Here is a 72,089-nt window from a genome sequence, read left to right as displayed (position 1 = left end):
TCTCTGTCATAATATATTTATCTAGAGAAACAGTTGGTATGGTTATGTGCATAGCAATAGTACATTTACAAGTAAGTCTAAGGACAATAATTCAATATAAGTATCTGGCATGGACCTGTAAAATAGTTTATGTTCATTCTCTATGTGTGCAAATCCATGAATACAGATGTCAGTCTCTGTGTGTGTGCTAATGGAAATAGTGCATGTTTTTGAAGGCAAATACACTATTGAAGGGAGTAGGTTAGGTTGCACAAAAGAGGTTTAACTTTGAACTCTTGTAAATCTCAGCAAGTCATTTTTTTCCTACAGCTCCTGTGGACACTTCTGATAAAAGTGCCTTTAAAGTCATGAATGCATTTATACTCTGGACTATGAGGAGTAGGGGCAGGGGAAGAACTCCTTTAACTGCTGAAGGAAGTATATTGGCGCATCCACCTCCTACTCTGCATTATATGGGCTTGCACATAGTCTCGTACAATATTTACCTTAGTTAAAAAAAAGAAAAACGGTTTACAGGAAATAAATTTACCTGAAAAAAAAGCCTCAAACTTTTTTTGTTTTTCACTGTTAGTGTGGACACAAGGACTCTCTGGCTGAGATAAAATGAAGGAAAAATGGTTTAAAAAATATTCTTCTGGTGTCCTTCATAAGCAGAGACACTTAAGGACAAAAGAGTAAAAATGCCCCAAAAGTAACAAGATATTTGTGAAATTGTCACTTTCCATAACTAATTTTTAAAGAAATGATACAGAAAAATTTTAAGTTATTTCTAATACACAAGGTATTCAAATGCATTAAAGTCCAATGTAAGCAGCAGCTGGGCTTTTTTTATGGGCCACAGTACTGCTACTCTTTCTCAGAGCAAAGAATTAATCCATAGTCTGCTTTGGTGCCAGTCAAAAAGATGGAAGAATTTGTCTTGCTCTATGCAAATGGCTAGTTAAAAAGAAAAAAAACAAGAAGAAAAAACCCCCTGTCATACAGCATGTATGTATGTATTCCCTATGTAGAATTTAATGAGGTGAGTTGATTTGCATTTTTATGTCTGAACATGTTCTTGCACTGCCAGCATGTCTCACTGAGCGGTGAAATACAACCTATCGACACCTCTGGGTGGGGTAACTCAATCCAAGATGATGGTCTGAAGTCGAGTTTTGGGAGTCGTGGTCTCATACCAACCTTGTCTTACCTGTGACAGGGCTTTTGCACTTTCTGAAGTTCCACAGTGTTTAAAATTTGTATTTCTGCTTGCTTCTCCACTGCACTTTTGCTCTGTGCTTTAAAAGATCCTTTGCCATCCTCAGATGGTACACGTTTCTGCAGTCAGTAATAACAATACTTTGCCCCAGATGGGAGTGAAGTCTCATTTTACTCTCTCTGTTGGGGTATCTGCTGCACTTTGTGTATTTCTGGCAGAACAGTGGTAAGCCTGACACTCTGCCAGCTGACCCAGGTGGACCAGCTGTGGTTGCAGGTCTCCAGAGAGGATGGCTCACATGGCCTGGCCGACTTTGGTCTCCATGGGCTATCACAAAGGGAAAGAAACTGGCCAAGTGCCCTCATGATTGTTGACATTATCATTTTGTTGCATCTTTCCACAGGGCATGGAAGTACATACAGGTTGATGGGAAAAAGAGTTAACAGGCATCTTCACATATGAAAAAGCTGTTTTTTGGACCTCTACGTGCATGCTTTGTGCTGCCAAACTCAGAAGGGAATCCTCTTAGCACACTTCAACCACAGGAGCTTGCTCCTTCTCTAGGGCAAGTATGGATGTGAAGTTTATGCAGCTGCATCCCCCTTTCAAGTTAATTATATCAGTCTGAGCACTTCAGCTATGATCCCACACTGCAGTGCCTTGCACTTGAACCAGCCTGCCGGTTTCCCTGGGTGCCTGCCATGGAGGTTGCCTCCCTGCTGAAATCCTGGCACGTCACCTAGTGCTCTGTAATCCAAGTTTCTTTCAAGCTCACGTACCCAGAATTCACCACTGTAGCCATGCCTCATGTGTCTACATGACTTCAGCTGATTTCCCAGTCTCCCTCGGGGAAAGGAGCATATTCAGCCTCGTTTAAAAAGAAACCCATTGCTGAAAACCAAGGATCTACAACCTACAATAGAATGTACTACCTAAAACAGTTCCTGCATGGCTAGTAAATAATATAAAGCCATTTCCAACTCCTAATATTGATCCCCCACTTTATAATCCTGAGTATCTGTATCAGATACAATCTCACATCCCTGTCACCGGTCCCTTATCTCCTACTTCAAGTGTGCTGAAAACAGTGTCGGTAACACTGAGATATTTTAGCTGTTGCTGAGCAGTGCTTATGCAGAGTCAAGGTATTTTCTGCTCCTCAAACCCCACCAGTGAGCAGGCTGGGTGTGCACAAGGAGCTAGGAGGGAATACAGCCAGTAGAGCTGACCCTTCATGTCCAAAGTAATATTCCATACCATATGGCATCACACTCGGCATGTAGAACATGAAGGAAGCAGGGGAATGTTCAGAGTGAGAGTTTGGAGAGTTTGTCTTCCCAAATCACTGTTAAGTGTGATGGACCCTGAGTTTTTTGGAGTTGGGTAGACACCTGCTTACCATGGGGAGTGGTTAATGAAGTCCTTGATTTGCTTTGCTTGTGCACTTTGCATGACTTTTGCTTTACCAATGAAACTTTTTTCTCAACCTATGAGTTTTATCACTTTTACTCTTTCAGTTCTCTCCCCCAGCCCACCGGGGGAGAAGTGAGTGGGCAGCTGTGTGGAACTTGGTTGCCAGCTAGTGTTCAACCACCACATCCAGTTAAGATAATTGGGTGCTCCTGGTTTAGGCTTTGCAAATCTCAACAACCAGCAAAACCCCTCCTCAGCTCATTTCTTCTGAAACTCTAACTTGAATATTAAATATTCTCTGCTAGATGCAGCCTACCAGATCTTGCATGCATCACTCATTCCTCACAACAGAAGCTCTTATGAAACACTGTGCACCTTGCAGGGACTAGGGGTGTATATTCCTCATTGGTCTTGGCATTGCCGGTGAATTCCAGCTCTAATTGTAATCATGCCTGCATCATGGGCCCAAAATCACCAACTTCTTACACCTAAACATTCTCCTTTCCTACAGTAATCCCAACCTTTCTCCACATGGATGCTGCAGGATCTTGCTGAATTTCTTCATTCTTTGCTGTCCCAGAAATGGGCCACAGCTGGGGGTGGCAGGGATGAACTGAGAAGGTTCAGTTCTGAGCCTAGTGTTAGGACTGGGGTAAAGATTTGTGTTTTGCAAAAGAAAGCTTGAAAAATCTGTGTTTGTTGGGTATTTGTACAAGAAAATTAAAGCTAGAATGGGAAGTAGGGCTGGAAGGGTACAATTCAGGGTAACAGAGCAGAATAGGATGTGGGTCTTTTCAGTGAAGGCTGGAGCTGCAGATAGAGGTTCAGATGGGAAGGGCTGATCCAGAGGAGTAGCAGGGGACAGAGATGCTAGTCACAACTGCAGATTAAACTCTGGATTCTGATCAAACTAGGGTTAGAATTTGACCCTAATCCTGGGTTTAAGAGGGCTGAAGAGTCAAATGACTCCTGGATTCAAGAGATGCGTTGACTCAGGCTGCAGATGACTCTGGTGGAGGAAATTAACTCAGTATTTGGGCTGGTGATGAAGGGGATTGGTAGGATGTATGTGAACTCTGTGGTTGGGTTATGGGTAATGTTAGAGTTTGATTCACAGGAATCTGAAGAATTCAGGAAGATGCAGGAACTTCTAAGACCTGTAGGATTTGGATTAGGTTTAGTTTCTTGATGAACCTGGTACCTGTAGGTGCTAAGATGAGGAGAAATATTAGACTAGTTCAAGATTATTTTGGTTAGTGCTTGCTTCTGACTATATTGACTCTGTCAAAGGAGGCAGGGGCTTCCCAATGAAAGTTCAGCCATTTTATTTTTGGGGAAGGACAGAATAGATTAGGTTGGACAAAGCCAATTTTGATAAGCTTAAAGCTAGGGCTAGTCCTGAGTAAACATAATTTGTGACTCCACCAATAAATAACACTTGAGAGTTCAAAGGTTTTACTCAGGTGTCAGGTATGCTGGCTAAGATCAGCAGGAAAAACAAACACACCTATATAAAAAGTGTTTGTACAAATCAAACATTAACTGGTGTTCTCAGTGTCCCATACAGGAAATGGACATACACAAACTCATATGGTTAAATGTATGGACTCTAAGAAAATTGAGGAATTGAGGTATCACTGTGTGAAGGTTTCAGAAAAACAGAATCCTTCAGCTCAAGGCCTAGCTATCAATTTTACCAAAGATGGTAGCTACCCCTCAAATTCTTGTTAAGTGCCATAGTTACCATCATAGAACTCAGACAGTAGTAATTATCAATTTACTGATGAATTTTCCACAGTTAATTTGAAAGTAAACCTATCCCTAAACCTAACCCATTCACCCATTTTTCTAAGTCTTCTGAGTTATATCTCCTTTGAGAATCACAGAATCACAGAATATTCTGAGTTGGAAAGGGTCCATAAGGATTGTTGAGTCCAATGAGTTAATGGCCCATATGGGGATCAAATATGTGACCTTGGTGTTATCAGCACCATTCTCTAATCAAATGAGCTCAACTCAGGTTATTAATTATGGATAAGGAGTAACATACATAAATAATAAATTGCATAATGCACATTGCATAGAGGAATGCAGTAGCCTGTGCACTCATACAACAAATTTTGTGGGTAGCTTGGTTCAGTATTTATAGAAAATCATAGTGGTTCTTCAAAATTGTTAAATCGATATTTCAAGAATAGAAATTTATAAAAGTGCTCCATACTAAGATGCTTTCATACTAGAATATTTAATAGTATATTTTGGAGATATATATTCAATTTCACATGAAAACCACAAGTCAATGTATGTATTATACCTCAGAACAGCCCATGGTATCATTTAGATGTCTTATAAAACCTTATTCAAAAGCCAGGAGGATTTTCCACTTGTCTTTTTTGGGTTATATTCATCAACAAATGAATTCTACAGCCTGTAAAGCAGCCTCACTGACCTTGGTGGAGCTGCTCAAGAGAGAAAATGCAGTTGGGAAGAGAATACCCTTTAATAAAAGTGAACATAACTTGGAAAATACTGAGGTTAAGTTACACCCCTTCTCCTTCTCATTGCAACAGACACTCTTACCTTCGAAAATACCAGTGCATGTATCAGATGTGCTTGTTTAAAAGAGCTAAATAGCATACAAATGCATAAAAGAGAGGGGGCCCTTGGCATCTTTAAATGTAAAGTTAAAAAAATGCCAAATGGTGCTCTAATACTAGGTTCCAAGGCCTAGAAGGAGGGGGAACAAGTTAGCTTCTTGTCTGTCTGAAGTGGCTCTATTTTTAAGCACAGCCTTTGGGAGTTACACTGCAGGCCACCATTCCCATTATCTGCTTATTCCTTAAGGCTCCTTTCCTGCAGAGCTTGCTGCTTGAGGAAATACTGTGACAAGCACCCTGACACAGATTTCAGGTGGGAAATCTGATTCAGCAGTCTGTGCAGGTCTGTTGGTCTGCTACACCACTGGTAATCGTGAGAACAGGGTTTCCTCCATCTCTGTGATTTGCCTTAGTCACGGGAGTTCTCCTGTCAGTCTGAATGATGCAATTAGTATTACTTAATTTTGTTTTGCATGCCTTTGTGCCTTACAATTTGCAATTATGAATTATAAATTGAATGACATACTAATGAAAGTATATAATTTAATACGACAGACACTTCCAATTATAAGCTCTCATTTCAGTATGAGTTTCTTCCAGCAAATGATAATTGATGAGGGCAAAAATATTTGTCAGGAAACTTCTAAAGATTTGTCTAGTTTCTTTTAAAAATTCTTCAAACTTCAAGCTGAAAAAATATTAATAGAGAAAATGTTTGGTGGTTTGGGTTTTTTACCTTTTTTTTTTTTTTAACAGTGTGCTGAATTTCTAAATACATGAGAGTTTTTTCCCCCTTCTTTTTTGATGGAAAGTTTTAGAAACATATATTCTCAAGCATCCTGACTAGCTCTAACCTCCAAGTGGAAAATCCAGTTACATTACGTGTTACAGGCAATTACATTCCTAAAAGGAGAACCTACACTATAAGCAGAGCAGTCCAAGGGCAAGTCTGCTCTTCAGTGTAACACTGGAGTGTGGATGAAGAAATGCATCAACCAAAACCCTGGCTACATGCTGTGGGCCTGACTGGAAATGAAGGGAATCAATGACTGCAGGCTGCACACAGTGCCTCTCCACTGAGGACTGAGACAATAACCAATATTGGACAAGCCTGAAAAATAGCTCTATGAAAACTAAAGCCTGACACTTGGTATGTTTGCACGAACCAACTCATGCCTGGTCTTGAAGCTTCTATCCTGGAAATATTGCAGTTGAAGAAAGCTCTTGTTTCTCTGCACATTGTTGTGTTTCACAGCCATTTCTCAGCACTTTGTCAGTCTTTTAGTCTTATAAGCACATAGGGTGCTTATAAACTGTACATATTTACAGGTTGTTTAGTCTGTTGCTCCAAATAGAAGAATAACCAGATTTTCCCTCTCTTTTCAAAGCTGATCATTGCCCGCTGGGAGGCTCTTCTCTTGGGTGGAAGACGGGACATACATCGAGAAGTTCCTCTCAGGCGTTTCCTGAAGGCTGCTCCCTTTTTTCTGTGCATGCGTTCACCTCCCCAGACTGTCTGCCAGCCTTTTGCTATTTCATGGATTGCAGGAGACATCTTGTGGTCACGAAGCAAAATCACGGAGTGTGCAGAGCAAAGTCTGCGAGTGCTGAGGAGGGTAGTAATAGACTTCCACTGCCTCCCAAGCGTTTAGTTTTCCTTTCACTGACAGAAAATCAGGGAAGAAGGAGTCATCCATCTGTCTGAAGGGGCCTTTTGAGCTAGGGCAGCCTGGCTGAGCTAGGACAGAACGAAGATTTGAGGCTATGGAGGTGACATATGGGACATTGTCAGCCTGGTATGTGAGTGACCTCGGAAATCTGCTGCTGCTGGCTCAGACAGATGCTTCTTAGCTGAGGCTTTGCTAGCTGTGTGTCTCCTTGCTTGCAGCCACCTCTCTCCAGGAAGGAACACTGATGGAGTTTGCCACAGAGCATGGGAAATGAGGAAAAGCACAACAAATGAGAGTGCATTAGTTTTTAACTTCAGCACAGTAAATTTTCTGTGACGCCGTGGAGATGGACATTATTCAGCCAGTCACCTACACCTCATTTATGACAATCTGTGGAATTAGGATGCTATCAGCGTTCTTAGCAGATCAATGCAGAGGAAGGTTCCATTGAGGTAGCCTATTATTTAAAGGTGTCTGTTTAGAAAAAAAGTGGATTGGAAAAAGTATAAAGAAAAGCAAGGAGGAAAATAAGAACACAACAGTGAAGCAGAAAGAGAAGGCTAGGCGTTTTTATGATTAGTAATAGGCATCTGTCTCTGATGATAATTAGAGTTATTGGGTAATTATGTAACAGCATTTCTCAGCTGGCCTGGACTTTCACTGTGGTTGGTGCCATGCCCTTACATTTGGAAAATGACAGTACTTGTATCAAAGAGAGCATCAGCTATGAGAGAAGATAGAGCAGCTGAAGGAGAAAAATAAGTGGATTGTGAAAGGATGATGGAAGATATGATGCCTATAATAAAATGATGGGTGCAGTTCTAAACTTACCACCATACCATGCTGTGCTATTTAAAACCCTGTGAGAGGGCAGAGAAGTAATGAGTGTCCATGCTATATGAGCTGGGGACAGCAGCAGCAGCAAAAGGTAACTCCTAGAAGATGCATAACAAAAACTGACTCAGAAATCATTCAGCAGAAGTTGTGTCAGGCCAAGCAATCTGGTATTGAGACCAGATTGCAATCATTTGTCCCCTAGCTGCTATTATCCATGGTGAGGAAATGATTCTTGCAAGTGAGCAATGAAAAAGAACATGATTTTCCAGACCCCATGGAGTCACAGTTTATTAGCAGAGACTTGCAGAAGATGGAAATTACATTTGTCAAAAGACTGCCCACTCATCCTCATTAGCTATGGCACCAGTTACTCCACAGGTCCTATGAAGAAGGTTATTTCATAAAGGATTAGTGTCAGGTCGACCTGGGTGTTTCATTTTGTGATGTGGAAATTTTATATTTTATAATAAAATATAAAATTAAATGAACAGTACTTTTAGGGGAAAAAGATAAAAGAAAGAGAAAAAAGCACTTCAGAATGATTCTACAAGTGACAAAAGGGCATTTTGCAAAATTTTCACAACTTCTCTCCCTTTTCTTTCCCCTTTGTTGAATGAAGTTACTGAGAAAATTATGTTATTTTGCAAATATGCGAATGATAAGGAAAGTGAATTCTCTGTTCTGACATTGTTTTCCCAACAGCCTCAATTAACCAGTTCATTTGTCTTTCAGAGCTAAATTTTGCCCCTTTCCTTGAAAATTTTGTGCAATTAATACTTGGCACAGGTGTAACAGCTCGCACACACTGCCTCATAATGGAGCAGCACATCTGCAACCAAATACCAACTGCACCTGTGGGAGCCAGTGCATCTTGGGCAAGATGTTGTCTTGGAGCAAGACTGGGAAAGGGGCACAACACAGTCTGGTCCTTCTAATCTCCTTGGAGCTTGCTGTGTCCCTGTAGGCAGTGTGCACCAGTCCTCATTTAAATCATAGAACCACAGAACCATGGAACAGCCCAGGTTGGAAGTGACCTCCTAAGTTCATCAGGCCCAACGTTTCATGGGAAAAGGAGCCTCGATGAGATTGTCTAGCAACCTGACCAGTCTCAAATTGAAAACCCTCTGTGATGGGGACCATTTTCCAGGTAAGGTTTTTCCATTGAGTTATTATTCTCACTGTAAAAAGTTTCCTTCTGATAGCAAGATTAAACCTCTCCTAGTACATCTTGTACCCATTGTCTCTTGTCTTTTCCATGTGGCTCCTTGCGAAGAAAGAGCCTCTGTCCTCCTTGTATCTGCCTGCTAAGTACTGGACTACTGTGATAAGGTCCCCATATGCCTGCTGTTCTTCATGGATAAAAGATCTAACTCCTTCAGTCTTTCCTCCTGGGGCAGGTTCTCCAGCCCTTTAGTCATCTTTGCAGCCTTCATTTGAATGCTCTCTGAACTGCTTCTGTCTTTCTTGAATTGTAGGAACAAGAACTGGACTCAGCACTCCAGATGCAACCTGACCAACACTGAGTAGAATGATCACATCTCCATCTCTGCCAGTAATGCCCTGTGGCTGCAGCCCAGGATCCAGTTTGACTTGACTGCCCCTTGTTGCTGCAGCCATGCTCTGCTGACTCATGTTCAGTTTGTTTTGTACTAAGACCCTCAGGTACCTTTCAGCAAGGCTGCTCCCCAGCCACACAGATCCTAGCCTGTATTGGGCTCTTTAGTTGTTCTAAATCTCTGCTGTATTTGCCTCTCTTGGCTGCTGAAATAGCTGGGAATGGCTGACATAAGAGAAAGACTGGTACAAAACAAAATCTGTCTTTTCTGAAGTGTTCCTTGTGTTAGGGTCTCCAGGAGAGGACAAGTTATGGCTTGAGGGCTTTACATTAATATAATTTCATGTGCCTTTTGGCCATGATTTTCTTTCTGGCCAGCACTGACATTTAAATGGATGGCCTAATACCATGAGGGTTATTCAACCCTCATCCTTACCTGCACAGCAGTGGGTAGATCCACATCAACTCTGGACTTTCCAAGAACTCTTTATAAATTGCATGTATGGAACTCCTGTATCTCAGAGATGCCTGTGTGTGTTCCAGGGTGTCAGACTTGTCACATAGAGCAGGCACCATACATTTCTCTGATGTAAAAACTGAGATGCAGTTCTTTGCCATTTGTATAGCTGGCTAGTCCAGAGCTATTGTAAGCTACAATATTGACTGAATTTTATTTCTAAAAAAGCATTGCTGATGCAGTGTTATCTGAGAATGATAAGCCTCATCAAACAATTAGCTTATCTCTTTTTGTTGCCTGATAAGGTGAGAGTAGCCACGACCAGTGTGGAATGCTTAGATACACCATGCTCTGTTATTTCACATCTGCCTCAGTGACAAAGCTCTAGTGTAAGTTAAACCTGCTTGGCAATAAGCCCTGAGCACGTTTGTCTTCAGGCTTCTGCAGAGAGCTTGGCACCAGCTTTTGTACCCAGTCTCCAAACTTCACCATGGACTCTGGTTATGTTTGAGGACAAGTCAGTAATGTTAATATGCAGATGAAGCATATAGCTGTCATCCACAGAGTGCAATTTTGAATTGCCCTGTATACCAGTATGACATCAAAAGGATAAAATGGGCAAAAGTTCTCATTTATTAAGTGTTGAATTTTGAAATTCTAGTCACACTAAAGATGCCTTTGAAGTAAAATTTTTGAGGGATACGGAAGAGAGGGAGGGTACAGAAATCTAAAAGGCCAATCCAGAATAGGCACTTGATTAGGCATAACCCCCAATTAAGCTGTGAAACTCATTTCACATAGCTAATGCAAGTCAAAGGTATAAAATTGTTCAAAATGCAATTAGACACATTCATAGGGAAAAGTCAAACGAGGACAGAACATCAGAATGAGGATACACTTAATAATTCCTGAAGCCACAAACAGCCAGAAGCTGTAAGTGCATGAGGGAAAAGTGTCAATATAGGCATGTGCTGTTCTTGTGGTCTTTTCTAAGCATCTGTTAGTGGGCAAGTGGTTTTGATGGACCACTGGTCCAAGACAATACAATAGTTTTTATGCTTTTACATCTCCAACTCTGCTCACTGCAACTCTTAGGTCCTGCAGTCCCAGGGACTTTCATTCAAGTGTCCTGCATTACAAAAAGACTCCCCAAATGTGGAGCTGTATGCTTTTTCATACAAGTATTCTAAGCAGAACAGTTTTCATAAAAGAAAACACTGAAGAACCACAGAAAGTTATGGTATCTAGAAGGTCATGTACATTTTCTTCTGTGTCTATACAAACAAACGCCAGAGTGCTCCTAGAAAATCAGAGCAGGGTATCAAATTTATATCTCAGCAAACTGCTGTTAATGCCTGCTCTTGTTTCTGCAATAAATTCCTCTCACCAAAACTTAGGCTTAGAGTAGAGGAAAGCCTAGAATTTGTCAGCTGCCATTTTCTGTTGATGATTTCTTACACACTTTAATTAGAAACACACCTGATAGTTCCTTTCAAACACATGGTGAACAACTGTTACATGGGCACAGTTAAATTTCTGCTAAGCAGTTTTCTCACGAGAGACCCATTGCTAAGACAGCAAGAATACTGCTAAAACTGTAGGCCTTGGGCCATGCAGATTGTACTAATATTGGTGAAAATTAGTTTTATGGGCTTATGTCTCATAATACCAACAAAAGAGTGAATCCAAAAATGGGATAAATGCTAAATACAAACTTCTGCAAAGTAACAGCAATATGGTATGTGTTATGTGTGCATGGAAAAGAAGCCAGCTGATCATTGGTATTGTGCCTGAGAAAGAGATTATTTAGGGACTAATTTCTGGTAATATTAATCATATCTTAAGTGTATTTGACCCCCACAGGTCAATTGCTGTTTTCAGGAACTGAATGCCACATGACATAAAAGCATTCCCAAAGGAAATCTATTCTTCTCTACCCAAATGTCATTATCTAAAAGTGGATAAAGATTATTTGCATAGAGAATGTGAAGAAGATATTTTTCAGCTATTACAATGCCTCTGGGATTAGCACTTTCAGAAGAGATGCTTCCTTCTTCCTTTTATGTTTCTGTTAAATGGAAGAATATGTCAAATTCTCATTCTGGATTTTATTTTGTTTTTATTTTCCTGCAGGTAATCACTGGCATAATCTCCTGCTTTCCACAATTTTTTTTTAATGCAGAGATATCGAAGACAGTCTTTCTTTTAGGAGTGACAGGAGCAAAAATATGGTTTTGTTCTGGTTTTTTCTATATTTTGCACTACCAGAGGCTCATGCTGCAAAAGACATGTGTGGTTAGGTGCTATGTAAGAAACATGGATAAGATACCATTCATAACTTTGTAGTGTAAAAATACCTTGCTCCTAGCGGTAGTAGAAATAGGAATCATAGGAATCTAAGGTATTAAGGATTTCAATCAATCTACTAATCTAATTCTTTGGTGAAAGGCATCAAGTGTATCTAGGCCACTAGCAAAGACATCTGTCATATAATTCCTAAGTGCCTTGAATGAAGGAGGTCACTCAGAATTTCTCTACCCCTTGGTCCTGAGACTCATTGTCTTTACAATGAGAAAATCCACCAAATATTTAACATAGTTAATCTATGCTGAAAAACAAAACTATTTCTTTTTAGCCTTCTTCCAGCTGGTCAACAGCACTCATTTCACCAAACAACAGTTCACAGCTTGCCCCACACTCCTCTTGCAAATCATAGAATGGTTTGGTTTGGAAAGGGCATGAAAAATCATCTTGTTCCAAGCCCCTGTCATGGCCAGAGTTATCTTCCACTAGATCAGGTTGCTCAGAGCCCCATCTAACCTGGCTTTGAACACTTCCAGGGATGGGCCATCCACAACTTCTCCGGGCAACTCATTCCACTGCCTCACCCCCCTCACAGTAAAGAATTTCTTCCTAATACCCAATCTAAACCTACCCTCTCTCAGTTTAAAGCCATGCCCCCTTGTCCTATCATTATATGACTTTATAAAAAGTCCCTCTCCAGCCCTCTTGTAGCCCCTAATGAAAGGCCACAATGAGGTCTCTCCAGAGCTTTCTCTTCCCCAAGTGGAACAATTCCAATTCTCTCAGCCTTTCCTCACAGGAGAGGTGCTCCATCCTTCTCAGTAAAGTCAGAAATAAGGCTCTGCAGTCACCTCACATCAACACACTGACACTGCCCCAGTGCCACCAGCACCATGAAGGGTTTTCCAGCCAGGACACACACTTCAGCCCTTGCAGAAGCACCTGTGGGGACCAGAGAAACTCCCTGAACTCCATCGCTGCTTCTCACTCCTCATGCCAGCCTCAAGATCCCTGTGTGTTTTAATCAAACAGATTGTTCAAGAAGACTTGCAAAAAATGCCCAGGAAAAGCTCAAAATGAACTTGTTCAGGAGGATCTGAAAGGGTGGAAGAAGCAGGACTGGGCTTGGAGGGTGTCCAGCTGCTGCAGATGTTAAGCTGCTGCTGGAGCACAGTGTTGAAGCAGCAGCACAGGGACCCCTCAAAAACATTCACCTATGAGTGTATTGCAGCTTTCTTCAGGGGAAAGTGTTGGGAAGTCCAGTGGGATTTGTGCATGTTTTAAAACCCAATTCATCTGTCTGGAGCTGTACAATTTATCTCCTATCCCATCAGGGCACTGCTGAAGCCAGGAGCTCCTTCGGGGCTCCCTGAGGACCATGGGAGCTCCCTGCTGGGACTGCAAGAGCAGGTTCTGGCAGCTGGGGCTCATCCCACACCACAGCCAGGAGCATTGGGCACCTCCCTGGGGCTGGGGACAGGCCAAGATGTGGGCCTGCAGGCTGAGGCAGGGTAGCTGGGAGCTGGAGACTGCCCCTGCTGTGGTGTTTGGGCAGGGGGCTGATGGCCCTGGGGGGCTGGCATGGGGTTCTGGGCTGTGGGAAGAGTAGGGGGAGTCCTGGAGGGGTGGACAGGGACAGGCAGGACTGGCAGTGCCTCAGGGCTAGGACACTACCTGAATTTTCAAGCTTGTCCTCCTCGCCATCCTTCTCAACCAGTTGCACTTACGGCACAAAAGTCTGGTGGATATGAGGGGCTGATGATAAGATCTTTGAGACTTAACAAGTTTGATATGATCCTTTGGCATTAGTGCCATGACTAGCACACTCTTTTTATCTATGTTTTGCAAGGCAGAGTTCTTGATTTCCATAGAGGAGATATGTGGTCCCTCTCAGTGCAGAGTTATTAATGAATCAATCCAACTTTGAAAAACACAAAGGTCACTTGTTCAGAAGTTCTTTCTAAGTGCCACAAGATATGTAAAGTTGAAAAATGTCATCCTGATAAAATATGTATTTTGTCTGAAATGGGTCATGTTCCAGTAGCATGCAAAGTGCCAGAACAGTAATTGCAAGGGCTCAGCAGTGTTAATTCTATGCACACCTGAAGACTTGCCACTTGCCTTCTTCTCTAAATTGTCTGTGTGCTACTCAAATGTTGTCACCTCTCCATGCCTCTGCATGAAGAACTGCTGAAACTAATGTCAAATGAGGAGTTTTTCAGGTAGTAAGGAATGAATTCCATTGTATTGCTCTCCATCACCTGGACAAGTCCTAGGTTGTGTCAGATTTCTTTCAAGGTTTTACTAGGATCTTTGGGAAAAGCTGTGACACAGAGACACGTTTATGTTCCTGAATATCTTCACACCAAACTCAGAACCTTATCTGTTTCTTGACCAAAGTGAGGTTTGGTCAACTCAAAACTTATTTGGATCAATATTTAGCTAAATGAGATTGAATAAGTGCAATTAAACAAATGAGTTTTCCCCCCTGGTGTGAAAAAAAATGTTGAAAAACATGGATCAGAGCTGCCAAGAGCAGAGCCATAGTTCCTCCTGCCCACTGGTGTGGCTGTGAGTCACAGTCCTTCATTCCCAAATAAAGTGTAGGCTGAAGAAATTCACTTGTGACTACAGAGATCATCCCCCTGGGTGAACACAGAGCCTCTTTCAAAACCTGGTTCTTAAATTTCCAAAGTCACAAATCAAGGTGAGACACGGTATACTGTCATCTGATAATGATAATCTTTTTCTCTCATCTCTGGCTTTGTTAGTTGAAGTGAAGTGTGAATTGACCAAACTCCAAACTGGTTGTTGATATTTACTTGTAAATAAATATCTTGCCATTAGAGACTATTACATGTCTGCAAGGAAGTCTATTTTTTCCTGGTCTCGCAAAAGTAATTTACCAGAATAATTTTTTTTTTTCTCGGAATGGTGGTGCTTAATCATTTTACGAAAATGTGGGAAAGAACTGTCATGTGTCCTTTGCCTTGTAAAGAGCCATTAAGCTTTGGACCTATTAGCTGGTGTTTGGAGGTTTCATTTGTCTCTCTTTGTAGTTATATAATGAAATATTTATTGAAAAGAAGAAGTAACCGTTAACTCCCTTCCATCAGTAAACAACTGTCTCCTTCACCTTGCAAAAATGTAGGATGGACAACTCTTCAATTAAACTGCAGTGGATACATGGGTTTGCTGAAGACATTTTATCTAGAAAGTGGAACATCTGTTCTGCCTCTCACATTTTTCCTCAAGGAATTCCTCTTTTAAGTTATCACAGTTTTACATTCTGCCAAGGATTTTATTTATCACTCTGACACATTCAAAACTGCTAACTTGAAGTCCATCCAAACTGTACCAAAGTAACTATGGTACCTGAAGGATTTTATACTTGGTTCTCTGTCTTAAACTTTGCAAGCACCTGTTTTCCTGTACATATGTGCACAACTTACATAATTCATTCTCTTGTGCCCTTTCTCATCAGACACATACGGAAGTAATTTGTTAATAGTGTCTCATTTCGTCTTAGGCATTTCTGTTTTGTGATTCTTTACATATTTTTTTAATATGTGGCTTCCATTTCAATATTAACTGACACCACTGTGATGTTTTTAGGCTTTTTTGATGCAATTAAGATAAAACAGTAAAAAAAATAGGAATGCTAACTCCTGACAGTTCAGACACTAAAGAGAGTCACAGATGTTTTTAGTGTATGGCCATGTCAAATTATTTCTCTAATAATGTGTTATTATTTATCTTTTCTGACATACTGTTTCAAACATATTTGTTTTTAACTACTTACTAAGAGACAGATTATCAAAGGGACTCAGCACCCCCCTGGAAAAGGATAATGATTGTCAAGCCCTTAAACACTCACCTTTGCAGTACTTTGGTCCAGATACTCAAATAAACCCAGGACCCACTTCCAAGTGTGTGAATAACTGGAACCTCTTCTGATGCCAAAGAAGATGGGTATTTTTGAGAGTCTATTCACATGCCCCTTTTCTTCTACATCAGGCTCCTAAAATACTATGTACAGTCCTGAAAGAAAGTTGACTTGCAATGTTATTAAACATAGTCAAAATAAATCCTGTGTTCCATTAAAAAAAATCCATTGCCATACATGGGAATCACCTAAAGCTCTGACAGTTGAAGCCTGAGTTACATCTGACTGATTTCTGATACAGAAATTAGTAGCACTAACCTTTCACCAGACATGGCAGATGAGTCTATTGTGTAAACCCCTACCCTGTCAACACATCTGAGCCTGACCTTTAAAACACCCAGTCTTTCAGTTGTGAATCCTTTTCTCACCAATCCCACAATTTGCTGAATTTTTAAATTTCATCATCCATCTTCATTGCAAGAGTTTCTGGTTGGGGAGGAATGGGAATTGAATTGAGCTGGTGGGGCATTGGAGAAGTATCTCAACAAGAGGTACTCATGATCATTTTAGGAAACAATAATCTAATGGCACCAAGCTACATGTCTTTCTTTGCCTACTTCGCTTGCCACACTTGATGTCTGAGGACTTTGTTGTATTCTTTTTAATTCATACACTTTGGCTAAAATTTCAAGTAATAAAGTGCGAATAGAAAATTCAGCATATTAAAATATTTTATTTTTATTATTTTAGAATTTCAAAGCAGATTCCAGGTGGTCTAAATGTGACAACTGGAACATCTTCATTTATAAAGTGTGTGGAAGAAAATACTGAATGCTCATTTCTTGTGCTAAACAGAGAATTTACAATTCTGCTTGCTTAGCTGTTCTTCTCTCTCAGTATCTTCTGTCAGTAATGAAGTTAAGTGCAAATGAAAGTGATACGTCTGATCTTTGAAGTACAATGTATAGAGGAAAATATTCTTTTAAATGAGAAGGTACTGCACTGTCATTCTTTCTCCTCTTCCATTAAGTTTAAAGACATCTGATTTCAAACTCCCTTAATCTGTGATCTCTAAACAATAACTTTCCCAGGGGAGTAGGGAAATGGTAACAAGTATAATGATGTTCATTATTTTGGCTGTATTGGTTAAATAGAAGCTTGGTATGGATTCTTATTCATCAGAAATTTGCAATTTGGAAGACTGCACCAGATATTTAGTTTCATAAAAGTTGTTTCATTTCATGGTCCCTCTTTCACTGCTGGGTCTGATGTTATATTTTGCTTGTCACCATTCAGCCACTCAGCTCCCAAATCTAGTTCCATGTGTCAATTAAACACAGTATTTGACTTGTCCAAAACACCAGACAGTGCTGGATCAGGGCAATTTGAAATATGATTTCAGTTGTATGGACTTTATCCACCTATACTTACCAAGGCACCTTTAGAATCTCCAAAAAGAAATCATGAATTTGCAGAATTAAATCAAGTTTTCATGACAATATAAAGAAGAGAAATGAGAAGGAATTGTTGATGCTGCCATTCATGCATCTGCAAATGTGTTTCCTTCCTAATTTTGCCCATATGCAGCTGCATGTTCTCCCTAATTAATTAATTGCCCTCAGGTTATTCACCCAGACACATCTAATCTATCTCTGTCCAGAATGACTAAACTCTGTGCCGCATTAAAGATGTAAAAGGCCACAAATTACTTTCTTGATCTTTCCAAATAGATCACTGCTTACTGAATGGCATTCTCTCCATGTGGCATTCAGGGTGATTTCATCACCTCAGGGTTGAACTTTTCAGTAGAAGGGAAGGAAAACCTCTTCCTTTGAAAAGCGTCTCAATTCAGATTCCGGTTCAATAGAAGAAATGTTTACTTCAGTTTTACCCTTATAATAACACGAATCCAATAAAATGTCTAAGCATGCACTTCTTCCATCTTTAAAGCACTTTGAGCAAAGTTTCTTGAGAACAATTTCCAACTAAAGTTATGTGATTGAGATGAATGTTCAACATATTGTTACAGAAGGGTATTTTTTCCAGACCTTACAGTAAGCAAGTGTGTGCAATTAGCATATAAAGCATATAAAGCAAATAAGAATAAGAACATGTCATCTTTAATACCATCTGACCTCCACTGCAGTTATAAAAATAGAAGTGTGTGCAATTGTCATGTGAATTTTACTGTTTTTTCTTACATTGCTTAAAATTGTTTCTTCCTTGAGGCCTCTGAGAGTAAAAAAAATCTGCTTCATGCTCTTCTGCCTGCTATGAAATGAAACATCAACAGTACTTGATAGGCTAAGGAATTGGAAATTAGAGTGCTGGATGTGAATTCCCTGCAGGAGTCCAAGCAGCAGGCATGCTTGCTTATCACATTGAAGACAAAAAATTGTCCATACAATTTGACCTCTGTTTCAAGTGTGAACATCACAAGAGAAGCAGTTATTAGTACAGTAATGTTGAGGATTAGGTAGTAGGCACAAATTTGGCCAGAGACTTGCATTTAACAGAACACATTCCCTGTGATCTTTAGCTGGAGTTTGCGAGTGAGATCTAGCCTTATTAATGGCCAAACCATAAAAAAGAAGAAGAGGAAAAAAACAGTTTTGTACTGCTAAGTGGTGTGCTGAAAGAGACAAAACAATAGATGAAGGGTTTATCTCCAACTTTGAGACCAATTTCCCTGTATGATTACAGAGAAGCAATCTCTCTTGAGCTCAGAGATTCTTATTCATGCCTGTCCTCTCTTTTCAGATTGTGAAGTTTTTGGACAAGAACCATTTCTAACAGGTGCATACAGTGCCTGACATAGTACACTGCCTGTACAGCACATTGGGATTTGACCATATTAGGAACAAAAAAGTGAGTGGAACATTAAGAAACTCTGTTGGTGTAATAAGATAATATTGAAAAAAATATTTTCTGTTTTTTGTTTGATTTAATGTAAGTTAGAAAAGTGAGTGAAACAAACCCATCACTTATTTAGAATGCTTAAAGGCTTTTGCTGGCTTCAGAAGTTTACATTTCAAGCATCCTTTGATCAAATCATGTGTGCAAGATAAAACTAGAACTCTTACTTAAAAATAGATTAGAAGAGAAAGGGCTCTGGAGAAAGGTACCTGAAGCCATTCAGTATGAGATTTAACAAGGCAAAGTGCCAGGTCCTGCGCTTGGGTCACAACAATGCCATGCAGAGCCGCAGGCTGGGAGTTCTGGAAAAGGAGCTCTGGCTGCACATGAACCAGTGTGTGCTCAGGTAGCCAAGAAGGCTGGTGGTACCCTGGCCTGTATCAGCAATGGTGTGGCCAGCAGCACCAGGGCAGTGACTGTGTCCCTGTACTCAGCACTGGTGAGGCCAAACCTCGAGTGTGCTGTGCCCAGTTCTGAGCACCTCAGTTCAGGAAGGACATTGAGGTGCTGGAGAGAGTCCAGAGAAGGGCAGCAGAGCTGGTGAAGAGTCTGGAGAGTGAGTTATGTGGGGAGTGGCTGAGGGAGTTTGGGTTGTTCAATCTGGAGAGAACGACGCTCAGGGGAGACTTAATTGCTCTCTTCAACTACCTGACAAGAGGTTGTAGCAAGGTGGGGGTTGATCTCTTTTCCCTAGTAACAAGCACCAGGATGAGAGGAAATGGTCTCAAGCTGTTGGAAGGGAGGTTTAGAACAGCTATTAGGAAAAATTCTTTACTGAAAAGACATTTAGACATCGGAAAAGGCTGCCCAGGGAAGTGGTAGAACCACCATCCATGAAGTGTTCAAAATGGATGTTGCACTTGGGGATGTGGTTTAGGGGTGGACTTGATGGTGCTGGATTAACAACTGGACTCAACAATATTAGAGGTCCTTTCCAACTTCAATGAGTCTATGATGCTATGATTTTTTCTTCATTTAACTACAACAATTTTCAATTTGGGAGAAACAGATGTGATACTACCATATTTTCCTCTTTTCTGAACTAATCTTCTCCTTTTGTAAAAGCTGCCTTGAAAATCAGAAAGTCCACAACTGGCATGCTATATCATTGTTTTGCTAACCCTCCTGGTTGACAATTCTGAATTGTTGTTACTGTAAAAGCATACTGTATACTGGTTACCACTGTATGTTTCTGCTTTCTAATTGTGTTTGGATTCTTGAGGAATAACTGCAGTGTAATGAATTCTGGACTTCAGGCACTTACCCAATATTTAGGACAGTGTAATCAACTCCCTGGGAAGATAATACAGGAAAGCTTGATTGCTGGTGCCAATAGGGTTTATTTTCCAGGTCACTTCATGAAGTGAGGCCTGGAAGGTGGATATTTTCCAATTTGTTTCATTTTCTAGTTTTTTAAGAGGCCAGATTAGTCACCACCTTAGACTTTTCTGCAGGATCAAGAATTAGTGTTCTTCAGATGCAGAATGTTCCATGTTCAGATCCAAATGTTCCATATGGATCATTTATAGTCTTCAAAGTTTAGTACCTTGCAGTCTTTGCATAGCTCTTCAGTATTGATGTAGTTGGGATTAGTTTTGATTATTCTTTGGACCTGTTGTTTTAATCCTAAAAAGAAAAAAGAAAAAAAAAGGAAAGAAAAAAGAGAAACCAAACAAGAAACCACCACAGTTGAATTTTGTATTATGCATTTTGCATTTTTTATAACCACACACTGTCCTTACCGAAGGATATTCTCCAGTGACTGCCTCTGGGTTCCTGATATAAGGTCAAAATATTAAAGCCCTTTTGGGATCTGTTACTGCATAACACTGCAATGTAACTCTTGCTGGCAGGTATCAGGGCTGGCAGTCAACCTGAACTCATAGTCTCAGGAGCTGAAGTGGTTCTGAATATCTGAAATTTCATTTTTACTATCTGTCCAGGTTGGCTAATCTCTACTGGCCAAGGCATTGATGCAAGTTGTGGACTGCCATCATGTTAGAAATTGAAAATGCTTTGCAACAGATGACCAGTGGTTTTATCACTTGCATGATTATTTTTGGAAGCAGGATGTTTTGGTGCAGAGGGATTAATTTTTAGCTGTTAGCATCTTTGATGCTTCCTATTGAATGAACAAATAAAAAGCTTTTAAAACAAAAAATAGACTTCTATTTGGTACTATTTAAAAACACTGGACTCTTCCTTACAGTAATACTTGTTTCTCTCAGCACAAAAAGCAACTGTAGCACACAATTCCTTCTCAGCAGTACCAACACTAAGATTTTCTAGTTTTTTCTTCCTTAACTGCATGCTGCAGTGGCCAGAGCTCTACATTGTTTCCAAAATATGGAAGACTCATAATTTATAAACTAGTTGACTGTTCTCACTTGCAAATTCCTGTGTTGAAATTGCTCTATAGGAAGCATTTATATAAGTGTTACAGTAATAAGATGATCAGAATGAAAGCCAGGAAAGAAGTTGCAGGAGACAGAACTCTGAGTGCCCATTCCTTTTTAAGAAAAATTGCTTTTCTAGTTGCTGAGAGATGAAAGGGTGAATGTAGTGGACTACCCATGTTTTCCCAGAGACCAGCAGCAGCACTGTTCTTGAAGTTTGTGTGATAGGCATGTTGCTTTCCGTGTAGCAACTTGCCTCTTAATATCATCAAAAGCAGAGGAAAATCTGTATTAGCAAAATCGGCTTTGTTCATACTATCATGCAGTGCCAGGGTGCTGATACACATGAATGAAGGGTAAAGGAGAAGAGAAAAAATACAGCACAAAACCTTGGCCACTTGGTGACATGACCTGGGCCATGTGCACCACATGCTAATGGGTCTCGTAGTCCTCTTGATATCTCTGACAAATTTTCCCTACAATAGTTTTATTTTATTACTGAGGCAGAGATCCATGTGTTTTAATATCCATTTTGTGAAGAATACGTTTACAAATTGTTTTAATAACTGTTACGTGCATTAATCTCACAATGCATTTTCTTACTCATGCAATTACAGAAACATTTCTCTGAACCCTGGTAGTAGACCAAGTCTGGAAAATTTAAAAAAAAGAAATTAGAAGCATGTTTCAGAGTTTGAAGACTCAAGTACTTTTAAAGGGAACTGCTGTCAATGTTGCTTTTGTGTTGACAGAATCCTTTTAAAAGGTTTTGTGGTGCGAAAAGCACCTTTTAGTGGGTTTTCATAATGCACTGGGAGAGAACAAGAAAATGTTTTTCTCACCGTGGCCAGTCACAGAGCTCACTTAGAACACCGTGTACCCAAACCGGGAGGCGATTTTCCACTGGTCTCACGGGCACAGCCGGTGGGATCGGCACTCCTGCCTGCCCCGCTCGCCTTGGAGACATTGCTGCTTCCCAGTGCACCTCAGGATGACTCAGGGCCCTTAATGCGCCTGTAGAGATACTCGGGTGAGGGCTCACACCCGCCCGAAAGTGAGAGACTGATGTCCCTACAGCCTGCAGGAGGCAAAAGTGCTTTTATTGCAAGAGCGTGGCTTGGAGCAGGAGGGGTGGCACCCCCTGTGCCAGCTGTAATCCAGCAGCCGCAAGGTGGCACGGGGGCTTTGCCCGATATCGGCCATCGAGCAGCATCTGGCCACACATTCCCACTGCGTGCTGAATTCCCCCTGCCTGCAGAGCTGTTCATGGGACAGCCTCTAAGGACTGGTGTGTGCAAAAGCCAGCGTCACCATGTCCTTGAGGCTGCTATTTCTTTGTCTGGCTAAATGAAAATCAGCCTGGGCGTACGCCTACTCCTGCACAAAACCTCTCTTCCTGTTGTCTCTCAGATCCCCTCGGGATAACCATCTCTTTTTGTCTTGTATGGTCCATGGCATCAGATGATGCCTCTCAAACACGTAAAATGTCAAGCCCTTGGCTGAGCTGGCCAGACCCTCTTTGTCTGTTTGGACAAGTGTACCCTGTGCCCACAGCACTCATGTGGGCTGCAGGTCTTACGCAACAGGGCCTGAGAGCTCAAACAAACAGCAGATATTCCCAATTTAACTCTTCTAGTCTTGCTGCTCTCAGCCTAATCTGTAACAGATCTAGCAGCCAGGAAAATGAGAAAATCACTTACACAGGTGTCTGCCACAATCTCCTGCACTGGCACATTGGGGATTCTATGGCAGTAATAAAATACCTCCTTGGTATAGCTGTGATACCTTTGCTGTATATGATGCATCTGTGACAGTTATGGCTTTCTGGGGGTGGACAGGACAGGACAGGACAGGACAGGATGGATGAATCTTGTACTGCTGTAGCTTTTGCCGAAGCAAAACTGAGTGATGAGGATGTGATAGAAAGAGAGAATCTGGTGTTGAGTTATTAAACACTGCACTACAGGTTTTCTTTGCAGCATGTCTGTGTGAACTTCACTGATTTCTCTGCAATAGTGCTTCATTCACAGAAACAATTTTCCTTATAACTTACTTTCAGATGCTTTGTGCAAAAAATGTTTAGGAGTTTCTATCAGAGGTACAGCTTCTGCTGGTCCTGTTGGGAAAGTGGTGTGAAAGTGTCCCCCCTAAATTTTTTCTTTTTGCCCTGCCTTAACATTTCACCTGGAAGACAATCTGAAGGTTAAAGATGCTGTGAAATAAACAGTTCCTACAGCCAGTACTATGCAGGTGCCATTAACAGCCCAGTGCCAAGGAAGGCAAACATTCAGCACTCCTATTTGTCGTATTCATCTATTTAAAACTTGCTGCTTGTCTAAATAGGACTCCAGGCCATGTAAGGCTATTAGTGACATGTAATAATTTACTCGGAGTTGCAGGCATGCAGTGCTCAGCAAAGGTAAGGCAGCAGCTGTGAGCTAAAGCAACTGTAAGTGCTTTGCTCACAGACCTCTGTGGAATTGAAGAGCTGTACCTGACTTTAATCCACCCTGCTTCTTCCAAAAAAACACCTGAATGGAGAACCCCACTCCCCTCACCTTTCTTCCATTTCTTACTAGTTTAAAAAATTTGATTTCAATATCTCTGTGACCTTTCATTTTTATATTACCTAACTGAAGCAGGGAAAATGTTTTCTTCTTCAAGTGAAGCTTCCCTTTTTTTGCAGGCTCATTTATGACTAATGGAGCACAGCACAAAATACCTCCAGGATGCGATTTTTTGCAACGCTGTTCCCAGTTAACATCCCTGAATTTTATAACCATGAATCATGCATTCTGGGGCGATTTGTCTCCCATCCTGTGGAATCTATAGAAAGGGTGAAGAGTGATCCTGAAACTGTCAGGTTTAGGTTTAGCTACTTAAACTAAATGCAGGTGTTGGAAACAAGAGGAATCATTGGACATTATACTTTTCTTCACATCCTAATACCAAGTTTATACGTTTTGTCTGTGGATCGATGCTTGGGAACTTTTGCCATCTTTCTAACAGACTCCAGTGACTGTGCTGACTTTACCTGTCACTGTTTTCCAGAGCAGCTGTGTGAACTATTGTTCATTAAGAAAAAACATGAGGAAAACCTGTGATTCAGCTCTCCTTACTGCCTCTTCTTCCCCCACAAAAATCAAGGAAGAACACCAACTCTATTGAGTGTAATGACTAGCAGTATTATTCACTAATCAACACTGGAAGATGGGGAAAGATTTCTTTTGAGGGACAGCTTTTACTCACTTCTGAAGTCTCCTTTGATTACCTTGTTCTCAGAGGATGAGTAATGTGATTTTAATTCTTTTTAGTTTAGCTTAAAGTTATTAATCTTCTTCAAACTACCAACAACTACACAAATTCACAAGTGTTTCATGTCCTTGACTGTACATTTTCTTTTCCTTGGAGATGTTTTCTTTGCTATTTTAGTGCTGCTGATTTCTGCATGCACTGGTGGAGACCATCACCTAGTGACTACTAGTTTGGGGGCTGGGACAGGAATTTCTTCAACTAAAACCTCTCTTTGTAGGGGCTAAATATGAATCTCCCTTGAATCCATTACAGAACTCACTGGCAGATAGTTACTTTTTAGATTAGTGGCACTGAGTGTTTGGAGGCACAAGGATTATTCCTGAGTGGTAAACCTCCAACACTGGCAAGGAATTGGAGTCAGATTACCAAAAGTGATTGTCTGACCCCACTAAAGTCATCAGGCTCTTTGCCTTTGACATCAATGGGATCAGGTATTTGTTTTAAAATTATCCATGTTTTTTAACTATGTGCTCCCAAGAAAGTCACTGAACTTGCTGTATTTCATACTTTACTGGATAAAACAGATGTAATACATTAATAAATATATACCTTATAAAAATATTGTGAGATTGGTGGTAATACATTCAGATGAAACTCATTGCATAATTGTAGCATATTTTATAAATATTAAGAACCCCCATTAAGTATGGGCATATCATCACCAGACCACATGCCTCTTTTGTCTAAAATAAAAGATAATGTTTTTTTTCTAAATCTATTATGTGGGGGTTTTAGCATTATTTTCTCAGTACTTATATGTCCCCCTTTCATAAACAGAACTTTATTATTCTATTCCAGTCTTTGTCTTGTAATATACAAAGTTTACCTTGTTGTACCTCTGTAATAATTATATAAAAATATTCTTCATTAGGATGAGAGGAAAGAAAGAGAGGCTATTTGGAAGTAAACAGTGCATCAGAAACAATCCCTGTCTCAGAACAGAACTGGTAGAACTAATCTCAGGAGATAAGGGTCAGGAGATGTATTAAAACCAGAGTTATTTACCTTCCACAGAGGAGATGTTTGACTAAATAATGTTCTTGACAATAGCTTTCTTTTGCATGTGATATTTTTTTCCCCACAGAAGTATGTGCAACAGATAAAGGTATCTCCTTGTGGAGTCCTTACTAAAAAAAATCAAACCAGAACCAAACCCAAAAGCCAAAAGGTCTTTAAGTGTTAACATTAGATGATAAGATGTTAGCTCTGCATTTCTTTGCTCTATTGTGTTTCAGAGCAAATTCACGTCACACTCAGATATTTCATCTGAGAAACTAACTGAAGTTATTTATGCAATGGTAAAATATTTTGGACAGGCAGTTAAAACCAATACACATTTTAGAACAATCTCTGAGACTTAGAGGAAAATTGGGCTAGCTGTAGAGTAAAAATATGTCAGAGAATCACCTGAAATTATACGCAAATAACTTTTTTATTTTGAAGACACATATTGAAGTCAATAATATACTTGCATTTGGTGGCAAGAAATCCCCAGCCAAGGAAATTTCACTATAATGAAAAATACCGTCTTAAAGTTTCAGGTTTTTAAACATGTCTAAAGAGTATCATAGTTTACCATTATGTTTTTCTATTGACATATACCGTTACCTGTGGAGATTGAACACAGATTTGGGGATTAAGAGAGAGAGTCCATTCTTGCAATGTCCTAGCAACTTCTGGTTTGTGCTATGCTCTGCAAACTCCTATGAAATTCAAAACTGACTAAAGACATCAGTATTTACATAATGAGCTCAATAGACATGTACCTGGAGTTATGAAATCACATAGGAGTTTCTGCAGACAATCTTTGTTCCTAATGAGAAAGGTCAATAAATCCAGTGCAGTTCTGCCTGAAATCAGTGAGTGGCATTACAAGGGTCAGAGACCAATTTTTGACATTAGAAGAGGCCATTACGAACATCCAGTCTGACCTTTGCATAAAGCAGGGCAAAAAATGGCTCAATAGCTTGAGATCTTTTAGAAAGATAGCAAGCCTGACTTTAAAGATTTTCTAGTAATGGAGATTGTAATCCAATTCTGTTTAAGTGATTAATTGCCTTGGCTGTTACAGAAATGCATTTTATTAGAAGATAAAGATGGATCGGACCATAAGGCCACACACAAGAAATTCTTTGTGCTATCTTTAAGTATAAAAACCTTAGAACCACATATTTTCCTTTAGGCTAAGTAGAGTCGAGTACATTATTGAAGTTATGACAGCAGACAAAGATTATGTGCTGTTGCCTGGTCCCAGTGCCTGGCTGGTGGCCCCAGTGTCTGGCTGGTGGCCCCAATGTCTGGCTGATGGCCCCAGTGTCTGTTGTCCAGCCAACTTGTGGCGCAGAGGCCAGCAAACGCAGCTCCCAATTCTCACCCCACACTTCTGGAGCTATGTATCTGGTGGGGCACAGGCCCTCCTGTGCTGCCAAGGGAGGTGGGAGCTCTCCCTGTTGCTCACTACACACAAAACAGGGAGCTAAGCCACATGAAGGGCTCCCATGCTCAGGGCAATTTTGGCTGTGGCCAGCATGGGCTGCAGCCACGTGAGGCAGAGACAGCACTGCAGGGTGCACAAACCACCAAGGACAGGCTTCTATGCTCAACCAAACATCTTTCCTCTTTTCCTTAATGAGAAAGACTTTGTTATTCTCTCATCAAAATACGTGGCTCTGATTGATATTTACTGGGCTCTGCGTGACCTGTCTCTGTCATCTTTAGCGTGGTTAATTGGAATTATTGAGCGGCGCCTGGCTCTGGCAGGCTGGGATTCACCCCTGTTGGGATGGTCCTCACCTGCCTGCCCTGGACTGCTTCTGTGCAGCCTTGCTCCCGTCAGACTGAATTAAGTTGCACTGTCAGGAGCCAGGGACCCTTCAACAGTTTTCCAGCACAAGCAACACTAAATTAGTGTTTGGTAATAGGCTGCACACTGTTTTGTAATAAGAAAATATGGATGGTTCTATTTATTCCCTCTCACTCCCTGCGATGATAAGAAATGTTCTAATTCATTATTAATTTGTTCCAACTATTTCTGGTAAATCTAAACTATGAATAACTTTAGCTATGCCATTAGCAATACCTCAGAACTACAGATGGATTTTGGTTTCTGGACACAGACACATGGCAATCCCACTCTTTCTAAAGGTGTACCCAAAATTCTGTCACTTTTGGGTACAAAATCAGAACTTGCCATTCACCTTGGGCTACAGCTGCATCTAAAACAACCTGGAACACAAAAATATTGTGGCTGTTATTTGTCCAGTATAAATTACTGTATCTTGACAGCATTTGTGAAACTTTGTATATTCAATCTGCTTAAGGATTTACCCTCCCCCTGAACACCAAATGGAAATGAGAACAGGAATAGATCTGGTGCCAGTGCTAAAGCCTTTTATTCTGCCCTGCAGACTAGCAAGGTCTTTAGTGGCATTTTGTAGGTTGCTGGCTTTAGTGTAGAATAGGCCTTTGGAATATTAAGTCTTAAAATAAGACAGTTTTTTGTTGTTGTTTTTTGCCTTTCATAATTTATTTCTCTAGTTTTCATATATAAATGATTGATCAAAGAACCACTGTCAGAAAGCATCAAGGAGAATTATTTTCTTCTCTTGCAGCATATGAGTTTATTTGAGTGAAAGATGGGAGATTATAAATGGAACTATTGGTCATCCAAGGAAATTTTCAGTCACAGGCAAAGCGTGGTGTTACCTCTTTGTTAGTTCACTGTTTGGTCATTCATTTATTTAGAAAGTTATTTTCTTGCCTTCGTGTTTGGATGCGAATGACTCTTCCTTTGCCTCTGTGTTGTCATAGTCATCTGCCTTCATTTACTGAATAGGGGGAGAGGAAAACCACGATGTAAGATTGAACCCTGAGCTTCTGTGTGGGCAATCACACAAGCCAGAGGCAACCCCCACTGGCCTTGTCTCTCACCATGAGTCCTAAGCAGTGGCAAGAGCAGAATGAGTTGTCTGCTGGTGCTCCTACACTGCTGCCCTGGGAACGACTGCTCTGCCTCCTCACTTCAGAGAAGGAAAGAAAAAAACCCAGCACATTTTTTTTTGTCTGTTTGCTTGGAAGTAAGGTTGCAAAAGGTAGCAAGGAATTATCTGGAAGATTCTCACAGAGACCTTGCTAATGCATGGTCACATGCAAAGAGGCTGGCAAGGGTCCAGCCAGCAGGTGAGGCTTGCCTCTACCATCTCTTGAGAGATTTGTAGTCCCAGTACTGTCCCTGGTTGTTGTTCTCTGGGTTTTTTGTAGTTTGTACCTCCTGCCCAGAACATTCCTGAGTGATCAAGTCTGTCTGGATTGCAGCTTTGTCCCTTTGGAAGTGAGAAAGCATGCAGATGTGTATGCTTTCATAGGCACATTGTGTGTAATCATTTTGCTTCTTTTACCTAAAGAAAGCATGAGAGAGAATGGCTTAATAAAAGAAAAACAACTCTGTGAATGAAATACTTCATCTCTGAAGTCCTCCATGTCTGTCCCCCACTGGACTGACATCTAGCCTGCATGAGGAAAGTGGGGCTTTCCCACCTCTTCCACAGGTGCCATGTCTCAGCTGGAAGTGCTGAAATATCCGTCAAGCCCTGCTTGAGCTATAATAACTTCTGTTCTGCTGCCAGGCAGTCCCTCATCAGCCTTTTTCAGATGACCACAGCTACAGCTGAATGACCTCGTGGATGGGTTAATCTCCCCTCTGACAAAATCATCCTTCCCAGCAGCTGGTCCTTGGGGAGGAGGAGGCAGGAAAGTCAAGAAAAGGTGCAGGCTGGTGTTGTGTTTATGGCACTGATGCAGACTAGTACTCATTGGCATACTGGTCAGTAATAGGTTCCCCAAGCCACCCCAGTAAGAAAGGAGGCCTGGGCAGAGATAACAAGAGAGATGATAAACTGATAGTGTGTGTGTGAGAGAGAGACACAGCTGGTTTGGCAAGATTGCTTGCTTTTGAGAAAGAAGTATTCATCCTTTTCTATATTGGCAGAAATACATGTGCCCTTTCATGATAAAAGTATGTATATTTATGTACATAAATTCTTCCAGGTTCTTTTTAAAATATGCAGCTAAGCTGGAACATACTGAGAAAATATGAATATAGTGGCTGGACATCCAACCAGTGTGTATGAGATATCTGTCTTTATGGACCAATACAGTTCCTAACAGTTTGATAAATTACTTGTAGTATTTTCTGTAAAATATGCATAAATATAAAAAGGGGGTTTCTTAGGAGATGAAAAGATGACCATCATGGTACATGATGAAACATATTCCTTTGAATTAGAACTATGGCAGTAAGGTTTCCAGCAGTCAGCCACAGTCAGCCACAGTCAGCCACAGTCAGCCACAGTCAGACTTGACAAGGCTCAGAGGATATAAGCTCCCCTAGAAACTTCTATAGAATTATAATGCTCTAGTTAATAAAATAGGTATTTAAAATAGAATAGTAAGAGAAATTAAATTTAAAGTCTAATTTAAGCTGGTAGGGGGAAGATGAAAGAAATTCTGCCAATAAAAAAACCCCTGCTTTTCTTCAGATGCTGCCTTAGGAATTTGCCTTAGAGGCAGGTATTATATACCTTAAATCCCTCTCAGCCTAGAAATGACAGCGTTATCTAGAAATTTACTTGTACACAGAGACCAGATTTAAACCTTTACTTCCTCAGCCTAAACCACCATCATGTCATAATCATATTCACTTTGCACACACACCGCTGTGACGTAGAGTGAGATGCTATGAAAGCTCTATGGCGTGAATTGTGTGTGAATTACTCAGTCACCATAAACGAGAGCTTTAGAAGACACATTTTTTGCAAGCCATCCTGACATTGCTCCGGCATGCACAGTACCACCAGGGTGGAGCTGGGTCTCTGTGTGAGGTCTGTAGCTTCAGGTTTGTTTTATGGGAATCTCTACCTCTGTGCTGCTGATGCCTATTATTTCAGACACCTTGGTAGTTTCTGTAAGGATCTAGGGGAGTGGGGACGGAAGAGAGGAAATGTGACTGTGTATATCAGAAGTAGCCAAAGAGAACTTTCCTAAAGTGAAAACAGCCTCAGCTTCAAAATATATTGCCTGCGTGTGTCACATCTCTTAGAAAAGGAGGAATGTTTTTCCCTGTCCTTTAGGCGGAGTGTGTGTTCATGCCTCCATACTGACGTGATTCACACAGCCCTTGCCACACTGGTTTCTAGAAAGGCCCGTGTTTACTCCTGCTACCGCAGAGTCATGAGAAAGGAAGCCAAAAAAGCCCCACCTCATCCCGCCGGCCTCTCTCACACCGGGCAGCCCAGGCCCGCCCGACGGCGGCTGCAGGTGCGCAGCTGCCCGCGCGGTGGCGCTCGCTGCTCACGGACCGTGCGCGCCGCGGGGCGGGGAGCGGCGGGGAAACCTCATGGCGCTGCGGGGCCGGCGGGGGAGCCGCGGGGTGCCCTTCTGCACCGGGACCCGCGGGGTGCCCTTCTGCACCGGGACCCGCGGCGTGCCCTTCTGCACCGGGACCCGCGGGGTGCCCTTCTGCACCGGGACCCGCGGGGTGCCCTTCTCCACCGGGACCCGCGGGGTGCCCTTCTCCACCGGGACCCGCAGGGTGCCCGCTCCCCAGCTGGAGCCACGGGATGCCCTTCTCCAGCGGGAGCGTTGGGGTGACCCTTTCCCCGGGGGAAGCAGTGACCCTTTTCCCCAGCGGGAGCGGCGGGTGATCGCCTCCCCAGCGACCCCTCCGGGCGCCCTGCCCTGCCCTGCCCTGCCCTGCCCTGTCCCCTCTCCCGCCGGTGGTCCTTCCCGGCCCGACACGCTCGGCACAGAATGGCACCGGGGATAGCGTCCCTCTCCGTCCCTAGTCCTGCATCCCCGCCCGGGATCGCGTCGTTGGTCATTTCTACGGGAATCATTCATTCACGTCAAATTTCCTTTATCTCCGGAAAATATTGAAACCTTAAATGACCGTAATAGGGATGTAATTGTATGGCGTGTTTTTTGTTGTTGTTGTTTTTGAGAAATCGATTTGGGCTCAAATAACTCATCCAAGCATGTTACACCGAACCCATTCAAATAGGAAACAGGAGAACTGTATTATTGCTGCTTCCTGAACCCTCTGCTTATGATCCCAATAATTAAAATGTCTAGTAATGGCTCCTGCAGCCTGGATTTCTTTGGGTAATTCTCGGAAATGAAGGGCACATTTTCGGTCGCGGAGGGAGGGAAGTGCGGAGACGAGCAGCAATTGCAGCGGCTGGGAACCCGCCGGTGGCCCGCGCCCGGCGCATCACTTCGGGGGGAAATTATTCCGGCGGCGGGGAAGTCCCCAGAGAAGGGATTTCCTTCCCGGTCCCTCCGGCAAATCAAGTTTTTTTTGGGTTTTTTTTTCTTTTTTTTTATTTTCCTCATGGTGATACTCTTCCCTCCCGCTCTGCCAAGCGCTGAGAGCCTCACATCTGTGTCTGCACAAGGCGGAGAGACGAGAGGGTCGGGGCAGGGGACTGCGCGGAAAAGCCTCCCAAACTCGCCCTCCATCCCCGGGCAGCTACGGCCGCGCCTGAGACCCTCCTTGCGATGCGTCCCCGGGACTTGTCCCCTACGCCCCGCGGCTTCAGTACACGCCGAGAGGTCACGGCGCTGCTGGTTTCCCCTGGGGGAGCCTTGTGTAATGGGAACAATGCTAACAATCCGTAAAAAAAAAAAAAAAAAAAAAAAAGTTAAAGGAAAGGAAAAAAAAAATAAAAGAGGGGGGCTTCGGGGAAAAAAAAAAAGGCACTTATATTCTCAAAGCTCCGCGGAAGTGGGGGGTTTCCGCGGCAGGGCTGCTCCGCCTGCGCGCTCAGAGCCGGGCTCCGCGGGGGCTTGCGCCCAGCGGCGGCCCGGGCTGCGTGTGGGGTGAGCTGGCCCCGCGGAAATACCCGGAACAAAGCCGTGGGGGAGCCCGACAAGCCCGGGGACCCCCACCCCAGACCTAACTGTCCTCCTCCGCCTCCTGGTCCCTTCCCACGTCAGGTAAAACTTTACCGTGGCGAACATCCTCTTAGGTTTGTGCAGTGGGGGTTTTCTGCGCGTTTGTTTGGTTGTTAAATTTTCTTTTTCTATTTTTTTTTGGTGGGGGGGGGGTTGGGAAGTGTGAGTTGGTGTTTATGAGAAGCTTCATGACTCCTGATAAGCTCATCTTTGTGGACGACACAGAACTGTGTTCCTTGAGGAATTGGGGTGGTGACGTCTTTTCTGATACCCGATTATTACGTGACTGAGGAAAAAAAAAAAAAAGGCATTTGATTCATGAATAAAAATCCGGACACCACTACGGGGGCAACAAACAATATTGCCCGTCCTCTAAGGTAACAAGCAGGCAAATGTTTACGAAGAGGGCTCTTGCTGAAGCGCGGTGTTTGCAAAGATTTTCTTGCTAATTGCGTATCAGACGGAAGGCTGCAGAAGGCTGGTCAAGTTTGGAGCCACCGAGCAGGAAAAGAAGAGAAGAAGGCTGAAGGCGCTCAGTGAGGGGAGAGATCTGGGGAAGACAACATCGCACGCAGCCAGCCCGCGGCTCCCGCCTCCGCTCCCTCCCGGGCTCGCTCGCTCTCTTCCCTCTTCCCCAGCGTTCCGTTCTCCGGCGACATCTCGCTCCATCCCTCTTTCTCCATTCCCTTGTAGACTCCACTCCAGATCTGTGCTGCTACCTGCAAACTTTTTTCCTGTATCTTTTTTCCCCCCCTCCTGTCTCTCTTTTTCTTTTTGGAGTGGATTGCCCTAAAACCAGCGAACAACTAACTGCTGCCGCTTCTGCATCTTCTGCATCCTGCGGGTCCTTCGCCCATCGGGGAGGCGATGTCACGAGGGTTTTAACTCGTTTTGGAAGCAACTTGGAAGAAAACTCGATTTCTCTCCCTCCCCATTTTGGGTCTTTATTTATTTTTTTTTCCCCTAAGACCTGCCGTTTTAGTTTCGCAACCAAACGCTCTCAGTGCCGGGTGTCTAGAGTTTAATGGTAAGGACACGAGATGGCTCGCCGGGCCTTCCCGCAGCGGTCCCGGGACGGGCGGGCGGGCACCGACGGGGCGGGCGGCGGCTGCAGCTCTCTGCGCCGGGCACCACTCTGCTCCTCTCCGTGCCGCTCCGCGCCGGCATCCGGCTGCCCAGGGCGCTTGTCCCCAGGGGCTGCCCTGCCTCCTTTTCCGGCAGGAGAGGCCAGGGGTTTGGTGGGTCGTGGGGTGGTTTGTTTGTGTTTTTGTTCGTGAATTCTTTTTTGTTTGCTTTTGGTTTTGGGGTTTGCTCTTTTTTCCCCCCCTTTTTTTTGCCTTTTTTTTTCTTTTTTTTTCTTTTTTTTTTGACAGCAGTTCCTTTCCCTCCCGCACAGAGTGGCAATGTGTAGCAAAGCGATCTTAGCACTCCTGGTCTATGGCATAATAATGCACTGCAGCGTCTACTGCTCACCTGCGGCCGGACTTCAGTACCCGGCGCTCAGGTAGGTCCGTCACCCGTCCGGGAGCTCCATCGGGACCACTTCAGCCCCCCGCTGCCCCAGCTTAGCTAAGGGCAGCGGAATCTTACTGGGGAGGTAAATGAAAGGAGATGTGGAGGGGAGTCACCAAAGGAAATCCCCTCCACTTGGGCTGTGTGCCCACTCCCTCCGCCGCAGCATAGGACCCCCTCCGGCTGCAGCCCTGGAATCCCCCAGGTCCGCTCCTCGGGACCACGATGCTGTAAACCCACGGCCTCTTGTCCCCGGGAGTGGGGGACCTGCTCTTCTGCTTGTCGGCGGGAGCGGCCCGAGGTTCTGGCTGCAGCTCAACGGGGCACAACAGCTCCTCCCCCGCCTGCCCCCTGTCCTGCGGGGCCCTTGGCAGCCTCCGGTTGCCCGCAGCTGGCCCAGGGTGAGCTCAGAGCATCGCTTGTCCGGCTCAGGGGGAGCGGGGACGGGTGCGCCGTTGTCTGCAAGCATGTGGGAGTTGTCATGGTTCGTGTAGCGGCATTGGAGCTGGTGGGGATTCAGTCTCTTCCCCTGTTTACCTGCGTGTGACAGCCCTTCTCTGGAGGGAAAGGGGCTGGCACAAGGTTGTTTGGTTTTCTATGTTCGGAGTTGTCTTGCTGGGTTCCGGCGCCAACTGGTGCCTGTGCTGTCCCTTTTCAGCTGGGAGCCGTGGGCGTTTGAGCCCTGCTGTGCTTGGGGCAGCAATCGGGAACGCCCAGAGGCACCAGCACAAGGGAGTTTCCTCCGCTGGGCTGCGGCTGGGGGCGCAGGGCACCTAGTCCGGAACGGCCGACGGCAGCCTGTTCTCACCCTGCTTGTCGCCTGCTGGGGCGACCGGTGTTGCTTTGCTCGGGGGGAGTTCTGGGCTCGGTGCTGTCGTCCTGCTCCGCCGGCGCTTGGGTCTGTTCCGGGGTGCCCTGCGGGGGTCAGTGCCCTGTGGTGGGCGGAGATGGGGTCGGGAAGGGGGGGGTTAGAGGGCGATGCCGGGCGCGCAAGGTTGTCCGAGGTGGATGTCCTTTCTGGGGCTCCGAGGTGTCCTTGCAGTACCCGGGAGCCCGTCGGGGCTGGTCCAGAGCAGCCCCCATCATCTTGCTGGGCAGTGCGTCTAGGGGGCAGCGGGCTCAGTGGCCTGCGGGGCCATTAGCCGGCATCAAGCCGGCTTTCTTCATTCAAGCGCCTGAATTAGCAGGAGTGAAACACTTTAGCGGCATCTATTATTAATACCTCCGCTAAAGCTCACAGACAAAAATAGCTGCCTGTAACGTGCAATGACCTACATCGTACCGCAGAGAGGGAGGCAGAGAGCGGGGGCTGGGGGGGCTGGGACACACACAAAACTGGCGAGATCTCAGAGGGCAGAGGCACCGTTCAACGAAAAACAACAGGCGAAGCCCCCGCGTCCCGGCGGGCGCTGCGGGGAGGAGCGGGGCGCGGTCCCCGGCCTCGGCGGCGGGACTGCCGCTCACCGCCCCGTCTCCTCCGCGGAGGCTGCTCGGCTCCCGCCCAGCCCCTGGCACACGAACGCGTGTGTGTGCGGCAGCCTGCGCGCCTGGGCGGGCGTGCGCTCCTCTCGGGAAGCACCAGCCATGGCTGCGGCAGAGAGGGGATGTTTCTCGGGCCGGGGCGTGGGCCGGGGAGGGCGGGGGGGGGCATGTTTGGGGGGGTTTCTTGGAGCACGTCTGACGGCGGGTGTGTTCCCTCCTCCGCCGTTCTGCCCCGCAGAGGAGAGGGCGGGGATGGGCAGCGGGCGGGTGCAGGGAGGGGATGGGTGCAGGGAGGGGATGGGGGCAGTCGGACGGGGCTCCCGGGGCTCCCGGGTCGGCTCTGCCGAGGGGTGGCCACCGAGGCAGCCGGAAGCCGGCAGCGGGGAGTGGAGCGGAGCTCCCCGCGGAGCCCGGCTGACTCCTTCTCCTTGCTTCTCTCGTTGCCAGGCTGGAGGATGAAGTCTACGACGAGGACGGGAACACCCTGCAGGACTTCGCCTACGACCACGAGCCCCTCGGCATAGCAAATCCGCCCTCCATGATCGGCGAGATGTACACCTTGTATTACCCACCGGAAAAGAGGTGACTGCAACTCGCGGGGTGTCAGGCATGAATTTAGAGTAGGGAGAAAAACGGGTCGGGCAGAACCGATTGGGGGTAAAAAATTAATAATTATATCTAATAAGAAAATGTCAACACCATCAAAATAAAAATCCCGAACCCAAACAAACAACAATACTGGCCAGGTCCCGGTGTCCAGAGTAAAGCTCAGAAGAAATGGAAAAGCCGCCTTACCTCCAGCAGCGCGGGGGAGGGAGCGGGGGAGCCGCCCGCGCCGGGGAGGTTTAGCGCTGCTCCCGCAAACGGAGCAGAAATGCCCAGCCGGTGCGGAACTCAGCGAGCGCGGCTGGGAGGGATCTGGGTGGGGACGAGGGGTCCCGGGGGACGCGGGGAGATGCCGCCCTCCGCTCGCCGGCGGAGAGGAATGGTCACCGCTAGCGCCCGGGCTCCCGCAACCCGCCGCAGCCTGCTCCCGGGCCTCGCCGCTCACCCCCGCGCTCTTCCTTCTACCCAGGCACGCCGATGGGATCTTCAACAAAGCCTACAGGAAACTCCTGGGCCAGTTATCCGCCAGGAAATATCTGCACTCTCTGATGGCCAAGCGGGTCGGGTAAGGGTCTCTGCTTGTTCTTTTCCGCGGTGGGCGTTGGTGCTGCGGGAGCGGAGACCCTGGAAGGGCCGCGGCTGGGGAAACAAAGCTGCCCCGGCCGGGTCGCGAATGTGTTACACCCGCGATGAGGCTAGTGGACTCTGGCTCGTGCAGCGTGAGCCTGGTTGTCAGCGCGGGTGTTCGCGGAAATTTGGTTAGGTTAATAAACTCGGACATAAATATATATATATATATACACATACATATATATATATACACACACACACTCATGTGTGTATATATCTATATCAATATCTATATCTATATCTATATCTATATCTATATCTATATCTATATCTATATAATCTATATCTATCTATATCATCTATATCTATACCTATCTATCTATATGTCTCTATAAATTTTTATAATTAACCAATTTAAAATTAAGAAGTTGGGCAGCCTTTACGGTTTGCTGGGGGGAGCAGCTTATGGTGAGCGATGATCGAGGGCTCAGCTGCAGCAGTGGGGACTCGGTTGCAGCCCTGCGCACCCCCAGCCGCCGGGCGGGGCTCCCCCGGGCTCCCCGCCGCCGCCGGGCAGGGGCGAGACCGGTGCCACCCGCTGCCCTTCGGCAGAAGGTAACACGTTAATGAAGCCCCAGGGAGAGCAGCTTTCCCGGCCGCAATGAATAATTCATGGCGGGGAGATATTGTCTCTCCCGCCGCCGCCACTTGCGCGCACCGCGTCGGGAGCGGGTTTCGGCGCGGCCTTTGTCTCCCCGCGCATCTTCCGCGCAACGTGTTGCGCCGGGGGCAGCGGCCGGCGCGGGGCTGCGCAGGGCAGGGGCGGTGCGGAGGGGCGCGGAGGGGGGCGGAGCGGCCCCGCCTGATGCAGCTGTGCTTCTCGGTGCTTGCAGCGGTGCCAGCGGCGGCCTGGGGGACGATGCGGAACCGCTGACCAAGCGGCACATAGACGGCATCTTCACGGACAGCTACAGCCGCTACCGGAAACAAATGGCTGTCAAGAAATACTTAGCAGCCGTCCTGGGGAAAAGGTATAAACAAAGAGTTAAAAACAAAGGACGCCGAGTAGCGTATTTGTAGCGATGTGAGTAACCAGCCACTCCTGTGTATACAAAGTCCTAAGAGAGAGAGAGAGAGAGAGAGAGAGAGAGAGAGAGAGAGATAAACCCAACAACAACAAAAAAATCTAAACAAAAACAAAAGTCATTTCCAAACTGACTGAACAATCACCGCTCCTGTGTTATCTAAACATGTATTTATGTATGAAGTAAAGCCATTAAATGAATATTTTGATAATAATATTGTTTTTCTTTTGTACAAAAAGCACTAGAGAAACGCACAGATCTACTTTGTGGACCAATCATTAAGTTATATATAATATATAAATATATATATATAAATACTACTAAGAATAGTAAAGAACAATTCTTCATGAAAAGCCTGCACAAGAACAAGAATTCGCCTGAGCTGTTTATGTTTTTATATAAAATAAATAGAAAAAAAAAGGACAATCATTGCTTTGAATATTACTCCTATTTTTGTAACAGAAATTAAAAGGATAGTATTTTTATCCACGACAGGGTCGAAGACATTAATTTTCACCATTTGCTACTGTACATACAGAAGGATGACCTGCTCCCAGGGGGATTATAAGGAAATTGATTTGGGAGAATTGGTGAAGCAGATTCTTCCCCTGGTGAGTCTTAAGGCAGGCTCCTTTGCCACTAGCCTCTCTGAAGGGGCAGCGTCCCCTTTCTTCTAGATTTCGATTATTTTTTTTCTCTCCTGCTTTCTTTGATTCCAATTGTACCTGTATTAGTGTATCCTCAACCAATTAGCTTAGAGGATAATTATCTTGTGAAAACAACAGCTCGATCCAAATTGTGCATCTCTGTTGCCTATTGGAGGGAGAAATAGTTAAAAAAACCAAAACCAAAATAACAATAACAAAAAAAAATTCAAAATAAAACCAAAAAAAGCCAAACTCAAAACCCCAACCCCAAAATCCCGAACCAGCAGCAAGGGTAGTAAGTACTAAGCCCCGTGCACTGCTCTTCTGGCTGGCTGGGCAGAGTTGCAGAACAAAGCTAAAGCAGAGACAGGACCCGTTTGGAAAGAGTGGGGAAGTGAGCGGGGGCGGCCCGCGGCGCGCCCCGGGGCCGGAGCCGGTGCCCGAAGCGGTGCCGCAGGGTCGAGGTAAGACGAGGCGATCCCACCTCCGATCCGCTACCCAACTGCCCCGGGCAGCTCGGTACTGGACCTGGATGCAAAGTACAGTGTGTTACTCTCCAGTGCTGTCCATGCTTCTCATCATGTGTAACAATGAGCAGGGTTCTCGCCTTTGCATTTTTCGGTCGGAGTTGCTCTTTTCTTTGATTGCTTTTTCTTGTAGGACCTCCCGCCTCTCATCCTCTCTTCGAACTTTTCCGAGCTCTGTTTAACCCACCTGAGTCATCTTTTTGGGTTATGTTCTTTTTGGAAAAAAAAAAAAAAGATTGTGAACGCTCTCTCACTCCTTTGTTCTGTTTTATGCAAGCTCTTATTGTACAAGTTTAGGAACCCCTGTTGTAGCTACCACTAAAGAATTATGCACTACTACGAAAGTTTTTGTTCTTTGTTTATTGAGTTTGGAGGTAAAATGTATTTTTCTACATTCTGGCTTATTGCTTAGTAAAATTTATTTCATAAAACAAACTTTTGTCATAAAAGAATGTGTAGTGTTCACCTGTGGTCCGGTTTCTAACGAGATAAACCATTTTCACCTCATCTCTCTATGTACGGACTCCTATCTTACCGTCCGCCCGCGGGCTGGTCCCGTTCCCCGCCCGGGCCGGGAGCGAAGGAGGACACGTAGGTACCCGCTTCCTTCCAGCTCACCACACAAACCTTACAGGAGTCTTTCCAAAGACACAAAACGAGCCCCGCATTCAAGACGTCGGAAAGCAACCCCCCAACACCCCCCAAAAACCTTCGCGGGTAAAACCTTCCTTCCCCCGGCCGGGAGGAGCGGAGCGGGCCGGGCAGAGCCCGTCGGGGAGGGCAGGCGCTGCCGGCACTGCCTGTCCGGGCTGTCCGGGCTGCCCGCACTGCCGGCACCGCCCGCCCGCGCTGCCCGCTCTCCCGGGCGCTCCCCGGGCGCAGGGACGCGGGCGCAGTGTGCAGCTTTCGTGCCTTCTCTTCACCTTGTAAATCGCCACGAGTTCACGGATGGCTATTTAGTGGCCCTACGATGCTGCAACACATCGGCTTGCGTTTTAGTCGTCCTTCTGTTCTTTGGCCATGGGCAGAGTGCGCTGTGTTTGTGTCGGCTGTGGTGTAATGACATAGGGCTCTCTTGACGTTTTGTTTGTGACCTTATCAGTTAGAGTTCAGTGGCTAGTCGCAAGCATTATGAAGTGATCACCTAGATTATTATCCTTTGTACGATTTCTCTTTTTTTCTTTCTTTGTTTTTTTTTTGTTTTGTTTTAGAAGCGCCAACAGCCTTACCAAAATTTGAGCAGATTTGAGATACAGTCATAGTAGGTAGATGTTAGTCTTGGAGAACTTATTTTGTGTGCAAATAAATATAAAAAGAACTTAAACAAAGTATTATTACACACATGATATCTATAACTAGGACTTTGATAACTGTTATATAAAGTGTGTAAAGTTTGTATTAATAAATTTTTGTAAACAATGCAATTTTGTCTAATGTTTGGGGGAGAGAAATCTAGAACCTAACAGTGAAAGCTGCATTTCATTTAATTTGTTTTCTCAATTAGTTCATTTTAAAGCAATGTTCTTCTGCAGTGTTTTATGTCTGGGATATCTTTTTATTAAGTCTCCATATTTTATCACTCTAACATTTTTTTACCAGTGGTTACTACTCAGTTCGAGTAAACTAAACAGAACTGCCAGAGTAAAGAGTCTAGTTCCACACACATCAGCTCAAAACACTCTCTAAAATATGCAAACTGAACTAGTCGGCGCCTATCGTCCATTCCTCTAACAATTCCTGTGCTTAGAAGCCGTTTATTTTAAGCGGAATTGGTATGTTTGATGAGATCTTCTCCTAATCCGCTTTTAATGAACATTCTGTATGTGATAATGTGCTTCCAAGTGTCACCCAGCTCGGGCAAAGGCAGCATCTTTCTTTGGATTAAAGATGTACTAGCTGTCCTAAAAAAAATTATACTGCAACACGACAAAGAGTTCCTTAAGTTTTACAGGGTAGTAGGTGGCTACAGCAAAAAAGCACAGAGTAGTCTGTCAGCACAAAGTGGAGGTCATGATACCTGAACTTAAATCTTCACTTTAGCTTAGCAATAGCTGCTAATGTTAATTATTTTTTATTGTAGTTCCAGGACTTCACTCAAGTATGTTGAAAAGTAGCAGCAATTTAGTTTAAACTAAACTATATTTCTTTCTAAGATCATACAATTAAAAAAACAAAGCACAGGAATAAAATGACAATTTTCTAGCAATTTATTTTTCAAACCTCCAAGTCCAGGATTTGAGACAGACTGGTCATATCCTCTCTGCCACTAATTCACCTTCTAAAATGGTTTCAGCAGTATTTTACTGCCTAACTGGAAAATACTGAGAGAACTTAGCTGATGGTGTCAGTGGTAGATATTAGGAGTTACTGCAAAGTGAGATAAAAGTGCTGATTAAATGCAGACCAGGTCAGAGAAGAATGCCAACCCTCCCCCCCACTGCCCCAGCTCCCCAAAAAACACTTGTTGGGGGGAGGGGGAGATACCAGTGACTTCCCAGACTTACAGCATGACAAAATCCAGCCACTGTTTCCCAAAGACAGCATGCAGCAAACACCTGCTCTTAGGCTTATTCAGTGCTCACACATATAACTACACCACATTTCCTGCCCATCAAAACTGAGAATGTGATTAAGACATCCAAGCTGAATACCTTCTTGGTATTGCTAGCTTGAGGATGAAATTTAGGATTGGTCCATCTAAAAAGTAAGGTCTTCGTCAAGTCCTGGTACTTGTTGAAGATGTGCAAAAGATGGAAATTCTGCTGTAAATCACATGGAGATAGTCCTAGCCTCACTCTACCAAAATTCCCCTTTACCAAATCAAGCCCAATTTCATGGAAAACATCAGCTTGTTTCCCAGTGATTTAAATTGCCATCTTAAATCATACTCCTGGAAAATGTGCAATAGCGAGTCTTACAGTAGGAGTTTTAGGGGGATTACTGGAATTCTGCTATTTGACTAGGAGCAGAAATTGATAAAGCCAGCTGAGGAAACAAGAATGACTAGGCAAGACATGGATTTGGAGACTTGCATTGTAAAAACCTCCTGACATTCAGTCAAAGTGATAAAATCCAGCTGGCTAGTAAAGGAGGCTGCTATAGATTCAATCCCTTGGAAATGCGATGCAACACCACATCAGTTGCAGAGCTACATAGGTCATCAAAACCAAAGAAGCCAATTTCTGTAGTGCCCTGTTGTAAACCCAGTGGTAGCCACTACATGCCTTTCACAAGATTTGCTTGTGAGGGTGCTTACATCCTCTCCACGTGCCTTCAGAACCTTTCAGTCTTCTTCAAAACACAAAGTTTATCCATTGTCTGTATACGTTTTCATCTAGAATTAAGGAAAACAGGAAAACAGAAGGAAGTTTGATCTTTTGGGGTCTTGTTACTTCATACCTTTGAAGCTTACTTTTCAGTTATAGGATAAATAATTAGCCTTTCGTCAGGAAAAACCTTCAGGGAAAACTCATCCTGAAAAATATAAGGACCTCACACTTAGCCTTGAGGAGTACATGTGCTCTGAACTACACTTATGGATTTTTAAGACCCAAGTGGACTCTCATGATCATCTACTTGGTTTTAGATAATACAGGGCATAGGATTTCATGGAGTCCTTCATTCAGCATTTCATTTCTGAGTGAGATATTCTGTATGACAGCAGTATTGATTGCAAGGCTAGCAGGGAAGGCAAATTTACTGGATAAGTTGTTCTAAAAGTGGCAGTTTAGCACTGTGTTCTTTGTCTGAGTTTGTCTCATTTTTGAGTCCAAGAGATTTGTAGCCTGCCGAAGAATCTCTAATGCCTGTAGATTTCCCTCTCCACACAGGTAGTCTTAGGCAGTGATTTACTCTCCTCTGTGCCCTTTCTTTGAGGTGGTGAGGTTGATCTTTAAGTGCTCAGCATGAGGGAGATTTTCCTCAGGAGTCACTATTTCTGAACCATTTGTATTTATTAACATCCTTGCTAAAGCATTGAGACTAGAAATGGTTACAATACCTAGCAGTGACCACCTTGAGGATGGACAAAAGGTAGTAACATCCTCCTTCTTCTTCAGGTGCTACTCATTGCTAACAAGGGTTGGATTTGCTCTCTTGGCCATTTTGTCATGCTGTGAGATCACGACCTGTTTATAATCCTCTCCCACAGCTAGCTTCTTTTCCGGATGATTACTTCTCATGCACAGAAGCCATGGCCTGGAAGTGACACCATGATTCTTGTTTCCTATTTCGTACTATTGTTTTATGTTATGTTAAAGCCTTTTTTTTCCCCCAGATATTTTACCTCATTGAGCAATTACTCTGGAAAACATCCATATTTTTTTCTGCACAAAGACCATTCCCTGTCATCTCAGCTGTCACCTGGCACCCATTTCTGCCACCTTTAGAAAGAAGACCTTTTCCAGCAATGCTGCTTGTATATTTGTGCATTGTGACACATGGGCTCAACCCTGCTGCAGTGCAGATCTGTATAATTATTTCAGATAAGGGTTTGACCCAGTGGTAAGTGCAAGTCTTGGGACAGAGCAAGTTAGAGTGACTCATAGCAGGTTGCTGGCCAGATCTCCTTTTGCACTTGGGTTCCTAGAGGCAATCCCATACTGCCATAGCTGAGGTCCAATTCACTCTAAACCTATGTGGGACATCTGCAAGTGCTTTTTAATAAACCATGGCTCAGTTACTTATCTGGAGTACACAGACAAGAAAAGTAGCTCATGATGCATTAATGGTAATGTAATTGAACTGCTAAGGTAGAATAAGAGTAAAACCTAATTCATCTTTTGAAATAATTAGTTATTTGGCTGCTGATAAGATTTATCCAAAAGTAAAAATGGTATGTAGTTTTGAACAAGGATATTTGAGAACCAGAAATATGCCAGTTTACAAGCAGTGTAAACTATATTGATCATTTATGCAATGATGTTTGTTTTGTCACTTCAATAATGAAACATCTTTAAGAGACAGAAGTATTGGTCTCTGAACAGCAAAATTCCTTTTATGAGGACCACAGCAAGAAGACTTCTTTCTCCTCAGTCTCTGAGATGAGTTTCAGACATTCCACTTCAAAAAGAACCTCCTGGAGATTCATGGCAGTATGAAATAGAGGAGTGGGACAGAAAAAAGACATTTCTGGTTCTTCTGTGGTGTTGTCCAGTGTCTCAGTATCAGGGTGTCATAGAATCATAGAATATCCTGAATTGGAAGGGACCCATCAGGACCATTGAGTCCAGCTCCTGATCCTGCACAGGACACACCAAAAATCACACTATGTGCCTGAGAGCATTCTCCAAACATTTCTCGAACTCTCTCAGGGTTGGTGCTGTGACCACTGCCCTGAGGAACCTGTTCCAGTGCCTGACCTCTCTAGGTAATGACTTTTTCTTGATATCCAACCTAAATCTCCCCTGACTCAGCTTTATGCCATATCCTCATGTCCTGAAACTGATCACCAGAGAGGAGATCAATACCTGGCCCTCCACTTCCCCTTGTGAGGATGTTGAAGACTGTGATGAGGTCTCCCCTCAGTCTCTTCCTCTCCAGGCTGGACTAGCAAAGTGACCTCAGACACTGCTTTTATGGTTTTTCCTCCAAATCCTTCACCATCTTTGTGGCCCTTCTTTGGATGGTCTCCAAAAGCTTAATGTTATTTTTATCTTGTAGTGCCCAAAACAACACACAGCACTTGAGGTGAGGCTGCCTCAGTGCAGAGCAGAGCAGAGCAGGTCAATCCTCTCCTTTGCCCAGCTGGTGATGCTGTGCCTGATGCACCCCAGGACACCATTGGCCCTCCTGGCTGCCGAGACACTGCTGGCTCATGTTCAATTTCCAGGACCTCCAGGTCCTTTTCTGCAGCGCTGCTTTCCAGCCTTTCATTCCCCATCTATGCACGCAACCAGGGTTGCCCCATGCCAGGTGCAGAATCCAGCGGTTTCCCTTGTTAGACTTCACATGGCTGGGGACTGCCCGTGTCTCTAATTTGTTCATGTCTCTCTGCAGGGCCTCCCTGCCTTCAATGGAGTCAACAGCTCCTCCCAGTTTTGTATAACTGGCAAACTTAGTATTCCTTCCAGTCCTGTATTCAAGTAATTTGTGAAGATGTTGAAGAGCACAGGGCCGAGGATGGAGCCCTGCAGAACCCCACTAGTGACAGGTGACCAGTCTAATGTCACCCCATTTGCTGTAACATTTGTGCTCAACCTGTGAGCCAGTTACTCACCCATCATGTAACATGGTTATCCAGCTGTGTGCTGGATGTTTTATCCAGAAGAATCCTGTGAGACAATATAAAAAGCTTTCCCGAGGTCCAAAAAGATTACATCTACTGGCTTTTCTAGATCAACTCAGTAGGTTTTCCTGTTGTAGAAGGAAGTCACATTTGACAAGCAGGACTTTCCCATAATGAAGCCATGCTGGCTGTGACTGATGACTGTGTTGTCTTCCAGGTGTTTTTCCATATCTTCCAGAATAACCTTTTCCATGATTTAACTGAGAACTAAAGTGAGACTGACAGGCCTGTAGTTTTTGGGGTCATACTTCTCATTCTTGAAAATTTTGACAATCATTTTTAAAAGGATATGAGGAACTCCATAGGTACAATTTGCTGGGAAAGGATGTAGCATAAATAAACACCTCCCACTTGACATCCCCAAAATGAAAACGTGAGCTGGAGAAAGGAGAGAGACAATGAGAATTAACAGTTTTACGAGAAAGGGAATTTCAATTGCCATCTTCCACAGACATCCAGGTAGGACCCTGTTTTTCTCATTTGTTGGACCAACCACTTGGGAGTGGATGGCCTGTTGATTTCAGGTACATGTTGAATGGTAGAGATATTTTAACAAAAATTAATGTGTTTTTTCCCTCTCTGTTACACATATCTGGAAGTCTTACGCTTTGCTGTCTGACTCCTTGCTCGTATCCAAAAGATTGGCCAGCATCATATCCTGTCCATGTTAGCAGGATTAATATGCTTCTCTGATAGCATATATCCATTCTGATATGCATATTTATAGATGGAGAGGGCAGACTGAGGAAGTAGTTGCCCAGGCTAAAGGGTTTACTATTCAAGATTTGACAACAGATCTAAATATATATTCATTTTGGACAGATTAGATTAGACTCAGCCTATGGATGGTCTCTGTTTTGACATTTATCTCCATGGTGAGAAGAATGGTTACTTTTGAGTGGTAGAGTTATGAATAAATGACTGCTTTTCCCCCAGGAGTGAAGATTAGTGTCACAAGAAATCAGCCATCATGTATGTTATATGCCGAATGTGTACTCTCTCAGCTCCCACTGCTCGGATAGGATTGAAACTTTCCTGACAGTTTGAGAGAATGAAGAGTGCTTGGGCGTTGTGGCAATCAGGCTGCTCTGAAAATGGTTAAACTTCTAATCAGCTGTGAGTCTTATGTCACCAGCAAAATAACAATATATGTAAATGAAACTGTAAAAATAGCACAAAGAAGTTCTTTTTCTCCCTTGCTATGTATATATATGTGCATATGTGCATGTATATACACATCATTCTTAAGCAGACAAGAATGAGAACACATTAAAGTTCTGATATTTATGTATTGGCCATAGCTAAACTTAGACACAACATCTAATTTACACTGACGTCTTTCTTTAACAAGTTTTGTAAGAGGAATGATTTAAGTTCAAGGAAGTGCACTGAGTCATCTGCACGGTGGGCCAGTGGCTGAGCTAAGTTTAGAATCAAGGGGAAGTTTGGATCTTCTGGCTCCAAGTTTTTCCCTTTACATCTCTGGTTTTCTCATTCTCAGTGGTTACAAAAAAAAAAAAAGAGAAAAGAAACTTTATTCCCAATTTCTATTCTTTTCTTACTTGATTTTTTTTATGCATCCTTGTTTCTCAAGTATTCTATAGTAAACCAGAGAGTTTAATTTAATGAGCTGAGTTTTTAAAGTCAGGTTTGCTTATGACCTTGCAAAGAGTACCTTGAGACATCTCTGTTGAAATTAAAGAGTGTTGAAATTAAAAAGCGTAAATGAAAAATGTGAGATCTGTCCAAGTGATACCTGAGCAAAGTACTGTTCCCCAGTCTCAAGGAAAAAAACCATATGAAGCTGAGCAAAGCCAGTCCAACCCAGCCCAGTCAGCACAACCTCTGTTGCTATCTGCCCAATATAAAACTAAACTACACATAGTCACTCTCTTCAGCCCTCTTTCCTGGCGAGAATTTCTGTGGGCCAATGAGTTTCCTGCCAGCCCAAGGGTATCATGTAGTTTATGGCACACCACAGCCTGAGGATTCCAGCTCATTCCTCCTCTGAGAAACACCTCTGAAAGCAGACTCATGGCCAGGACAAGGGAAGACCAGTGCACTCTCTCTATAAATGAACTGTAGTCAGGCTGTTCCCAGCAGGTTATGAGTCTGTTTCCTCTGTTACACTTATGCAACATGGATTACAGCTTCATGAGTTCCCCTTCACTCTTGTGGCACCTCTCCTCAGCACAGCCCAGCTGATAGATATTACAAAGCACAGCTCATCTCTGATACAAATTGAATAGTCTATCTGCTTTGTAGAACTTCTGTAGATTTTATCTATATTTTTTCCTGGGCCAGTGAATAAAAACTAAGAAGGACCGGCCTGACTCTGTAAGGCTATGCATGTTTAATAATTTCTGGTATTTCTAGAGTTGGTGCATTGCTGTGTTTTGCATTAGGGAAGAGACATGACATAGCTAAGAGGTGATTTAGCCCAGGACTTTTTATAGCATGCTGTATGCAGGCAGGTGAAACATTTATACCGAAATGAAGCAGTTTTCTGATTGTGTTTCACTTGCTATAATAAAATGTACTTATGTTTTATACCAGTTTCATTTGATTCATTATACTTCAGTGACAGCCTTATTACACCACTGTTTATGCTTTTTTAAAAGCTTAGTCATTGTTTAATATTATAAACAAAAAGTCAACTTCATGCCTGATAGTTGTTGCATCTCATGCTATTGAGCCCTAACACAGCTGGAAATATCATGGGATGGGGACCTAAAAATGATTAGATAACCTGGTCATTATAAGAGTCCTACCAGGCAACCCCATACTGTTGTTACTTGCCAGTAGAGCTGGTCACTCAGAAAAAAATAAAAATATGGGAATCTGTTGAATCTATTGAAATCTATTAATTATCAATTATTAGTACTCGATATTGCAATTGCATTTGCATTGTATTCAGCATTATTTTACTAATAATGATAGCGTTAATTAATAATGATAGTGTTAATGATAATGATAGTGACTGTGTAACAGTATTGAAATTGCATTTGCATTGTATTCAGCTTTATTTTACTAATAATGATAGTGTTAATGTCAATGGGGCCAAAAGAAGCAGGAAAATGCCACTCAATCTGAGTGAGCTTCATCACAATCTGACCCTGTCTCATTAAAAAAAGAATTTTTCAGCATGTGCAGTCTTTTCATATTCTAGATCAGTGGTTCCTAAAGGGTGGGCTTCAGAGTTAGAAAATCACAATACTCCCTTGTAACTTCACAGTGAGCAGCTGTCACTCTGTTAAGATAAATGCCACCTTTTATAAGCTGCAGTTACTGTTCACTTTTCTGCACACTCCTTATATCGCTGCTTTGACCTAGTCTGAGTCATTCCCTGCATGGGAAACATTTCTTCCTGTGGGCATACATTATGACTGGGGTTGTGTACTGATAAAAGAGGGATAATGCATCCTCTGACTCCTCAGTGAAATGCTTCTGCCTGGAATTAGGATGCACACACAGAGAAGACAAAAGCCAGCAGGAGTTTGTTAGATTCCCGTGCTCTAGGTAGATGACAGGTGGAAAAGTAGCTTTTAAATGGCAATGAATACCTTGCCTGTGCACCTGCATGGGGAAAGGCAGGCACAAGCTGGGAATATGAGGGTGTGGAAGGGCTCTGCTGCATCCGTGTGCAGGGGCCTTGAGAAGGCACCAAAGGGGAAGAACTTTGTTCTGCCACCTTTGAATTGTGAGAAGTAAGAACTGACTTCTTTTCTCCTCAGCTCTAGTAGCAAGACTGTAAGAACTTCCATATGGACCAGGCCAAAGGCTAGCCCAGCAGCCTGTTTCTGATGGTCATCAACAGTTTAAGAAATGTCTCCAAATCTGGGCATGTGGAAGAACCATCTTTGCCAAAATGAGCATCTGGCCATCAGTAAATTAAGTACTTGCTACTCATAAGCTGCCTTTATATGAGTGTTTAACAGACCAGGTGGACATCCATTGATTTAGTGGCTCCCTTAAAAGCCTTTTTTATTTTTGACTTTATTTTAGCAATGAATATCCCATTTTAATTATGCACTATATATTCTTCTGTTTTGATAAATTAGATTGTTACATGCATAACCACCCCCGGAAGACACCTCTGAGTATCTGTAGTCAAAATACCATTGCTGTTATATTCCAAGACAGGATACATGTTGGCTTTTGGAGATTATGGAAAAATCACAGCTCATCAAAATACACAAATCTTATCTGAATTATTATTTTCTGTCCATTCTTCTGGCCTTGTTTACAATTCAGAGATTTTTAAAATTTCTTGCTATGACTTTCAAGCTATTTATAAACTTTGTACTTATACACAGTACAGTTTTTTATGCCTCAGGAGCATTCTGACTTCTGTTTCTCTAACAATGCCTTTAGAACAAGCACCATGAGAAAGCACTGTATGATAGCTTTGTTATGCTTTCCAGATAGCTCCAAAGCCTAAGTTTGAAACCCAGGAGGAAATTTTTGCAACTAAACTGCAAAAAAATCCACCAGTATATTTTTGTAATACAAAAACACACATTTGAACACCAGCTTTGGGTGTTTCCACATCTTGCCTAAAAACTTGTAGTGATTACAGTGAAACATTGAAGAAGTCACATATCTTTTTCTCAGTCTGAGACTTTTGGCAGCTTGGTGAGAAACTGGAATTTTTTTTTCTTTTGAAATTTCATCTTTTTCATATATACATATATATATATATACACACCCAATTGTGCAGAGACTATAGTGTAGCCATGTAGGGAAAAAGAGATACCCCTAAAATACTTGCCAAGATTCACAATACCCAAAGAATGACATATTCCTTTGAATCTCACAGAGGCTTGCTGCTGGTGCTTGCTGCATTTCATGGCTGAAACCCTTTCAAGTAGAGATTCCCTCTGGCTTTCAATGACTTTCTGCATGCAAAGAAATCAGCCCAGGCTCATTGCTGTAAGAATATGAAAGGGGCAGGAAATGCTGTTGCCTTTCTCTGACCACTTGGAATTAAGATTCTCTGCATCACCATGAAAGACATAAGCCAGCAGGAGTTTGTTAGAGTCCGGTTGCCTTAATCACAAAAAAATCTGGTGAACTGAAGATATCCAGATGGGTTTATAAAGATAAAAATAACAGACTGTGTTCTTCCCCCCCATAACAAGAAATAATTCCATGTTGGTGATGCTGCCACAACATACCACCTCTTCTGCTATAGCGGCAGGTTGCACAGCAAAGAATCTTGCATGGTCATGAGCAAAGACAAGTGGGATTCCATGAATTCAGCAGGAGATCTGTGTGTAGCTCAAAAAGGGAAATAGTGCTGCAGAATAAGAAGATACCTACAGGAAAGAGGACTCAACTTAACCAGTGAAGTTCACGGATGCCAGCAGACAGACAACAGGTCAGGGAAAACTTCAGGTAATGGTTTGGATTGGCAAGGAGCTGAGCTTCAGCACTGGGGTTCTTTCTGATAGCGATACACACATATCAAGTTGTCTGGTGTTGACAGATCTGTCACTTTGTTGAGTAACTTATACCAATCACGTGGGAAAAGACAAGCTGACCACAGAGTGGACATCATTCTATAGTGAGTATTTAATCTTGGGTGGAAAAGAGGGTGGAATTCATAGCAGATGAACCAAAAGTGACATATACACCAAGGCTGGAATGGATGCTGGGGTTATGTTATGTTTCCAAGCCAGCAGAAAGTCATCAGATTGTTTTTTAAGGAGCATTTTCTCAAGAGTTTTAGCAGAGAGTTATGAGCTCCAGTTCTGCTAGAAGTAATTGTGGTAATGACTGTGAGCTCCAAATCAGCTACATTTCCCCAGTGCCCACAGTTACTTGTATGCTTCCATTAGCCGTGGAGCAGCCAGGTCCTCTGCTTTTCCTCAGTCTGCATGTGGAACAGTCTGTGAAGGAAATCTGTCTTTCCACCTGCAGTAAAGCTTTTCAACAGATCTTTTCACAAACCCTCAGTTTTGGAGAGCTTAATGTTCATGGTCAGTAGAAGAGAGGGGAGTAGCTCAGTGGGGCTTCCCTCTCGTGCTGCGGCCAGGACAGGGCTGGAAGGCTCTTGCAAATGCAGCAGATGAGCACTTGCAGACAGAGCTTTAATGTTGACATTTATGTAGAAAGATATTGAACACAAATGCTATTCTCTTTAATGAAGTCTCAACAGGGAAACTGTGAAATGTTCTTGGTGGATCAGTTCTGCAGGGGTGGCCCAATGCCTTTGCTAAAGGTGTAGAGGGAGGGTGGATGGTCCTTTGGTAAGCCATGCTCTGCTCAACCAGAAAGATGAAGAGTAACCCAACTTAGCCTTACAACTCAGGTTGTGCTCTGTTTAAAGCTAATGCAGGGACCCACTTGTATTGATTATTCTAACTCTGAACAGACTGTGCAGATCCTACTTAAAATCCTAGTTTTTTAGGCTGAAATGTTTAAATGACACAGGTTTGAGCAATAAATTTGCCACTACTTACCATCTCAAAATTTGACTCTCTAACCAACAGCACTGAATGTCTTTGCACCTTTAGGAGGACAAAAATATGGAAAAGATGTATTAGGCTTCTCCTTTATCACACTATATTCCTTCATTCCCCCCCCTCCCCTCTCAATTTTGGATTTTCAATACACAGGAAGTCTCTCTGTTTTGGACAATAGTTGGCATTAAAAGTGTGCATCCGGTTACTGCTGTTAACAATCAGCTTGTCTCTTTGTTCTGAGGTAAAGCAGAGACTGGATGCTCCTGGATCATTGTGCTTGTCATGATAAATTTTCTTTGCAGGTTGGTGGTAGATTTATCCTAGGGCTTGACATTGAGGGCTGGAGACATCAGGAGGAAGAGATGGCCTGGTGCCTGAGATAGCACTGTGCTCATGTACCTCCCACCCAGCTGTACAGATGTTTGAAGTTCATAGGTGTATCTCTTTGTCCTGGTAATGCACATCAGTTTTCTGTGGGCAGCCATTTTCTATGGGCAGACATCCACTTGGTTTCCTGAAGTCCTGACATGAGCAAATGTTGGGCTGTTTGGCAGGATCTATAAACCAGATGTTACCTCACCTACTCACTGCTTGGGGTGTTGTCTGTCAGGTGTGCCTGTGAGGGATGCCACCCCCACAGGGTACAGAATCAGGCAGAAGCCAGTGATTAGTTGTGAGCTGGAGAAATGGGGGTCACATCCTACTGCTCTCCCCTGTTGCATCTTTGGCCACTTGTTTTCCCATGACAGAGTGATCTTTCATAAGCTGCTGTTTTCGAAAGAGCAGAAAGTCACTTTGACTGTGGTTAAACAGAAATTTAACTTTTCTTCCATGTAATGTCTTCTTTCAAAGAATGTTCATTATGATATAGAGTCACATTACTCTCTGCTGTTCTGCTGTAAAGAAGACATGAGTTGGAGGACTACCTTCTGTAACCAGAGGATTTGGGAAAAGGTAGGATTTTTAAAAAATTTTTCATTTTTCCCTGCTGAGGCCTGCTATGAAAAGATAAAAGAAATTTGTAACTGCTGTACTTTAATTCTTCAGAAATGCTTTCTGTAACTAATAACTATTTCAGAATAAGTCACTTTTTTTTTAAACTTGCAGTAGTAAGCAACTGCAATCCCCATATATTTATGTTACCACTGGTCCTTAGTCGTATGCAGTGCAATATATTGCAATGAAGATGCAATGAACTATCAACTTAATTTTTCAAGGTTTGTCTTTAAAAACATGAGCTTCTTTTATACCTGCACAGTATAATAATGTCTTTTTACTACCTCTGAGCACTGTAGATTTAATCTTCTTCTCTCTTTGCAAGCCAGAAATGTTTATACTTTCTATTTTTAACATTTCATTTTTCATCTATTTTAGAAAGATGTCAAAAGGTAAAAATATACTTAAACTTTTCAATGACCACTGGAGTTACTGGATATTGTAAGGTATATCTGTCACAATTCAAGAAGGAAGGTTTATACTTCCTTATTTTCTAAATACACCTAGCAGCAGTTTCTATGTGATTAATACATATTCATATAAACACAGCTATTTATCTCTGTATGAACTTAATGCATCATTCTTGAAGGAATAAATATAATTTTCTTTCAATAAATAAATGAATCTGCAGGCACTTCAGATTTTACCAATATATGTTATTTTCCCATGCTAAACAGGAGGAATACCAGTAATTTTTTTGCATGACTTTGATTTCTAAAACTTATGTCCATCTACAGTGAAAATGCATATTATTACACATTCAAAAAAAAAGACAGTGATGAATCTCATAATTTTGACATTTTTCAGGAAGCATCAGTTCTGTGGTTCTTTCAAATATAACTCTTGATCTAGAGCTTTGTGTTGCATCTTGGCTACATTAACTTTTTCCTTATATAACAAAGATATTCTTTAAAGGGTGTATAAATGTAAATTAGAGGTATTTTGTGGGTTTTTTTGCACAGCTGGAGAAGTGTAAAAGGTTTTTCATCTGAATGAGAGTGGGCATGTCATGGTACTGTAGAGAAAGAGAAGCTCATGAAGTTGCTGCTTGTCCTTCACATGTGCAAACTCACAGGTTTGGACATGCCTAGCTCTGGCACTCATGCCCACTCACATCCCCACACATCTCCCAGCCACACCTTTGTCAACATGGAATCAAACTTGGGACCAGCACTGCCAAAATGCTGCAGCATTACATGGTAGAGCCACATTACCATTTTCTGGCGTGTACAAGACATGATAGTTAACAAGTGTTTTGGGGCACCCCAGTCACTCAGAAATATTGCTCAGAAACACTAAACTGCAGGAAGTGCAGTTATTTTAATTCTAGAGATCATGCTTACAAAATCAGAATATTTTATTCCAATGTATTATTTTTACTATTTATTTATTACTTGTATTGCCATAGCAACTAGGAGCTCAGCCACAGTCAAAACCCCCACTCTGCTAGGAACTGCACAAATAGGAAGAAGAGATGAGGAGCTCACATTCGCATTAATAAGGTGTTCTTAATTTTAAAAGATCTCTGAGGTCACGAATGCAGCTGCAGACAATAGATGTAAAGCAAGTTCCAATATAAACGATAAATAAAACTACAATCAGACCCTCAGTGATAACTTGGCTGTCTGCTAAAATTCCTCAGAGAAATGCTGGCATTAACAGCAGACCTTGAATCGTGCCCCCAAGGAAATAAATTCAGGCTCTATCAAGCCAAGAAGGAAGCGCCAACTAAGGACCTCATGCTGCAGCATCTCCACGTTTACTGTGTGGATGGTTAGTGGCAACATCTCTGCTGATTCTTCTGAGCATGATCTCCTCATGTGAGGAAAGATACGCAAAACTCTTTAGTACAGATTTCAGGCTTTAATGAACCTGGCACCTGGAAATATTCCTTTCCCCATTATCTTGCCATTGACCTGAGGGAACCCTCTTGTTCGTTAAGAAGAAAAGTTGTCGACACTCCATAAGAAACTATCACCCAATGAATCCCAATGGGGATACTACCAAAAGGACCATGATTACACAAAACAATGACCTTCTTAAATTCTACCACATTTCAGAGCATATTGATTCCTGGCATGGTATTGAGCTGTGTAATACAAATGCTATTTTACATTCCAGAAGTGCTAGCCTTGTTAATGCCTTGAAATCTTCCTTTAATCTTTTGTGCCCTATAAAGACTCCCGTTAACTCCTTCCCTGTTCTCAGTATCTCTTTATTTTAGTTTCCTATTTATTTTTCTCTCTCTCTTGTTCTTCACCTTTTCCCCTGCAACATGTTGCTATCACAAATTGCTGCCTGAAAGAAGATATGGTTTATTTTGTCATTTTAATGCAGGGAGTTTGCATGATGCATGCAGTTTTGGATTCTTTCAAAAGAAAGACAACACAAACATGTATGTGCTAATTAAACACACTATACTAATCATGTGGCAGCATGTAGCCCTCTGGCAGACATGAGAAGAGTCCTGGGGGAGGCATATTTCTTCAGACTAAATTGCTGTAGGGATCTTTGTAGGGAGGCTCTCCATTTTATTTCTGAAGGCACTATGCTGGTGGGGGATGTGCTCTTGTCTAACATTGACAGCCCAATGCCCCTGCCCTTTTTCTCTCTGTATTAAACTGCTGATAAATCTTCCTGGTCATCCTGTAAGGTAGAACAGAGAGCTAAAAACAGTGTTTCAAACCAGCAAGACTTTAGAAAACAGGAGTGCCTGTGATATTGCTGCAGAAGGGGGATCCAGCTTGTGTGAAGTCCCCCTGTTTGCAGGCAGCCTCAGTTATTACCTGGCAGAAATGGGGAGGCAGGGTCTGGTCTCACCCACCCTGGGGGAGCCCTGGTTGCCTAGAGGTGGCTTTGTTCACAGGCACAGCTGGCCAGAGCTGGAGGCTGCACCCCAGGTTTTGGGAGCTGTCAACAGGGTGTACCTCTTGAAGCTGGAAAGGGGCCTAAGCTTTCTGTGAAGGCATAGTCAGGGAGACTTTTTCATTTTCTTCTTTTTAACAAGTATGAATTTGTAAGCATTTTGATTTGACTTTCTGGCAGGAGGTAGAACTTACAGGAGCAGAGTGCCTTGAAAAGCATGGCCCTTTGGATACCATAATGACAGTCCTAGTTTTTGTCTGTTCTCTCATATGGCAAAATTATACACAGCAGAAAAAAAATTATTAAAACCATTTCCATCACAACTGAAGCAGGGCAAACCTTTGAGGTTTACTCAGTCTCTATTTGGACAAAATGCTTGTTTCTGAGTATGAGGCTTTTTAAGCCAAATGCCTAGACAATTTGCTATTAATGGGCAAATGAATGGGAAACCAATTCAGAATTGATGCTAGAAAATTTTCAAGGTCAAATGACAACATTTAGCTCTCACAATTTTTTGTATCTGCATGCATTTACAGATTAAGTAGAGTCTCAAATGCTGTCATTTATTGGTACAAAAGATTCATGTTCAGATGAAGGAAAGGTGCTCTCAAAACTGGACCCTGAAGTTTCCCCAGATGTGCAGCAGAGAATGAAGCCCAAGCAGGTGAGCAGCACTGATTTGAGAAAGGAGTGATGAATGAATGAATGAATGAATGAATGAACAGGCTGTGTGCACAGCACAGTTTGGCTCAATGGGTTGGGATGTAAAGAACCTTTTCCTTCAGCTGCCTCAAGCATGGTGGCTGCCTTTTGTGAATACTTCTAGGAGGACAGTTCGAAAGAAAGACTAGGAGGCTTACTTACTAACTGCTTTGGAGAATATTTTTTGCAAGACCTTTCTGTTGTAGACATTGATTGATTCACCTCTGAGTCTTGAAAAAAATTGCCTAATAGCTGTACCGAGGTGATGCATTCAAATATTTGGAGATTGTTTGGCGTAGTCTGTCATAGAGGCCTGAGCTCTCTGCTACCGCCACACCTTTGACTTTCAGTCATATCCATCTTTAGCTTTTTAGGGATTCTTCTGATGGATATTTAATGACTGGGCACAGAACAAGGCTGCCCAAAAGTCAGTCCAGTGGCTCTTTGCCTCTGGCTCCTGAACTCAGTCTTCACTGCTGCCTTCTGTGGGGCTGATTCAGAAGGGTTGCCTCTTCCTGCTTTATCCTGCATGAATTAAACTTTATTTCGCTCCCCAGGCTACAGATGAGTAAATTCCCTTCCTTTCCAGCAAAGATAGGATTAGTGGCTCTGCTGGCGCTTGGGCACATCCCGCTGGCTTCATGCAAAGGATGTTAATTCACCTCTCCTCTGCTTTTGGCCCTGAATGCCTGTTCCTGCCAAGTGTGCTGTGGGAACGTGTGTTAAATGTTACTGTCACTTTTAGTATATGAAAGATGATAAATACTGTGGAGACAAGCTGTGAAGAATGAAGACAAGAAGCTGATGTTTGGTGTGAATGAAGAGGGGGAAGGCTGTGAAAAGTAAAATCACATGCTCAGATCAAAAGGCTAGGAAAGTTTTCTTCACTGTAATGTTATGAATGGAAATAGTTAGGAATGTTATATTTGACAAATTTGTAGATGATGTTAGTCGAGATGGGAGATGGTGAGAGCCTGGAGGAGTGTTTTACGTTATGAATGGGAATACAAGTGTATAACTAATAACTGCAAAGTAAAAAGGGGGAGTAGAGTATCAATTGGGAATTCAGCTAAAGCCTGTGCCAAGGCCATGGACCTGAGGAGCTGAAGAGGCAAGACAGTGGTATTTCCATAGCGACAGAAAAAGCGGAACATGTCAGAGGGAAAGATGAAAAGCCCTACTCTGACCATGCCACTCTTAAGCAGATGGCTGAAACATGGAGCAGGTACTTTATTTATTTATTTTGTAGATGAGATTATCTGGAATTTGATTATTTGCATAATTATCTGTAAATGAATTATCTAGAGACAACATGAAAAGAAACAGAGACAGAGCCCAGGTGTACAAGGCTTCTGTGGAAAACTAGAAGGAAGAATGAGAAAAATCCTTTGAAATTGCATTGGAGTTTGGTTAGAGGGAAAAGAGGACAATCAAGACACAGATGAGTCAAAGTCCATTGGGAGTAGCTTTACAAGAAGAAGAGTCTTGAAGGCAGATTGGAGAGGGTGACTAAGGATGTCAGTTCTGGGTTTTGGAAGGAATGATTTGTGAGGCACTTTGATGAAAATGTGTCTTCTTCACTGGAGGGCAAAAGGAAGAAGTTAGAAAAAAAAGAAGGCTTAAGAGTGAGCTTGATTGGAAGAGCTCCAGAATACATTTGCAGACAAAAGAGTGGGCGGGATGGTTGGTAGAGAGGAGAGTGGAGTCAAAGATGGTTTATTTTTAAAAGGACATTTATATTGTGAGGTGGAGTATCTTGAGGAAATTGAGAGGTAGAGATACTAAAGCGGGAGTGGAAGAGTGCCAGTGAGATTAAAAGACAAGCTTGAAAGAAGCAGATAAGATGTTTGTCTGCTTAGAATAAATATTGCACGATGTATGTCCTGCATGTCCTGCGGAAGGGAAGGAGTTTTGAAAAACCTGACAATTCTCTTGACAAAGAGAAGTGTAGGGTTGGGAAGGAGGAAAAGGAAAAGGAAAAGGAGAAAGAGAAGGAAAAGGAGAAGGAGCAGGAGAAGGAGAAGGAGAAGGAGAAGGAGAAAAAGGAAAAGGAAAAGGAAAAGGAAAAGGAAAAGGAAAAGGAAAGGGAAAAGGGAAAGGGAAAGGAAAAGGAAAAGGAAAAGATGACTGCAGGACTAATTGAGCATGGTGGTAAGCTGTCAGCTCAGGAAACACAGGATTCAGTTAAACTATAGAAGTATAGAGCTTTTTATTGAGTAGGGATATAGCAGAACTTAAGAATTGAAGGAGAAGGAGAGGAGAAGGGAAGGAATTCAGAGTGGACGGTGTTGCCCAGGCTCAGGAGAGGAGGAAGAGAGGAAACAGGTGGGAAGGTGGGAAAAAAGCAAGTATGAGTGAGGAGACACAAGGTCTGGAGAACTTCATGAGCATATGATAAGAGGAGAGAGAAAGGGGAAGCAGGAGACACCGAAGAGCAGAAGAAGGGGGTATCTATGCTTGTGATCTGGACATGGAACAAGGTGAACAGAGGAGACGATGATTGATGGTCATTTGTCAAGACAGAGAGATAAGTTGGCCAGAAAACCAAATGAAAGTGCAAAACTGATTTATGGCAAAAGGAATTAGGTGTACTATTAACGCTGCACGGCAAGATATGGAGCACAGCGGAGGAAAAAATTCTGTGATTCTATGAAGGCTGGGAAGAGAAAGACCCGAGTTCAAAATTGTCAGAAAGAATGGAAGAGTTTGTAATTTGGAACACTTGTAACTGGGACGGAGTTTTGTAAAAATGTTGTAACTTCTTATACTTCTGATAATGCTGTTGCCATTATAAGCTTGATGAGAGCAGCTTGCTTTTTAATGTCAGGCTTAATGTTACTCATTAGGTTTTTATGCTTCCTTTCAAAATTCAAATTGTCCACTCATAATACATTAAAGTTATTTTCTGTGTGCCCCATTAATATTCTTCTCAGAATGCCATCTTCTTAGTGCAGAGCCTATAATATACTTGTTTATATCTAGAAGCTCCTTAGAACTTAAAAATATTAAGCTTTTTAAACAATGTATTAACTAAAATAATGAGTCAATGAGTAAGAAATTATGAAGTGCTTCCTACATCAATAGGTACTGTGAATTAATAGGAAAATGTGTACTGAAGGAAACTGTGAATAGATTTCTTATGAATGCCAGAGTAATAATGATGAAGGTCAACAATGATCCAGGTATATTTTGTATTTTCTTTTATTTTTATTTGTAGAGCTAAATGCAGAAGACAAAGCAGAAGAAATACGTAACACCTCAGATACACACACACACACACACGTCTATATCTATATCATTTATATTGTCTATATCTATATCTATATCTATATCTGTATCTATATCATCTATATCTATATCTATATCTATATCTATATCTATATCTATATCTAATCTATCTATATAATATATCTATACCTATATCTATATCTATCTATATCTATATCTATATCTATATCTATATCTATATCTATATCTATCTATCTATAACTATATCTATATCTATATCTATCTATATCTATATCATCTATCTATCTATATGAAATCATCTCAAATATACCTATTTAGAAGCAGGACTTACATGATTTCTCAGCAAGTTAGAAATTTTTGCTGTGATCCTGGAAAAGTCTGAAGTACATTCTTATTTTGAATCTATCGATCTGATGATGCAGCATCAACAAATTACTTGCTAAGCCAGGCACTTTATTTATGATGAGTGTCACTGTCATTTTCTAATTAAAAGAGGTTTTTTTTTTCTCCATTAAAAGCATGACATTTCACTTCCATTGAAAAGGATGCCCTTAGTCATCTAATGCTTTCTCATAATTTAGCCATTTCTGTCCAAAACTACTTTTCAGTCGTATTAGAGGTTTAAATAATGTACCTTATTTTGATGTTTACTCCTTTAGATTTCTCACAAAAGTTGTTAAGACTTCTTGTGGGTGTGATCCTTATTTCTGGAGGGACTGTTTTTTAACGCAATGTTACTGCAACTGAGAAATAAATCCCATGTATAGCTCTGCTAGCCTCTCCCTCTTGGCCAGAAAGCTGTGTAAACTAGAAGCATGGTATCAGGTCTGTGAGCTCTGATGCCTCTTTTTCAGTGTTGCTCTTAATAAAAAAATCCTTAATAAATTTAGAACTTAGGGAATGTGAGCAGAAACAGAAAGAAATGGAGCTACTGTAGAGAACAGAGTTAGCTGTTGGAAACCTCTGATTTTCAGAGGTATGAAAAGATTATGAACTTGGGCAATGCTGGACCGAGCAAATGGCTACATCTATGCCAGGAAATTAAGTGGTGACAGGGAAGGCCCCAGGGCACAGGCACCTGGTTGTCTGTACTGTTATTGCTGCAACAGCCCACGAATGGCACACTTGTGACCCACAGAAAATAACAACTTGCAGCCAACTCAGAGTGATTCAGGAGCTAGTAACTCCCCAAAGGCACTTTGGCCTCTCGGAGACTAGGAGAATTTAAAAGCATGGACAGGGCTGGTCCATACCTGTAGGTCTCAGTGCTAGACTGCAGACCAGGGAAAATTTAATTAAACAATGTGAAGAAGCCTTACAACACTATATATTACATGTGTCACGAAAATTTGGAAAAGGAGCGAGCAGTCTGTGGATTGCTCAGAGTGAAAAGGTGAGCTGAGTCAGTTGGTGATGGAGGTAGGGACAGTACTCTTCACAAAAGGATCTATATTAAGGCAGGCATCATTTCTTGAATCTTCCTTTTTTTTTTTAATGTCCAAATATTTGTTCTAGAGATGAATCATAATTCTTATTGAGCTTCACACAAGCCATAAAGTTCTTCATTTTACAGCTCCTGCAGTAAGAAAATATTAGAGTAAATAGGCTTGTGGGTAAAATATAACAACAGATTAATGCCATTTTTTCTATTTATTTCCTATGGCTAGCCATTTCTAGGAAGCAAGCGATGAGAAGCAGAAAGTCTGTGATTCCCTTTGTGGTATTTTACAGACTTATCAACTTATGAGGATATATTCATCCTTTCTAAGTGATGGTTATATCTATCAGAATGTTATTTTTTCTCAATTTTAATGAACTCTAAGGAGTGCTTGAGGGATAGGTGAATTGACCTGAATTTTCTCCTCACAGCTGGACATTCAAAAGAGCCTTAAAAAGTTCAGTTTATATTTAATTTTTCTTCTCTCCAAATAGGTTGGAAGAAAGGAACTTTTACATGCTTCTCTCTGCTAAATGCTTTAGCATGGCCAATACCATCACTGCATTGATCAATAGTCTCATGGTACAAAAAGGACCCTTAGGCAATGACTTGAAGCAAAGTGGCCAACTGTCTAAGCACATGAGAAAAAGCCTTTCTAAAATACAAAGGGAAAGGCTGTTCTAACTGTTCCGATGCAATTATTACTTGGTATATTCTGACTAGAGTGAACAGAATTAGGCATTATAGCCAAACACAAATCTGTCCTTGCACTCACACAGAAATAGATACAATTCTCAGGCTTAAGAAGAGAACAGAGCAAGAAGTTATATTGTGACCAAGACATTTGGAAATGATTTTGACTTTGGGACCTTCCATCTCTGAATTTTGATGTAGATATTTTTATTCATAAGAGAGGAGCTTGTCATTCTCTGGAGCTCTGGAAAGGTCTCAGTCTGGACAAAAGATTATCATTTGTGAACCTCAGCCTTGTAATTTTTCTAGTCTATAAAGCTTGCTGGCTTCATATTTTTGTATGTACTGCATCACAGGAGAGTTCAGCTGCAACTGCATTGCCATCCGTTTCTGAGGGTTACTAGAGAAAGAGATGGGTCTGTGTCTGGACTAACCTTGATTTTGCACCTTTGTCACCCCATTAATAGGAAAGAGAACAATGACACCAGAGATAATGAGATTGCTCCTTATTTGCAACTCTGAAGCAATTTCAAGCCTGTCTTCCTTCTGGTAGCAAAGTTTCAAGCCTCTTGTTCTAACTCTTGGGAAAGCATATCTGAAATTCTTGCCTGCTTTATGTCAAAGCCACATCCGCTAGGAGAGCTTTATCTGTGAAAAAGTGAATGAGGTTTCAGATAACTTTTGTGACAGACTCTTAAACTATATTCAGGCTCCCAGTGTTAGGGGGCTGTGAGGTAAATTTAGATTAGTGTGGACTAAATATAAATATACTGCTCCCTTCCCTGAGCAGTTGATGTGAAGAGGTTAGACTCGTGCCAGAAATAGGACCCTAAATCCCTGCTCTGTACTGTTTCCATGTGGAGGCTGGGGCAAATCACTGAGGGCATTGAATGGGATTCTTGGCCTTCACTTCCCATTTGTAAAGTGGCACAACAATACTTAATTACTGAATAGGGACAGTACAGGAACAGGTAATTCTTAAAAACTGATGCTGTGGTTTGGTTCACAGTGTCTACTAAGCTGACAGAGTTCATTTAAACCCTCTGCCAGGCAATGCTTTTAAACAAAAATGAAACTCACACCTGTTCAGGAAAGCACTGAGTCACATACCCACAGGCCAATATAATTTGAGTGCTGTTGGCTTCAGGGGGATCTGAGTGTTTGTGGTTGCACCCTACTGAAACAAGGGTATTACGCAGAGCAGGACCTGAAGGCTGATTTTTCCTGAAGATGACAAGACCGTGCTGCATTTGTTAGTATATGAACAAGTTCTGAGTTTGGGTGGCTCTCCTGAGACTGTGTTTCTTGAAATAATGTGCTTTGTTCCATTTGTGTATTCCCAAAGATTTTCTAGTAAGTCCCCAGTCATTAAAGACTATTTTGGAAGTATTTTTCCACACTAACTAGATTTTATTTGATTAAATTCAGTATCTAAAGGTATATAAGAATTGCAGTGTTGCTATTTAAATTACCTAGGGAAGCAATTTTTGCGTGGTGTTGATTAAAAGGTGGCTTGAACAAGTATGGTTTTTCTTTTATATTATTTTTTTAATTTTCATGCCACGGAGAAACCAAACAAACATCCCTAGATATTCATAATAGAAAGTGACATAGGGAACAATTTGTTCAGAACTCAAAGGCAAGTCAGGCAAGTCAGGCTTCATATATCTGTCCAAAGAAATTGCAAACACACAAAATGATTTTTCCTTGACGTTAGCTTTGGCAATGCAAGTACAGAAACAGAAGAAAAGGTCCTTCCTTCCCCACACCTCTGGGAAGAAATCTGGAAGGTGTTTTTCCTAGTTTTAAGCCAGGGACCTGCAGGGAAGGTGACAATGAGTATTCCTGAGTTTTGATGAGAGCAAATACTTCATTCTTTTGACAAATCTGAGTACAGGCTTCCAGGCTATTTTTCATCCCCTGCTAATCATGCGATAAATGAAAGAAAATAGCTCTTTTCTGGCTTTTTGTGTAGATAACAGGAAAAGCAGTGGAGAAGTCTTAAGTGTCTTTTTCAGCACGCTAAAGCTTTCAGAACACCCATAAAACAACACAGCTGTTCCTGTGGATACAGATGCAGAGCCTGCAAACATGGAGCAGCATTGTTCTGTAGCCCAGCCCGTACCTTGGGGCTCTGCCTTATCAAGATGTTCTCCTCATGATGGCCCCAGAGATGCAGGAGCTGTGTTCTGAGCCATCTCACAGCTCTCCTTCTCTCCAGGGCAGGGCTCCCCGCAGCCTCCTAACCCTACAGGGGCCATAGGCACAGCCTCGGGAGGGCTGCACAGCTGGGAGCAGGGCAGTTGCAGGTGCTGAGGGAGGGATGGGCAAGAGCACAGGAGGAGGCTGGACCTCTCTGAGTCTGCCTCGCTTGAGGGAAATGAAGTGCAGGCAAAGGGGTCAAGCACTTGGTCACAGTTTTATTTACCAGTACTGATACAGACACAGAGACCTTGGGACATCCCAATCTACAGCTACTTATTCCTTGTTGCTCCTTTGGCAAGCAATAAGCTTGTTTCTGGTTTCTTTTGTCTTTGCGACTTATTTAATCATGACAGCTTCTGAATCTGCTGCTGCTAGTTTGGCTATGGCCTTTGAGGTGAATTGTGGATCACAAATATATACTTGACTGCAAGACAAAACAAACCTAATTCTGTGCCTCAGGCAGCAAAGCTGCCTGTAGAGCACGTTGCTGAATATTACAACCTCTGTTATGGACTGGGAGCATTGAAAGGGCAGCGTAATCACGGAAAAGGGGAATGCACTGCCAACTCCCTCCTCTGGCCACCTTGAAAGATAGGGAAATGTTAACAGCTAAAAAGTTAGAGATTATAAGGTTGTCCTCCCATTAAAATATGAGGGGATTTCTGCTGCTAATTCACAAGAGTCATAGGTTGTCTGGATATTGCTCACGTGTGGCAAACCGTGTTTAAGGAAAAACATCTTGTTTATCTGCAGCCTGTCAGAAGAAGAACAGGATGTGTTATATGGCTGACACAGACAAGATATTAAACTCTGCCTTTAAACTCCCACTTACGTTTTGTTATCAAAGTAAAATGTAAGCAACATTATGGTTAGACAAATAGTTAAGTAATCAAAAACCAACTTACAGGAGTGATCAGTGCTGTTCAATGTAAAATCTCCTGCTGTTAGTGGAGTTTTATATTCTGTGCTGAGTGTTCCTCCTTTAATAGAAACATCCAGTACTAGGACAAAGATCAATGGGCTAAAGCTCTGCAGGTTCTAAAGAGGAGAGTTTGTGTACCCAGTTTTACCTTTTCCAATTTTCTTCATGCCTCCCTCTCTCAATTTTTTTGTTTTTTATTTTTTTTTCCTTTTTTTTGGGTATAGAACCAGACAGTGGTCAGTCTTTCCGAGCTGAGGCTGGGTGATAAAGACCTACATGTCTGCACCAGGGAGAGCTCACCCATAAGGTTTAGTACGGTTTCCTGTTGCAGCTATATTTTTTAAATTGCTGCCAGTGAATTTCAATGAATGTTGCACATCTTGCACAACAGAAATTATTTATTACCCATGTATTCTAATGTAAATTCAAAGATATAAAAGAGACATCACTGCTCAGGGACAAACAAACCTGAACTGTTTGTGCAGCACCTTGTTTGGATTTAAAGAATTTTAGGAGATGAGATGCTGACTGCTGGGCCTCATTTTATGGTGCAAAAGTGGCAAATGTCTCTCCACTTTGCCTAGTGTGGCAGCTTTACTCAGGGACTTGTGCTGCCAGAGCTTCAGCTGATATAAATTGAGGAGTATTGATTTGTCATGGCTGAGGCTTTTGCCCTGGGCCTCCTCACTTGCCAAATGCTCAGTAGTTGAGTGATCTTTTTTCACAAAGTCCCATTGTTTGGCTAAAATGTGTGAGCACAGTAAAATGACAGAATTGCAAGTTTTAAAGCCCACTATATTTACTGAAACTATGTAAAAGAGTGCATGTACACACTGAGGTAAATATTTTGTGGTGTGGACACTGGCTCCTGTTCTATGTGCTGAAATTGTGCAAGATTCCTTTTCCAAAAAGATCATGGTAGCTCTCACAATGGATATCCTTTATAATCTCTAGCCCAGGACATCAGCTTTAACATGGACCAAAGCCCTCGATATAGAACAAATGGCACATTTGGTGCCTTCCAAACTCAGTGAAACTGCTGTGTGATCCAGTAGCAAGAAGTTTATCCCTACTCCCTAAGGAATTAAAACTGTACTGCCTGAAAACTAATACTTAATACTTACAAAATAGGAATTTATGCCTCAGATTTTGAGTATAAAAATTAATTAGCTGGATCAAAACTTTCTCATGGCTAAAAGATGAAGTTGCTGCCTTACTTTAGATGTGTGATTGTTCGTTGCCAATTTTTACAGACAGCTGTTATGCAGCATGTAAGAGTGGGAGAGCCCAAACTTATATGTCCCTCAGTCTGTTCTAGAGTAGTTTAGAGTGGGCTGCAGCCAATATTGCTGCACCTGAAACTCATACAACAAAGTTCGGGGATGATCATTGCAGAGACTTTCTCTTCTTACTGTTCTTGTATGAGATGGAGAACCATAGACATCATTACAGGGCTATGAGCTTGATGTTTATTGTGCTCGTAAGTAATGTGATTGTTAAATTATTGTGTGGATTTTCTACAAGATGGCCATATTCATGTTTTTGTATTATGATGCCTCAAATAAAAGAGTTGCAGTTCAGTTACATTGCTAAGGATTGTCTGCAAACTGTGTATATCAAAAGGGAGAATGACATGATAAAGAGAAGCGTGAAAAGAACAAAGTAAAACCTCACTTCAAAAGCTTTAATTTGTACAACTATGACTCAACTTGATTTTATTTTTTTTAATTAAATAGGAATGAACCATATGTACTGTTCAGAAAAGGAAGCGGATAGAGCACAGCATTTCAAAACAAACAGCTGTTCAAATATAAATTTCCTGTTTATTGAGATTTTCACTTGTATCAGAGGAAAGGTCTCAGAGTGGCTGAGCAAGTCAATCATTATATACCTTGTTAGTGTGGCAGCCCCCTGTGTATTGTTTAACTGGAAATAAAACACAAATACTCCAGACCCCCACTGTGTCTGCTTCATGGTGCATAAATCTATTGTGTGTCATGTCACTTAGAGTTTTGATGGCAGGCTACCAAATGGCAGAGGAAAATACACAATCAAGCCTTCGTTTTCATAAATGAAATTAAAGTACACACAGGAAATATAGAACAGAAGTGTTTTCGTTAGTGCTGTTCCAAGGGTCCATCACTCAAAATGTAGACTTTGCAAGCCCCACTGAACATTTGAATACATATGCAAATGCATGATTTTCCCAAGTATTTATTATTTTCTTTCCCAAATTTGATAGTCTTTTTGTAATAATGAACCTGTGCCAAATAATTTTCACTGGTATTATGTCTCATACCTGGTTGGACTGACAAGGACAGAGCCCTTGGTCACTAGTGTGCTCCGGGGGCTTCCTTCACAGAAGCCTTGGAGGTATTAGAGGTGTTTAAACACCAAAATGTATGGCCTCTAAGGTCAACAATATAATTAGAATAAATACCAAAATGAAGCTTAGGTTAGCTGCTATCATCAAGCCCTGAGTTTTCTGTACCTAAATACTGGTTCTCAGAAAACACCTATAAATAATTGACAATTTTGTTGAGCATTGAACAGAGGAAAAGCAAAAAGAAGGATCTTACCCTTAAACCTTATGATCTAAACTGGCATGTACATTGTGCTCAGCAAAGGGTGGGTTTTGAGTAAAAGCATAAATAAAGACATGCTCTTAAGATAATTGTTCACCCTCCATTATTTTGGGATCTGAAAAATAAAACAGATAAATTTGAGAATTAGATTTTTCCACTAGACTTTGAGAAAAATGATCTGGTAAAATGTAGTATGAAAGGTTGACTAGTAATGTTTACATGAAGCTAGATTTTGTCTAGATTTTGTCTATTTATGCTGTTACACTCCTGTCAAAGCTTGGAACATCTGTTTGTTTTATTTGATTGGGCCCTAGGAGTCCCATGATTGAAGTCATGCCTAAAGTTGGAAAGTTGGTCTCCAAAGAGGGTTCTCTGCAACACTGCCCAAAATAAGAGGAAAACAAAACAACCAAACCAAAGAAACAGTGTGTGGGACCCAGTCTGCTGAACCTGAGAACTGAACTTGTTTTGAAGTGCCAGGTGCACAGTGAAGCACTCTTGGAGCAAGTGACACGTTTCTTGCCTTGTCTGTGACAAGAATTCTGTGACGGTCTCCAAGGGAATCTACTGTCTGTGTAAGGTAGATGCTACCCATGTCCAGAAATCTGGTCTCACTACAGGCATTTTCCCCCTTTCCTGCAGAAGATCAGCCCTAAAGAAGGAGAAACTGGGACAAGCCCAGACAATGGAGGCATATGATCAGCCTCTGTGCTAAATGAGGGGTGACCATCAAGAGGTGTCCTTTTTGAAGGCTCCTGCATTACTGTGGGATAGTCAACAGAACCTAATGGGACTTTGGAGCTACCTGGAGAATGTAGACATCCACATCATGCTGCTGTCTAACAGGAATGCCTTTAAATGTCTAGGGGAAAATCTCAGATGCAAATCTCACTTTAGATAGAAGGCAAAAATGCTCAAACTCAGCCACAGAAAAAGCACCAATGAAAGTTGCTGGTGGTGTGATTTTACAGGTGCCTTCTGACTGTAAGAATGGAAAAAATGTCTTTCTATTGACTAAAATTAATTCTTCACTTCATTTGTCCTTATGTCATTTTGTGTTCTTCCAACTGTCCCATTAGAGGTGGGAATTTCAGGAGAATGCACAATTGTTTTGACTCCAAATTTTGTGGCAAGATTGGACATTTTTCATTGCTTTTCCTTGCCAGTATCTTATGATTAGCATTTATTTTTCACAGATTTAGGCTGAATTGCTCATGACTAAGAAGCAAGTGCTGCATTAGAATACTTTCTTTTTTTCTGGGGGAAAAATATGTGTTATCTATACATTTAAGGTTTGGAACAGGCACAGACACAAGTTATTAATCCTCTTGAAGGTAAGAAACCTAACAGAGGTAAAAAAATGCTTCCGTAGAAGAGAAATTTCTACTGTGTATTTCTTGTCTTTATACTTTGAAGAGTTGTTTTAGTTTAAAACAGTATCAGGAATAAATGGATATGGATAGTAGTTTGTCTTGCTGAATGCTTATTCTGTTCAGATGAATGTTTTCTGTGCACCTTACTGTTTTTCCTGCTTTAGGCCATGAGCATTGCTCTGAGTACTTATTATCAATAATCCTTTTCCAGTCAACAGTTCCTATTTTATAGCCCAGACCTCTTTTACTGACAAACAGGTAATGGTCCAGACTTCCAGGCAGTATAAACCTCCAGCAACACTGCTGTACTGACTGTACTGGGCATTACTCATCCAAACCAGTTAACCCAGTTTATGATTACAGCTTAAGCTCAGCACATTCCCAAAGGCTACAGATGTGATATGATTAAAGCCTTCATGGTGTTGCTGACAAAAAATCCCAACAGAGGGAGTTTGAATTTCCAGCTATTTGTTCTTGCCTCCGTTTCTGTTTTTCACAATTTGAAAGCAAATGAAAAGGGTAACAAAGTCTGTTTCTGGTTGATTTTACTGATGCATTTGATCCCATTTTACTTGAGAAGAGACACTACAATTTGGTCTAGCAAGGACATGTGAATTCTTAAGGTGGAAAAAACGATCTGTGAAAAAGATCAGATTGACAGATCTGGGAACTTAAAACTTGCACTCATTCATTCAATTGAACACGAGCTATAACAATGCAGTTCTCCCTCTCTTTACCCCATTGAGATGCTCCAGTTATTTATTAGAGAAATCCCTGCTGCTTAGGGTTTTGCCAGGTCAGTGCTTGGCTTGTCTGAGGAGCAGCTCAAGAGAGGACCTGTATCTTGTGGTTAAGAGAAGGAAATAATTGGAGAGAGTTTGACCAGGCACTATGGATTTGGTGTTACTGCATGGACTGAGCTATTCTGGACAAGCAGGGGCTGGGAGTTTGTACTTCAGTATGGATCCCAAGCTACCATCACTGAATCTTTTCAAAATCTTCCTCTTCCTCCTCACTCTTACCACACCATGCCATGTGAAGATGCTTAAGACTCACATATGGAGGAACACTGAATTCTCAAACATTTTGAATTAAGATCACTGACAAATTATATGTCTATTTTGAGGGAATATCAGTCCTCTAGGAGTTACTTTTGAACAAATCTATTGGCTCCAATAAAACACCACTGACAAAAATAGTATTTGACATTGGGATTTATTATTTTGTAAGATTTGAAACACTAGAGCACTCCAGCCATATTTTAGTTGCTATAAATAGAAAATTATACTATAGACTTAATTTCAGTTAAGTCAGTAATAGCAGGAAGCTATCAACACTTCTGCCCTCAAAATAATCAGTGATAATTTACAGCTAGGAAGAACAATCAATATGCAGGAACTGACTTCATTTTGGGTAAATTGAAATCTTTGATCTGGCAAGAACTGATGCCTTGCTCTAAACGAAACTACAGTCTCCTATGGTAGAAGGGGTAGTCCAAATACGTACATTAATTTACCTAAAAGTAGTAAATATAAGGACATATCAGTTTACTGACATCAAGTCACACTTACAAGCCAGAGAAGAGGTTTAGCATTAAAAAGTCCTTTAGCAGTGAAGAGGTATATATTTAAATCATCTCAAAGTTTGTATAATTTCTCTGTCTTAATTTTTTGTTTCTACTTGGCTCATAATTTGTAATGATACTGGATTTTAATACAGCAAAAATATCTTAAACTGACAGACAATTGCTGGATAATCCATGATAGTGAAATAGTATTTTGAGGGCCTCCAGTTCTGTCTTGAAGTACCCTAATTTTAGCTGAGATTCAGTCTTCCATAAATCAGAAATTGTTTCTTTGTTTCATGTGTACTGGAAAGAATCAGAGTCTCTCAGTAAAACCCCTTATTTAGCTTGTCATGCACTTAGTTCCCATAGGTAGGCTTTCACTGTGTCAGGGCCTCTGGTCTAACAAGAATCCTTCAAATCTGTTCTGTAAATTTTCTGGCTTGATAGGGGCTTTGCTGATTAATGTTGTCAGAATGTGATGTGCTGAAAAACACCTTCTGATGCATTACATGAAAGGCTCAGTCTAACAGATGTACAAGATCAGTTTATTGTCATGATCTTTTACCAGGAAAAGTCAAGACTTTGGGCTAAATCAATGGTACAATTTGTTTAATGTGAAGTTTGATTTTTCTTGAGTCAGACCTCAGTGGTCTTTTCTTTCTCTGAGGCAGAATAAGTTTCTTTTTTGAGTGTCTGATTTCCTTTATTTTTTTTCTAGTTTTGCTTCTCCTGCTGTGAGTGAGTTATTTGAAGAATATTTATTCATAAAGTATGTTCTCTCCTGCCTTAACTGAATGAAAATATCTTGTGGATTCTCCTGACTTTTTCAGAAGTATTTTGATCCTAACACTTTGTGTACGGCAAAAGTCTCACAACCACTGAGCTAGTGCATTTGCTTTGATGAAACTTCTAAATCTTGTGCTATGAAATATGGAAATTCTCTGGCATCCAGGTGGAAAATATAAAGATACTTAGACTTAATATGCAAGAATGAAATCTGCAAAACCAACACTACATCTTTGCAGAAAATAGAGCTTTATCTGGAAACATCACATTTAAAGGATCTACTCTTTAATATGGATAAAAGAGATGTCTATGATAATTTCTGTACAGTTCCTGGTTATTAAGAAATGATACATGTAATTGCATATTCTGGAATGAAAGCTGAGGCACTAACTGTTCCCTCTTTGCAGCTCCTTCCTGGTTATCCCTGTGCTGTTTACAACCAGCTGGAAGGGGGACTTTGTGCTATACAATGTTTTACATGGTGTGTTGGGTGTAGGTGCTGGCAGTCGGGGCTGGAGGGGTGGCCTTTGGGGTGAAAGGCTGTGCCTGCCCTGTGCCATACACAAACAGTTTCAGATGGCTCTAACCGATTTACTGCAGGGCACAACTGAACCCCTCAACCAAACCAGTGGCACCTTGGGGCCGCTTTTTATCACTGTATGTTTAGGCAGCAATAAATGAAATTGATTCTCTGTAAGTGGAGACTGTTTCGCCAATGATGGTAACAGTTAAATTATCTCCTAATCTTTTTCTTGACCCAGGAGCTTTTTAAGCTCTTTTTTTTCTCTGATGTTCTGTTGAGAGGGTAGAGTGAGTGAGTGTCTGAGCAAGCATTTGGCTGCTGGCTAGCCTAACCCACCACATCTGAACATGGGGGATCCAAAATTTATTTGAACTGACCTTCATTTATTTTGGTTGCATCCCTTTAATTTTAAAGTTTGAATCATTATTTTCTGGCAAAGCTCAGTCTATAGATGTTTCTTCTCTGTGTCTGGCTATCATTCAGAGAAGTACTTGCTATTTAAAAACATT

At 42.3% G+C, this 72,089-nt stretch overlaps 1 protein-coding gene and 1 long non-coding RNA gene across 3 annotated transcripts; one reads left to right on the top strand and one right to left on the bottom strand.

Annotated features, from left to right (window-relative positions):
* Positions 1-28,217: 28,217 nt before the first annotated feature.
* On the bottom strand, positions 28,218-30,200 carry LOC146441884 (uncharacterized). The gene is made up of 3 exons (XR_014849540.1): positions 30,124-30,200; positions 29,081-29,274; positions 28,218-28,866 (listed from the first exon to the last, which is right to left on the bottom strand). It is a non-coding gene; the product is annotated as an uncharacterized LOC146441884 (long non-coding RNA).
* Positions 30,201-32,408: 2,208 nt separating this feature from the next.
* ADCYAP1 (adenylate cyclase activating polypeptide 1) lies at positions 32,409-39,358 on the top strand. 2 transcript variants are annotated; one of them, XM_085052652.1, is made up of 5 exons: positions 32,409-32,536; positions 33,891-33,998; positions 35,936-36,070; positions 36,564-36,659; positions 37,558-39,358. In XM_085052652.1, the coding sequence occupies exons 2-5, from the start codon at positions 33,898-33,900 to the stop codon at positions 37,742-37,744; spliced, it is 519 nt and encodes a 172-aa protein (XP_084908778.1). In that variant the 5' UTR covers positions 32,409-32,536; positions 33,891-33,897; the 3' UTR covers positions 37,745-39,358. The 2 variants fall into 2 exon arrangements, with proteins under 2 accessions (XP_084908778.1, XP_084908777.1); XM_085052651.1 differs by lacking the exon at positions 32,409-32,536 and adding an exon at positions 32,847-33,521.
* The last annotated feature ends 32,731 nt before the right edge of the window (positions 39,359-72,089 follow it).

This window comes from Lichenostomus cassidix, chromosome 2, assembly GCF_008360975.1.
Source record: "Lichenostomus cassidix isolate B80296 chromosome 2, HeHo_3.0, whole genome shotgun sequence".
In the NCBI taxonomy this organism is placed as follows: domain Eukaryota; kingdom Metazoa; phylum Chordata; class Aves; order Passeriformes; family Meliphagidae; genus Lichenostomus; species Lichenostomus cassidix.
This window is presented reverse-complemented; position numbering and strand designations above follow the sequence as displayed.

Excerpts from the sequence above, each read along its gene's own strand:
- ADCYAP1 (XM_085052652.1), top strand. The coding sequence starts at position 33,898 with ATGTGTAGCAAAGCGATCTTAGCACTCCTGGTCTATGGCATAATAATG. Across the intron at positions 33,999-35,935 it reads CTTCAGTACCCGGCGCTCAG|GCTGGAGGATGAAGTCTACG; the intron begins GTAGGTCCGTCA and ends TCTCGTTGCCAG. Across the intron at positions 36,071-36,563 it reads TATTACCCACCGGAAAAGAG|GCACGCCGATGGGATCTTCA; the intron begins GTGACTGCAACT and ends CCTTCTACCCAG.